This window comes from Oncorhynchus mykiss, chromosome 7 (assembly GCF_013265735.2).
Source record: "Oncorhynchus mykiss isolate Arlee chromosome 7, USDA_OmykA_1.1, whole genome shotgun sequence".
NCBI classification, from domain to species: Eukaryota; Metazoa; Chordata; class Actinopteri; order Salmoniformes; family Salmonidae; genus Oncorhynchus; species Oncorhynchus mykiss.
The window spans coordinates 67,736,990-67,808,861 of record NC_048571.1 but is presented as its reverse complement, the minus strand read 5'-3'; the positions used below and the strand labels follow the sequence as shown (position 1 = coordinate 67,808,861).

The following is a 71,872-nucleotide window of genomic DNA, read 5'->3' as shown; positions in this document are numbered from 1 at the left end:
GCCTGAAATGTGGCAAAAGGTCGCAAAGTTCAAGGGGGCCGAATACTTTCGCAAGGCACTGTATAGTCAAATTTTTGGCCTTCGGGTAAATTGCGCCATTGGCCATGGGGTAAGTGTTTTCATCCCAGCCATTATCGCTGATATATGAGGTACTGTAGCAACAGGGCCTGGCCTACGTTATAAGTGTTTTAAAAATGTACAAAGTGTTTGTTAGGTGTTAAACCTCTGTAACAAAGTTATTGTGATTGGGTTGAATTGTGTTTGGGAAATAAATATAGATATGGTTACAAAAAGGTATTGATAATACTTAATTAAGTTGAGAAATTTCTCGCGGCTAAAAAACTGCCAAGAGACCAATGTTTTTGGACAAGCTATGTCTTCAAAATTGTAATTTGTACATAAATCCTGATTATTTCCAGGGATACACAACATTACAAAATATATGTAGAAAACTGTGATTTTCCTAATGGAGTGATGCTGAATGCAAAAAATGGCTCAACTCTCCCCTTACTACCCACTGGACATGAATGAAGGTAGGATTGGAAATCAGTTGTCAAATGAATATCAACAACAAAGAAGTATTTGTTATGCATGCATTTATTTATCTAGTACCACAATTGTTTGTTATTTATAAAATATTTACATTAAATGATGACACATGCCAGCAAAATAATTGCTATCCTCACAATAACATAAAAATACAATCTCGTGATCCAATCTCAACTACATTGAGTGACACCGTGGAGAATGACGCAGTGTTAGTGAAGAGAGGTTTTGCGTGATATCTCGTGTTCCTTATGAACTGTAGAAACTAGGTTGTGTCTTATTGTTGAGCTTGCCTTTAGATGTTACCATCGTAAATTATAGCCCTCCAGTTGGGAAGTTGTCTCTTGACTGAGGTGAGAGCAAAGAGAACAATAAATTGTTTTTTTTATTAGATGTCAATACACTGGCCTGATTCTGTCACAACCTGCAGTAAACTTAGAATGAAAACTGTTTACATCAGTTCATTTTAGGAATCTATGCAGCAAAATGCTGTTCTTGAGTTTGTTATGGAGTCCAATTGCTACGAGTAAATTAAATAATCAGCACATAATGTTCAATTCGTAGAAGTCTTGAAAAACAGTCCATGTATTGTACAGAATTAGACAAGGGTAGAAATCAGAGGACAGGAAGTGCAGGATGAGGGAAAGTCTCTATGCAGGTCCCACAGAAGAAACTTCTGTCTTGCTTGCTGACACAGACGTCTCATCTTCTTCTGCTTTCATCCCTACAGCAGCCAGCATGCAGCCACGGAACTGGGAGGGAAAATAATGAAAAGCAATGAGCATAACATATTAAACAAACAATATAATATGTTGCTGCTAGGTCAAACTCAAAGAGTAAGTAGAACATGTAAAACATGTATAAAGAATGAAAAGCAATGTTCATGACAAGTCAAAATACATTTAACAAAAAATATATTCTAATGCTGCAAGGTCAAACTCAGTGTTCCAAGTAGAGAAAAAAAATGTCTGTTACCAACCTGTTTGTTCATCAGAACATAGATAATGGGGTTGAACAAAGCTGAGCTCTTGGAGAAGAAGGCAGGTATAGCCATGGACTGGGCACTGAAGGCAATTCCTTTGTTGAAGAAGATGTAGGCAGCAAGGCTGGCATAGGGGGTCCAGGCGATCATGAAACCACAAACCATCAGGACACACATACGTGTCACTTCCTTCTCAGCTTTCTGGGTAGATGCTGAGTCCTGCTGGGAAGCTGCAGCCTGAAAATGAAGATAATCAAGACATCAGAGTGGAGAACTATCCTTTTGTACTATGTACACTATGTGGAACAGCTTGATAAATGTTGTTTGTGTAATAAGTCACTTACCGCCTTGACTGTCAGGACAAGACTTCCATAAGTGAAGGCGATCATACAGACTGGGATGATGAAGTGGCAGGTAAACATGTAGATCACATATGATTCATTGTTGAAGCCTTCGGCCAAGGTGTAGTAGTCAGGTCCACATGAGCATTGCATGCCCTCTGGGATGTACCTAAGATAAATAGAAACGCACAATATTATCATTGTGTGTGAGTGAGTAGGATTGGTGGTGGATGGAGCATGACTTGAATAGCATGTGAATAACATTTTATGTTACTTTAATGTTTCTACGCTGGTTACAGCTTACCTGGACCAGCCAACAAGTGGGGGAGCAGCACAAGCCATAGCAGCTATCCAGGTGAATGCCACACCAGCACCAGCATGGGTGGAAGTGAACGTGAAGCTGCCCATGGGCTTGCAGACCACAATGTATCTCTCGACAGCCAGCACTACCAGAGACCACAGGGCAACCTCACCTGGAGAATGAAACCACAATCTGAAGTCATTTATTTCAAATCAAATTGATTTATTTCAGTTCTAACTTTGAGTACAGTACATTATTTTAAATCAGGTTAAACTGAAGTAGATTCCCTTGTATTTGTTTTATTTCTTACCTCCAAGTGTAGCCATGAAGCCCTCAATAGCACAGCCCATTGGCCCAAAGATGAAGTAGCCATTAAGAGCAGATGTGATGGTGATGGTGAATCCAAAGAGGACCATTATCATTCCAGCTGCAGCCAAGTTGACCAGGATGAAGTTAAGGGGTTGCCGGAGCTTCTTGTTTGTGGCTGTGACATACAGGGTCAGACCGTTGATGGGGAATCCAAAACAAATCAGAAAGAATACATAGACAGCAAGACAATAGTATTGCCATGGAGGCGCCAAGTAGTACTGTTGGTATAGAAAAGGACTCCTTACAAGCCCAGTCCTGTTGGACATGGGGATGTAGAAGTTGCTTCCTTCCGTGCCATTTTGCATCTTCGCTCAGTGGATATCCAACGAATGCAAGAGAAAGACAAGCTGAGATCTGATCTGGCTGTCAACCTTGCCTGTGCTAGGTTGTCCAGGTAGGGGGGTTTATATCATTTTGGGTCCCTATGTCATTGGGTCTAAAATTGGCTAAAATGGCTTAGGAACTAATTTGTTAATTGATCTTAACCTCAGATAAAGGAAAGGGCTTATTGTGACTAAATAATCTAATTAAACTAATTAAAGAATAAAGATTATCACACTGACCTAGTTTTATTTACACCTGCTAGCAACTACAGTGCCTTCAGAAAGCATTCATACACAATAACTTATTCCACATTTTATTGTACAACAGACGGAATTCTAAATATTTATTTTCTCACCCATCCACACACAAGACCCCATAATGACAAAGTGAAAATATGTTTTTTTTTAAATGTCTGCTAATTTATTGAAAATAAAATACAGAAATAGTTTGGGGTCACTTAGGAATGTCCTTGTTTTTGAAAGATAAGCAAATTCTCATCCATTAAAATAACATCAAATTGATAAGAAATATAGTGTAGATATTGTTTTTATGGAAAAAGGCTAATTGATCATTAGAAAACCCTTTAGCACTTATGTTAGCACAGCTGAAAACTGTTCTGCTGATTAAAGAAGCAATAAAACTGGCCTTCATTAAACTAGTTGAGTATCTGGAGCATCAGCATATGTGGGTTTGAATTGCAGGCTCAAAATGGCTAGAAACAAAGAACTTTCTTCTGAAACTCATCAGTCTATTCTTGTTCTGAAAAATGAAAGCTATTCTATGTGAGAAATTGCCAAGAAACTAAAGATCTCGTACAACGCTGTGTACTACTCCCTTCACAGAACAGCGCAAACTGGCTTTAACCAGAATAGAAATAGGAGTGGGAGTCCCTGGTGCACAACTGAGCAGGAGGACAAGTACATTAGTGTTTAGTTTCAGAAATAGATGCCTCACAAGTCCTCAACTTTCAGCTTCAATAAATAGTACCCGCAAAACACCAGTCTCAACGTCAACAGTGAAGATGCATCTCCGGGATGCTGGCCTAGGCAGAGTTCCTCTGTCCAGTGTCTGTGTTATTTTGCCCATCATAATATTTTATTTTTATTGGCCAGTCTTAGATATGGCTTTTTCTTGCAACTCTGCCTACAAGGCCAGCATCCCGGAGTCGCCTCTTCACTGGGTGTCCAGGGTGTCACCCTTTCAAAGCATTTCATGGCTACAAATGTGAGTACTACAGGGTGATAGTCATTTAGACAGGTTACCTTGGCATTGTTGGGAAAAATAGTTATGTTTGAAACGTGTAGGTATTACAGACTGTATCAGGGAGAGTTTGAAAATGTAATCTAAGACACTTGCCAGCTGGTCAGTGCATACTCTGTGTCCTTATAATTTGTCTGGCCCTGCGGCCTTGTGAATGTTAACCTGTTTAAAAGTCTTACTCACATCGGCTACAGAGAGCGTGATCAAACAGTCGTCCGGAACAGCTGGTGCTCTCACCCATGGTTCAGCATTGCTTGCCTCAAATCAAGCATAGAAGGCATTTAGCTTGTCTGGTAGGCTCCTGTCACTGGGCAGCTCATGGCTGGGCTTCCATTTGTAATCCGTGATAGTTTGCATGCCCTGCCATATTCAATAATGAGTGTCAGATACGGTTTAGTAGGATTCTATTTTCATCCTGTTTTGATGCTTTGCCTGTTTGATGGTTGTCGGAGGGCGTAGTGGGATTTCTTATAAGCGTAAGGGTTAGTGTCCCGCTCCTTGAAAGTGGCAGCTCTGGCCTTTAGCTCAGTATGGATGTTTCCTGTAATCCATGGCTTCTGGTTGGAATATGTACATATGTTCACTGTGGGGGTGACGTCATAGATGCACTTATTAATGAAGCCGTGACGGATGTGGTAAACTCCTCAATGCCATCGGATGAATCCCGGAACATATTCCAGTCTGTGCTTGCAAAACAGTCCTGTAGTTTAGCATCCACAACATCGGACCACTTCCGAATTGAGTGTGTCACTGGTACTTCCTGTTTTGAGTGTTTGCTTGTAAATAACAATCAGGAGACTAGAGTTTTGGTAAGATTTACAAAATGGAGGACTAGGGAGAGCTTTGTTCGTCATCTGTGTGTGGAGCAAAGGTGATCTAGATGTTTTTTCCCCTCTTCTAGTTGCACAGGTGAAATGCTGGTAGAAATGTGTCAGAAGGATTTCAGTTTTCCTGCATTAAAATCACTAGGAGCACTGGCTCTGGATGAGCATTTTCTTGTTGGCTTAGTGCCAGCATCAGTTTGTGGTGGTAAATAGACAGCTTCAAAAAATATAGATGAAATCTCTCTTAGTAAATGGTATGGTTTACAGCTTATCATGAGGTATTCTAACTCAGGCGAGGAGAACCTCGAGACTTCCTTAATATTAGAGATCAGACACCAGCTGAAATAGAGTCACACACTATAATAAACTCCCAATAATTTATTGGATAAAACGCCAACGCTTCATCATCACTGTGCCTTCTTCAGGGTAATGTCTTGAATGCTTGAACCAGCTTATGTAGACAAACCATGCAATTAGCTGTTGTTAACAAAGAGACACACAGCCCCGCCCTTGCATTTCCAAAACACTGCTGTTCTGTCCTGCCTATGTAACAAAAACACAGAGATTTTGTATGAACTATGTCCTCGTTTAGCCACGACTCTGTGAATCATAGGATATTAGTTATTCAGGTCCAATTGAACGGAGCTTGTCTAGTTTGTTTTACAGTGATTGCGAGTTTGCCAATAGAATAGAGGGTAGAGGCAGTTTACAGTGCCTTCAGAAAGTATTCACACCCCTTGACTTTTTTCACATTTTGTTGTGTTACAGCCTGAATTTAAAATGGATTACATGTAGAAGATGTGTTACTGGCCAACACACAATACTCCATATTGTCAAACTAGAATTATGTGTTTACACATTTTTTTTAATTCATAAAAAATGAAAAGCTGAAAATGTATCGAGTCAATACATATATTCAAATCCATTTATGGCAATACTAAATAAGTTCAGTAATAAGAATTTGCTTAACACGTCACATAATAAGCTGCATGGACTCACTGTGTGCAATAATAGTGTTAAATTACTACCTCATCTCTGATCCCTAAGTCGAGCAGTGAATTTCAAACACAGTCAACCACAAAGACCAGAGAGATTTTCCAATGCCTTGCAAAGAAGGGCACCTATTGGTATATGGGTAAAAAAAAAAGCAGACATTGAATATCCCTTTGAGCATGGTGAAGTAATTGTTATTCCAAATGCTGTTACAGACTGAAATCAAATTGGATTAAATCCATTTTATTTATGATTATTTTTAACAATACAAACATCCCCTGCCAAGACCCACCTGCTCACACCCCCATCTCCAGCGCCTGTATCACTCTTCAGCCACATAGCCTCAAACTGCACAATTTTGTTTCTCTACATCGTCCACACATCTTTCAATATTTAAAAAATAAATCATTAGACCATTCCATTGTTTAAATGATGGAGGATTGGTTGATATCCCGTTTTTTAATTGTCATGTCTACTCCCGCTCCTCCCCTCCAGCGTTCGGTGTCACCGGTTTACTAACCACCGGTCCTGGGAACCATCATTACAAGCACCTGGCTTTCATCATTACGCACACCTGTGCTTCATCATTTAGCACACCTGGACTCCATTACCTCCCCTTTATCTGGCACTTCCAGGTGGCATTGTTTCTGTTTTTCATGTCTAGACGCTTCTCCTACGTTGTGTCGTTCATGTTATTTGTTATAGTTAACTTACCACCTGCTTCTTGACTCCCAGTGTCTATGTTACATTAAGTATTTTTCAACAAGGTTGACGAGAAAAGTATGGTGCAACCCATTGGGTATCTCACTGCACCCTCATATGCCATGTCTTGAAATATTCAGACAGACTGATTAAAGTCAATTTACATTGTAATACTTCTGACAGGCAACTTCTCCCATAACTTTTGGATTTCATAGCATTCCTAGGAGACATGGATTATTGCTAGTTTAACACTGAAGACATGATGTGCCTTTGTGCAGTAGAATTTGTGAATCTTACCATTATTTTTTACTGGATTAAGTGTAAATTGTTAACTGTCATTTTGTTAGTTATGTTCCAACATTCCCTCCATCTTGTGCTGATATCAGTTATTTTAAGTCTCGTTTGATTGGATAGGCTCTCTGCAAGGTTTTGTATAATTTACCTATCATATGAATTTCCTTTTCTGACTCAAATAGGATTCATATAAGATTGCTCTGATGTCCAAAATATTTCAATTGGAAATGTCTTGATATGAAACCTTTAAGGTGCATGTATTTTAAAATATCTCCATTGGTCAGTCCAACATTCTGTCATAGAATTAGATGTATTTCCTATTACCAAGTCATTTATGTTACCAAGTCATTTTATGTCTTTAGTTTCCATATAGACCAATTTGTGACGCAATTCATATGTCGCATGTCACGACGTCACAGGAGAGCTGTTTGAATGTAAAAAACTTTTTTTTTGCACAATGCATGTGAACTTGTGAACTTTCGTGTGCCTTAATATCAAACTTGTATGCCATCTCTAAATACAAATAAAATTGTTAACTTACGAGCCTAGTTAGTTTAGTCACAGAAAAAGTGAGCATCCTTCCCGCTAGCCATGATTGGCTGAGATAATGAGTGGGCTGGACATGCCGAGAGATTGGATTGGTCTGCCAAATAGCAGTCTGTCTATTGGAGCTGGATGCGAATGTGAAACGCTCTGAATTTACGAACGGAAAATCTGACAGCACAGTTGCAGTCACCAACGCTCTGGATAACATAACAGCCTAACCAGCTCTACTAGGGCGAGTAATGTTCAGTGAGCTGTTCTCTCTCTTAGATGTCTGGAAGTAGCGGGCAAGTTAGTACAGAACTCATGGATCAACCATTAAAGAGGTGGGTGGGGCTAAGGCTTAAGAAGGTGTGAACAATGCTGAATGGGTGTAGACAAAGAAGGGAATTCCAATAGTAGTACCAAAAGAGTTAATACTTTGTAGCGCCACCTTTTGCTGCGATTACAGCTGTAAGTCGCTTGGGGTATGTCTCTATCAGTTTTGCACATCGAGAGACTGAAATGTTTTCCCATTCCTCCTTGCAAAACAGCTCGAGCTCAGTGAGGTTGGATGGAGAGCATTTGTGAACAGCAGTTTTCAGTTCTTTCCACAGATTCTCGATTGGATTCAGGTCTGGACTTTGACTTGGCCATTCTAACACCTGGATATGTTTATTTTTGAACCATTCCATTGTAGATTTTGCTTTATGTTTTGGATCATTGTCTTGTTGGAAGACAAATCTCCGCCCCAGTCTCAGGTCTTTTGCAGACTCCATCAGGTTTTCTTCCAGAATGGTCCTGTATTTGGCTCCATTCATCTTCCCATCAATTTTAACCATCTTCCCTGTCCCTGCTGAAGAAAAGCAGGCCCAAACCATGATGCTGCCACCACCATGTTTGACAGTGGGGATGGTGTGTTCAGCTGTGTTGCTTTTACGCCAAACATAAAGTTTTGCATTGTTGCCAAAAGTTCAATTTTGGTTTCATCTGACCAGAGCACCTTCTTCCACATGTTTGGTGTGTCTCCCAGGTGGCTTGTGGCAAACTTTAAACGACACTTTTTATGGATATCTTTAAGAAATGGCTTTCTTCTTGCCACTCTTCCATAAAGGCCAGATTTGTGCAATATACGACTGATTGTTGTCCTATAGACAGAGTCTCCCACCTCAGCTGTAGATCTCTGCAGTTCATCCAGAGTGATCATGGGCCTCTTGGCTGCATCTCTGATCAGTCTTCTCCTTGTATGAGCTGAAAGTTTAGAGGGACGGCCAGGTCTTGGTAGATTTGCAGTGGTCGGATACTCCTTCCATTTCAATATTATCGCTTGCACAGTGCTCCTTGGGATGTTTAAAGCTTGGGAAATCTTTTTGTATCCAAATCCGGCTTTAAACTTCTTCACAACAGTATCTCGGACCTGCCTGGTGTGTTCCTTGTTCTTCATGATGCTCTCTGCGCTTTTAACAGACCTCTGAGACTATCACAGTGCAGGTGCATTTATACGGAGACTTGATTACACACAGGTGGATTGTATTTATCATCCTTAGTCATTTAGGTCAACATTGGATCATTCAGAGATCCTCACTGAACTTCTGGAGAGAGTGCTGCACTGAAAGTAAAGGGGCTGAATAATTTTGCACGTCCAATTTTTCAGTTTTTGATTTGTTAAAAAAGTTTGAAATATCCAATAAATGTCTTTCCACTTCATGATTGTGTCCCACTTGTTGTTGATTCTTCACAAAAAAATACAGTTTTATATCTTTATGTTTGAAGCCTGAAATGTGGCAAAAGGTCGCAAAGTTCAAGGGGGCCGAATACTTTCGCAAGGCACTGTATTTAGGCTTACCATAACAAGCGGTTCAATATTTATTGACTCAAGACATTCAGCTTAGAATTGTTAATTAATTCTGAAACGGTTCTACAAACAAAATTCCACTTTGACATTATTGGTTATTGTGTGTAGATCAGTGAGTAAAAGGGGTGTGAATACTTTCTGAATGCATTGTGTGAATTTGAGGGTGGTTATGTTTCTCCAGCCCCATCCCTCAGCTTTATTGCAAATCAGTAACAGGACAGATTTTTGGCTGAAAAATAATTAAACAAGTTTAGGATTGTGGCTTTAAAACTATCATGTCAAACTCATGAACTGTCATTCTTTACATTCGTAGCTTTGACTTTAAGATTGGTTGCATTATTCCAGCTGCCCCTTTGCTGAGACTCAAACTTCATGTTGTGACATTACATTGACTATTTGTTATCCTTATGTTTTGTTTTGACGATTTCAGGTGGAGAGATGGACAAAGTTGTATCCACAAGAAAGGTCTTGCAGACCATGAAGGAACCATGAAGATATTCACATCCAATAAAAAGCATTCCATACCTTTTATCTGATTAGAATGGAACTCACCTCATATTCAATAGCATAATCATTATTAGGCATACAGTAATTGGAAAGAACAGGGAAGAGAAAACAACTTTGGTCAGAAATTGCTTGTCGTATTGTAAGCATGGTGGTTAAGACCGTTGCTTAACCAACATACAGTGCATTCGGAAAGTATTCAGACCCTTTGACTTTTTCCACATTTTGTTGCTTTACAGCTTTATTCTGAAATTGATTAAATCGTTTTTTGCCCTCATCAATCTGCACACAATACCCCAGATGGCACCAACAGAAAACTATGCAATTATTTGTTTTTTTATGTATTATTTCTTACATTGTTAGCCCAGAAAATCTCAAGTGTTATTACATAAACCTGAGAAGAACTATTGGATATAAAAGCGATGTCAACTTATAATCATTACGACCAGGAATACGTCTTTCCCAAAGCGGATCCTTTGTTCGGACATGCAATCTTATCCCAGAGGCCGACCCAAAACAACGGGGTCGCCGTGGGGGAGGCAGACGGAGCGGCCTAATGGTCAGACTCAGAAGGCGAGCACACCATCCACCACTTCCGAGCATACTACTCGCAAATGTCCAATATCTAGATAACAAGGTGGACGAAATTTGGGCACGAGTTGCCTTCCAGAGAGACATCAGAGATTGTAATATTCTCTGTTTCACAGAAACATGGCTCACTCGGGATATGTTGTCAGAGTCAGTATAGCCACCTGGTTTCTTCACGCATCGCTCTGACAGAAACAAACATCTCTCTGGTAAGAAGAAGGGTGGGGGTGTATGCCTTATGATTAACGATTCATGGTGTAATCACAACAACATACAGGAACTCAAGTCCTTTTGTTCACCCAACCTAGAATTCCTTACTATCAAATGCCTACCGCATTATCTTCGAAGAGAATTCTCTTCGGTTATAGTCACAGCCGTGTATATCCCCCCAAGCAGATCCCTTGTCGACCCTGAAAGAACTTCACTGGACTCTATGTAAACTGGAAACCATACATCCTTAGGCTGCATTATTGTAGCTGGAGATTTTAACAAAGCTAACCTAAGAACAATAATTCCCAAATTATATCAGCATATCGAATGCGCGACAAGAGCTGGTAGCTTTCTGGATCATTGCTCCTCGAACCTCTGTGATGAATACAAAGCCCTGCCCCCCTAGCCTTCGGCAAATCTGACAATGACAGTTTGTTGCTCCCACAAACAGTACAGCTATTCCCGAGTCAATCAAACAAGCAAAGCATCAGAATAGAGACAAAGTAAAGTCGCAATTCAACGGCTCAAACATGAGGTGTGTGTAGCAGGGTGTACAGTCAATCACGGATTACAAAAAGAAAACCATCGACGTCTTGCTCCCAGACAAATTAAACAACTTCTTTGCTCGCTTTGAGGACAATACAGTGCCACTGACACGGCCCACTACCAAAGCCTGTGGGCTCTCCTTCTCCGTGGCCAACGTGAGCAAAACATTTAAACGTGTTTACCCTCGCAAGGCTGCCGGCCCAGATGGCATCCCTAGACGCGTCCTCAGAGCATGCGCAGACCAGCTGGCTGGTGTGTTTACGGACACATTCAGCCAATCTCTATCCCAGTCTGTTGTCCTCACATGCTTTAAGATGGCCACCATTGTTCCTGTTCCCAAGAAAGCTAAGGTAACTGAACTAAACTAAACTAGTGCCCCATTGCACTCACTTCTGTCATCATGAAGTGCTTTGAGAGACTAGTCAAGGACCATATCCTGTCCACCCTACCTGAAACCCTAGACCCACAGCAATTTGCTTACATTTAAGAATGATGGAGGCCACTGTGTTCTTGGGGACCTTCAATGCTGCAGAAATGCTTTGGTACCCTTACCCATATCTGTGCCTTGACACAATCAAGGCAAGTCTTGGAGCTCATGGCTTGGTTTTTACTCTGACATGCACTGCCAACTGTGGGACCTTATATAGACAGGTGTGTGCCTTTACAAAATGTATCACAGGTAAATTTACCACAGGTGGACTCGAATCAAGTTGTAAAACATCTCAAGCATGATCAATGGAAAGAGGATGCCCCTGAGATTAATTTTGAGTCTCGTATTAAAGGGTCTGAATACTTATGTAAATAAGTATTATTAGGATTTTTTTTACATTTTCAAACATTTATAGAAATCTGTTTTCACTTTGTCATTATGGGGTATTGTGTGTAGATTGATGAGGAAAAAATATCGAATACATTTCAGAATAAGGCTGTAACGTAAGAAAATGTGGAAAAAGTCAAGGGGTCTGAATACTTTCCGAATGCTCTGTATACGGGGTGAAGATAAGTTCAGACCAGATCAACAGTGTGCCAGCATGGATCTCTGAAGGAAAGACATCAGCAGCAGAGGGCAACAGTGGGTGGAATCACAACAGTGGAAGGTGCATACCCAAAGGGTAACAGTGAGTGGTAGACTCCAGTGCATACTCCAGTATCAAAATCGTGAACGTGTGTTGAATGACTTTGTTATGGAAGAGCATGGCGCCATATTCTTGCATAATTCCACTCTGAATGGATACCTTAGTCCGCCTGTGAATCTGCAGCCATGAAATAGGGATGAATACATACACTAGTATATACAAAAGTATGTGGACACCCCTTTAAATTCATGGATTCTGCTATAAAATCGAGCTTACAGTCATGCAATCTCCATAGACAAACATTGGCAATAGATTGGACTTATTGAAGAGCTTAGTGACTTTAAATGGGGCACTGTCATAGGATGCCACTATTCCAACAAGTCAGTAGGTCAAATTTCTGCCCTGCTAGAGCTACCCCGGTCAGCTGTTATTGTGAAGTGTAAACATCTAGGCGCAACAACGGCTTAGCCAAAGTGGTAGACCACACAAGCGCACAGAACGGGACCACCGAGTGTTGAAGTAAGTTGCGCATGAAAATTGTCTGTCCTCGTTTGCAACATTCACTACCGAGTTCCAAATTGCCTCTGGAAGCAACGCCAGCACAATAACTGTTCGACGGGAGCTTCATGAAATGGGTTTGCATGACCAAGCAGCTGCACACAAGATCACCATGTGCAATGCCAAGCGTTGGCTGGAGTGGTGTAAAGCTCGCCGCCATTGGACTTTGGAACAGTGGAAATGCATTCTCTGGCAGTCCAACGGATGCATCTGGGTTTGGCAGATACTAGGAGAACGCTACCTGCCCGAATGCATAGTGCCAAATGTAAAGTTTGGTAGAGGAGGAATAATAGTCTGGAGCTGTTTTTCATAGTTCGGCCTAGGCCCTTTAGTTCCAGTGAAGGGAATTCTTAACGCTACAACATACAATGTCATTCTAGATGATTTTGTGCTTCCAACTTTGTGGCAACATTTTGGGAGAAGGCCCTTTCATGTTTCAGCTTGACAATGCCCCCCGTGCACAAAGTGATGTCAATAGAGGAATGGTTTTTCAAGATCGGTGTTGAAGAACTTGACTGGCCTGCACAGAGCCTTGACCTCAACCCCATCAAACACCTTTGGGATGAATTGGAATACCGACTGCGAGCCAGGCCTAATCGTCCAACATCAATGCCCAACCTCACTAATGCTCTTGTGGTTGAATGGGAGCTAGTCCCCGCAATAATGTTCCAACATCTAGTGGAAAGCCTTCCCAGAAGAGTGGAGACTGTCTTAGCAGCATAGGGGGCACCGACTCCATATTAATACCCATGATTTTGGAATGAGAGGTTCAACAAGCAGGTGTCCACATACGTTTGGACATGTAGTGTAAGTGAAAGACTTTTGTAACAGTGTTTCTTTAATTTGCATTGGAATATTTGCATTAGTGAAATGTTGGAGAGATTCAGATGTTGACTCACATGTATTGTTACATTGACAAGTCCCTCACATCTGTTAGAATGGCATTGATGCTGTAAAAGGGCTTGATTTGAAATAAGCTGCAGTGACAGTGTTTTCCAGTAGCAATGCGCGGATGTTTCATGATCATTTTCAGCTTTAAGATCTACTGATTGGAAGTAGTGTATAGTTGTAGCTGATAAGATGTATACTACATACTAGAATTTGTGAATTTGTGCTAATGAGATGTTATGATATTTGATGTGGATTGGAAATCAGTTGTCAAATGAAAATAATAACAGCAAAAAAGTAGTAGATTCATGCATGGATTTATTTATCTAGTACTATAATTTTTTGTTATTTATAAAATATATACAGGAAATGATGACAACAAAATAATTGCTAGCCTCACAATAACATAAAAATACAATCTCAAGACAAAAATGAGAGCTGTTCTGCAAGTCTGAGTTTCATCCATTTGTTACCACCTATGAGAGGCAAATCATCTGTTTGTTTTGGATGAGTATAAAATGTATGTCAAGTATATTTTCAACTACATTGAGTGACACAGTATGTGAGTGTATAGATTTGCCTTGTGAACTGGGTTGACTAGATTTTGTCTTATTGTGGAGCTCGGATTTCATCATTGTCAATTATAGCCCTCCAAGTCTGTCGACTCGGGTGAGATCATAGAGAACAAGAGATGGGTTCAGATGAATGTCAATACACTGCCCTGTTTTTGTCACTTCTGTGTTATCTGGAGTGACAGAGTCCAATCATTACAGCTCAAAACAGTATAATGTCCATTTGGTGAAAGTAGTGTGTCTTCAAAAGCAGTCCATGTAGAGCATCAGACAAGGGTAGAAATCAGAGGGTGGGAAGTGCAGGATGAGGGAAAGTCTATGCAGGGCCCACAGAAGACACTTCTGTCTTGCTTGTTGACACAGAAGTTTCATCTTCTTCTGCTTTCATCCCTACAGTGGCCAGCATGCATCCACGGAACTGGGAGGGAAAATAATGAAAAGCACTGAGCATGACACATTAAGCAAACAATATATTACGTTGCTGCTAGGTCAAACTCAGAGTAAGTAAAAAAGGTCAAAAACGTAAAATGTTCCCAACCTGTTTGTTCATCATCACATAGATAATGGGGTTGAACAAGGCTGAGCTCTTGGAGAAGAAGGCAGGTATAGCCATGGACTGGGCACTGAAGGCAATTCCTTTGTTGAAGAAGATGTAGGCAGCAAGGCTGGCATAGGGGGTCCAGGCGATCATGAAACCACAAACCATCAGGATGCACATACGTGTCACTTCCTTCTCAGCTTTCTGGGTAGATGCTGAGTCCTGCTGGGAAGCTGCAGCCTGAAAATGAAGATAATCAAGACATCAGAGTGGAGAACTATCCTTTTGTACTATGTACACTATGTGGAACAGCTTGATAAATGTTGTTTGTGTAATAAGTCACTTACCGCCTTGACTGTCAGGACAAGACTTCCATAAGTGAAGGCGATCAAACAGACTGGGATGATGAAGTGGCAGGTAAACATGTAGATCACATATGATTCATTGTTGAAGCCTTCGGCCAAGGTGTAGTAGTCAGGTCCACATGAGCATTGCATGCCCTCTGGGATGTACCTAAGAGAAATAGAAATGCACAAAATTATCATTGTGTGTGAGTGAGTAGGATTGGTGGTGGATGGAGCATGACTTGAATAGCATGTAAATAACATTTGATGTCACTTCAGAATTCCTACACTGGTTACAGCTTACCTGGACCAGCCAAGCAGTGGGGGAGCAGCACAAGCCATAGCAGCTATCCAGGTGAATGCCACACCAGCACCAGCATGGGTGGAAGTGAACGTGAAGCTGCCCATGGGCTTGCAGACCACAATGTATCTCTCGACAGCCAGCACTACCAGAGACCACAGGGCAACCTCACCTGGAGAATGAAACCACAATCCAAAGTCAGTTACTTCAGTTCTAAATGGATTTAAATAACTTTTGGGACAGTCCTTTTAGTTCCAAATTTATTAACAATTACTTTGGATACAGTTTATCATTAATTTAAATTTGTTTAATCTAAAGCGGATTCTATAGGTTCTGTATTTTTAAAGATTTCTTACCTCCAAGTGTAGCCATGAAGCCCTCAATAGCACAGCCCAATGGTCCCCAGATGAAGTAACCATTGACAGCAGATGTGATGGTGATGGTGAATCCAAAGAGGACCATTATCATTCCAGCTGCAGCCAAGTTGACCAGGATGAAGTTAAGGGGTTGCCGAAGCTTCTTGTTTGTGGCTGTGACATACAGGGTCAGACCGTTGATTGGGAATCCAAAGCAGATCAGGAAGAACGTATAGACAGCAAGACAATAGTATTGCCATGGAGGCGCCAAGTAGTACTGTTGGTATAGAAAAGGACTCCTTACAAGCCCAGTCCGGTTGGACATGGGAATGTAGAAGTTGCTTCCTTCTGTGCCGTTCTGCATCTTTACTCAGTGGATGTCCAATGAATGCAAGAGAAAGGCAAGATGAGATCTGATCTGGTTGTGAACCTTTTGCCTATGCTAGGGTGTCCTGGCAGGGAGTTTTATACCCTTTTGGGGCCCTATGTCATTGGCTAAAATTGGCTGAATTAGCTTAGGCGGGGTTGTTACGAACTAATTCGTTAATTGATCTTAACCTCAGATATTAGGGAAGGGATTATAACACGTAATCACTGTGGATTTTGTCTAACTCATCAGGGAATAAAGATTATCACACTGACCTTGTTTAAACATTTGTTTTTAATGTAAAACATGTTTTATTATTGTTTGTTTTTTATTACTGTACCTCTGTAGGATAATGCAACTAAGTATGGATGGGTAGTCTATAGCTTCTGCTTGCACCCAGTTACTGTGTAAGCGGACACGTAGGACACGTATGTTTGAACAGTGTACAAATGACTAAAACCAGACGTTGAGTATGTAGTAAAAATATTGTTCTTTTGATCATATCATCTTTGAGAACTAGCAATCGCCAAAATAAAAACTAGACAGTCAGAGAGACATGAAAATTCCCAAAACAATGAATTTATCAGTTTTGATTTTGTTGTTATGTTTGAGCAAAAGAACACAGGATTAGCCATGGCAAAATGCATATAAATGCAGGAAATTAGCTTTAAAATGGCAACATTTTCTCTCAGCTCCATCTAGAAATTACAGGAAATTGGCTTGCATTTTCAAAAATGTTTCTACTACGCCAAGATGTAGGCCTAATAAATATTAGAAAAAATCCAGCTGTGCCAAGGGACTGACAGTGCCTATTGCCACGCCCCTTGCTACACCCCATGGCACGCCTACCACCTAAGCCCTTTTTTCCAGAAAAAGAGAGACATTTATGAGCATCTGGCGACCCCATTGTCTTAGGTTAGATAGCACAACAACTGTCTGCAATGATCTGGCTGAAATGGCTCCTGGCAACTGTCAGAAGCAGTGTATGTGATCAAAGTTGAGCTGTTGGAAATCCCACTCAAGGCTCACGGAGCAGTGCTTGTGCACAGCTCCAGCGCTCCTGGTTCTTTTCAACCGTTACGCTAAAAACCACTGTTCGCTCAACGGGAAAAAAACTGCCACTCAGAATTCGATCCATTAATTAAAATCAACAAAATCACACCCATCTATTTTTGTGTCTAACTGGACCCACCATTAGGTTTTGAAGTATTGAAACCATATGATTTGAATGGCAATGGCTATAGCCTACAAATAAATAAATTGTGAAGCATTTGTGAGTGCAACACACTAGGATGGCAGGTACATGAACTACCCATCATTTAAACAACATTGTGTTGTACTAAATCATTATAGTTTCTAAATTGCACATATAGGCTGTGACATACTTAGATTTAAACATGAAACAAAAAATGCCTTTTTAGGCTCAGTTGCCAGTGCCTTTTAATTCACTACTAGACACACAAGTTTGGACAAAGTCTGTGGCTTCAGGCTCATACGATGGTGCCTGGAGATGAGGCAAGCAGCGGAGAATTCCCTTTCTGCACTTGCAGAGCCACTGAGGATGCAAAACACCCTTTGGGCCACTCTTGCCAGGCTGGTCATGGATGCGGAGTGGTTTTTAAAAGATTTGGCAAAATAACCCAATCAAAACCAAAAACTCCTTGAAAGAGGTAATTTGTCAGGCCTATTGGTCCAAAATCAATGATAACCTATTGTATAGAAAATCGAATTAAAAGAAACGAAACTTTAAAGAGATCTTTTCTAATTACTTTGCTAAAATGACACACTTAGCAAGCTAACCACCTCCTTCCTTTCTAAATGTATTTTCAGATTTCACAATTATTCCTTAGTTGTGGACATTGCAAAGGATGCAATTTTGAATCCAGTGAAAGAAAGAAATCAACTGCCAAAGGTTGCAAGTTTGAATCCAACAATAGCAAGTTGTTTTTGAGATTTTTGTTTTAAGCCTATCCCAAAACTTAACCCATACCTTAACCATTCGCAGTTAATGCCTAACCTTAAGAGTTTGAGTTAATGGCTAAACCTTAAACATTTGGAGTTAATGCCTAAACCTAACCTTACGGCTAGGCATTAACTCAGAATGGTTAAGGTTATGGTTAAGGTTAGGGTTAAGGTTGCAAACTTTGGAATCCGTGGCAGATGCTTACAAAAGTTGTTTCAAAGTTGTTGCAAACATTAAAATTAGAAGTGTTAACATTACTTTTAGGCATTAACTCCGAATTTGTAAGGTTTAGCCATTAACTCTGAAATGTTAAGGTTATCATCCAGAAGGTGAGGTCAGTACAGGTGCATCAAAGCTGGGATCGAGAGACTGAAAAACAGCTTTGATCTCAAGGCCATCAGACTGTTAAACAGCCATCACTAACACAGAGAGGCTGCTGACAACATACAGACTCAAATCTCTGTCCACTTTAATAAATGTACTTAAAAGGTATCACTAGTCACTTTAAATAACGGCACTTTAATAATGTTTACAAATCCTACATTACTCATATGTATATTTATTTTTTTATCTTCCTTTATTTAACTAGGAAAGTCAGTTAAGAACACATTCTTATTTTCAATGACGGCCTAGGAACAGTGGGTTAACTGCCTTGTTCATGGGCAAAACTACTGCTTTTAACCTTTCAGTTACAAGTCCAACGCTCTAACCACTAAGCTACCTGCCACCCCAATCTAATTCTCTATACCATCTACTGTATCTTGCCTATGCTGCATGGCCATCGCACATCCATATATTTATATGTACATATTCTTATTCATCCTTTACATTTGTGTGTATAAGGTTGTTGGGGAATTTGTTAGATTACTTGTTAGATATTACTGCATTGTCGGAACTAGAAGCACAAGCATTTTGCATTGACATTTTTATTTTATTTTAACCAGGTAGGCAAGTTGAGAACAAGTTCTCATTTACAATTGCGACCTGGCCAAGATAAAGCAAAGCAGTTCGACACATACAACGACACAGAGTTACACATGGAGTAAAACAAACATACAGTCAATAATACAGTAGAAACAAGTCTATATACGATGGGAGCAAATGAGGTTAGATAAGGGAGGTAAAGGCAAAAAAAAGGCCATGGTGGCAAAGTAAATACAATATAGCAAGTAAAACACTGGAATGGTGAATTTCTGCTAACCATGCTAACCATTTCTGTTCCCAACATCTGCTAACCATGAGTATGTGACCAATAACATTTGATTTGATTTGATACAGGCTATTTGATTTGGGTGTGTCATTTTAGGCGAAGATTGAAAAAAGGGGTGGATCCTTAAGAGGTTTTTAAGCATCTGCCTCTGATTCCAAAGATTGCAAGTTCAAGTCCAGCGATAGAATGCTTTTTTGGCTTTTAAAAAAAAACCTATCCCAAACCTTCACTCTTACCTTAACCATTCGTAGTTAATGCTTAACCTTAATATTTTGGAGATAATGTGTAAACTTAACCATAACCTAAAAAATTCAGAGGTAATGCCTAAACTTAACCTTAAATAATTCCACATTTGACATTTGCAACTAATTCTGACTCGAGACTGCGAGCTAATTGACAAGTGCATGCTGGGCTAAGCATGCCCTGAGCTCCTGAAGTGAAGTGAGCTCTCTCTACTGGAGACGTACTGGAGCGAAATTGGAGAGGGCGAGAATGCCGGTGCTGCAACCTTTGGGAAAGTCGCTCTGCGCTCCAGTCAAATTGGGTACGCCTCTCACTCCAGCTCTGCTCACATGCTGGTGACCCTTGATCCCGTCCGGAACATGATGTCAGGTCTAGAGTGTTTTAAGCTCCAGAGGCCCTATGCAAAATGTGATGGTCACTTTCAGTAGCATTACTCACTACTGAATGTTTTTGGACTTTGTAGAAACAGTCATGGAAACATTGAGAGAGATTTCGCTGCACATGGATACTACACTGGATTTTGGCGGCACAACAGGAGTTAAGTTTATTCCGGGTCGATACTGAACAATATATATAGTCTCTGGGGCCTCGCAGATCATCTGAAAATTATGTTCATTTTTTCCCAACACACGTACGGTGTGCCACAAGTGCATGAAGCTAAAGGTAGGCTATAGTATGCAATATATAGTGCTTCTGTGATTCTTGGAGAATATAGGCTTGTAAATAACTAATAATACAACTGTGAATTTGTTTTATTCGTAATCAAACGTATAACTACAAAATGTGGTTAAAATTATGATGATGATCTCATGGACTGTGAGTACTCACACTCATAGCCCAACATTTCTCCAGCCCCAGCCCTCATTTGTACAGCAAATCGGTGCAGGACATCATTTTGGCTGAAAAAGCACTGAACTAATTCAGGATTGTGGCATTAAAGAAATCGTCTCAAACTCATGAACTGTCACTCTTTACATCCATAGCAATGACTTTAAGGTTGCATTTCTCCAGCTGCCATTTTGCTGAAACTCAAACTTCATGTTGTGACTTTAAATTGACTATTTGTTATCCTTATTTTTTGTTTAGACTATTTCAGGTGGAGAGATGGACAAAGTTGGATCCACAAGAAAGGTTTTGCAGACCATGAAGGAACCATATATTCCTTTTATCTGATAAGAATGGAACTCTCCTGATATTCTATAGCATACTCATTATTAGGCATGTTATTCTTTTACACCCTATTTGTTATGTTCTAAAGAGCTGTTCCACTTTTAAGATAAACATATGTGTTTAAGGCTGATGACACAATGAACACTAAGTCAATACCAAAGTGTGTTTCTCTTATTTGTGTTGCTACATAAGCCCTTCCATTACTCATAAAACACCACTGCTACCTTACTAGCTACTCTCTGGTCAGAAAACTGTTTTAACAGTAAATCTGATTTAACAGAAACACACGGACATTTACATGAGGCCAATATTTGATTGTTGTACTTTACACCATTTGTTCACTAAGTCTGCTTGTGACAATAAAAAGATTAGGAGCAATGGAGTATGTTTTTGTTTTGGTCACTTTAAGGTCAAACTAGGTGAACTATCTCCTTAAGCTGTTCATAAGTCACCATAAGTCACCATAAGTCACCATAAGTCACCATAAGTCACCATATACTTCAAGGTGTAGGCCTTTATTTCATTACTTGAAATGGCTAATGAGTGTCTGAAAATCTCAGAGGCTAATGAGTGTACAGTATATGCTGTGATTTCTTACATTACTTAAGTTATTTCTAACAGGTTGTCCATGCAGAAATAAACATTGTGAACTCAATTGATGAGGTTAAGCTTGCCTTGTGTAATCACATGGGATATTTTTACATCTGCTCTGCAAGCCTATGTGTCTAGATTACACTAATCTTGCATAAATAGTGGAACAGGATAGGGATAATACTATGCCACTAAAGGACTATAGCCTTTATTATGGAGTGGCACACTAGAACTACGGCAAGGTAGTAATAGAATGGTATTTAAAGTGATAGTTCAGCTCCATGAGTTATAGTGTGATAAATGTGTAGATATCTATAACCAAGGTAGTGGGAATGTAGAGGGGCAATTCACTGCATTTTAACCTCAAATCCATCAGACCTGGGTTCAAATACTATTTACTGTATTTGAATTAGTATCAAATAGTTTTCGAAAAAAGTATTTGACAAAGTTTCTTTGAAAATACAAATAGTTTAGTATTGGAATGTATTTGAAAATATTTTAAATAATTGCTTAAGCAACATTAGCAAGTTCAAAATGAGTTCAGACAGGATCAACAGTGGGTCAACATGGATCTCCGAAGGAAAGACATCAGCAACAGTGGGTGGAATTGAAATCATGAAGCGTGAGTTGATTAGTCCCATGTGGCTCTGTTAGTAGAGCATGGTGCTTGCCATGCCAGGCTGTGGTTATGATCCCCCATGGGGGAACAGTAGGAAAATGTATGCACTCACTACTGTAAGATGCTCTGGATAGAAGTGTTTTCTGAATGCCAGGATATGTACACTGAGTATAAAGAACACCTACTCTTTCCATGACATAGACTGAGAATATTAGGAAGGTTCCTATGTTTGGTACACAAAGTGTATATTGACTAGATACTCTAAGGGACGCTCTAACAATGACAATACATGTATTTTAAAAAGGAAGGCAGTTGGGAGGCAAAATCAGATGGGATCATTCTAAACAATGAGAAAGCAGATATGCATGTGAACTAGTTAACGCAGCCACAAAGTCAGAATTGGCTAGCCTATATTAGGAATGTGTAGAATATGCAGCATTAGTGCTAATCATCTGGACTAGAAATCAGTAAACAAATGTAAATGACCAACAAAAAGTAATAGTTTCATGCATGTATTTATCTAGTACTAGATTTATTTATAAAATACTGTATACACAGGAAATGATGACAACAAAATAATTGCTGGCCTCGCCATAAAATAAAAATACAATTTCATCATCCATCAAGACAAACATTAGAGCTGTTCTGAAAGCCTGAGGCTCATCCATTTGTTACCACCTATAAGAGGGAAATCAGCTGTTTCTTTTGGACGAGTATAATGTATGTCAAGTCAATTCTCAACTACATTAAGTGGCACAGTCTGTGAGCGTAGAGAGAACAACAGAGCCCAATCATTACAGGTCAGTACAGTTTAATGTCCATTTGGTGAAAGTAGTGTGTCTTCAAAAGCAGTCCATGTAGAGCATCAGACAAGGGTAGAAATCAGAGGGCAGGAAGTGCAGCATGAGGGAAGTCTCTATGCAGGGCCCACAGAAGACACTTCTGTCTTGCTTGTTGACACAGAAGTCTCATCCTCAGGGGCTGCTATGCCTACAGCAGCCAGCATGCAGTTACGGAACTGTAGAGAGAGAGCGAGACCACAATGTCAGAGATGGAAGAGTCAAGATGCTAGAGTACTAGCACAGACAGTAGAAATTACTTTTATGATATAAGTAGGCTTATGTTGTTGGGAAAGGAAAGACCAAAATCCCATGTTACCAACCTGTTTGTTCATCAGCACATAGATGACTGGGTTGAAGATGGCTGAGCTCTTTGAGAAGAAGGCTGGGACAGCCATGAACAGGGCAGTGAACGCAGCTCCTTTGTTGAAGAAGATCCAAGCAGCAACAGAGGCATAGGGGGTCCAGGCAATCAGAAAACCCATAACCATCAGGAGGCACATACGTGTCACTTCCTTCTCAGCTTTCTGGGTGGATGCTGAGTCCTGCTGGGAAGCTGCCGCCTGAAAATGAAGAGAAGCAAGATAAATGCTTGTGTGACTTATTAGAAATCATATCCTTAGCATAAGAATCCAAATGCTATGACTTTGTGGGTCTGCTAGTTACATTTTCTGTGTCTAAGAACCACATACCGCCTTGACTGTGAGGACAAGGCTTCCATAAGTGAAGGCAATGATGAAGACTGGAACCATGAAGTGGCAGACAAACATGTATATGACATATGAGTCATTGTTGTAGCCTGGACTCAGAGTATAGTAGTCAGGTCCACATGAACACTGCATGCCCTCAGGGATGTATCTATGAGGGAAATTCAGTTGATGAGACAGTTTTAGATTATACATTATGAGAAGATCATCAGTGTTAACCTTGACTAACAACCAAAATCTCTACAGTAAATATATCGGTATGTCGACAAAACAAAATACACGAGGCAAGGTGGGATCTTTTTGTGTCTGTATAATTAATTATATGAAGAAATGTCAGTGGAAAAGCTTTTACAAGCAAATATTTATATAACAACTATCAAAGTAAACTTGGAGTCACGCAATTTACATGTTGTGTGGTCCCCTCCACTATGACTCATCGCTAAAGCATGCACTTTATTAGGTAACAGATTCAATAAATGATGATGAACTTCTGAGGGTGGTGAAAGTGCAAAGTGATGAGCATGATGCTTCTTTCCAATAAATAGCAAAGGTCTTATTCTGGTGACATGATAATTGATGCTAAGGCTGCCATTTGACAAATAATAATAATCTCATCATTTAGGCCATATGGGTGCTCTAGCCAACTGCGTGCCAATACCACTCATTATGTGACACATTTTTTTTGCGAAAACCATCAGCAGAGTTGAAAATGCGATGGAAACCCATTTAACTTGTATTTTGTTTATTAAGGAAACATGGAATTTAACCGCAAAAGGTATTTTATGTGAACTTCGTCATCCCGCAGAACCTTATATCTGCAACAAGTCAATTTGATGGAAATCCATCACTGGTGGGGAAATGTGTGTATTGTTTTAATGCAGATGTTAGAATATTCACATGGAAATCTGTCACCAATTGGATGGAAACCTAGCTAATGTCACTAAAATGCAATAACACAAAAAAGCCAACAACTTTTGCTAGAGAATACCATGATTGACCAAATGCATTATATGTGTGATGCATTGTATTAAACCTAACCCATTATTGTCTTTACATCATTGTTTGATCTCATCTCATAGACATTACACCTGCATTTATAATGAGTGTGTAATTGATGTGATTAAAAGATCAGACAATTATATGAATTGCAAATTGCAACGTAAGGGGATGGTTTCTCTTAAGCCTTTTACTGGATTAGAAAGCATGGTCAATAAAGAGTCTCTATTGAAATAGATTTTTAGTCCAGGACTAAGCTTAATCTGTGTCAGATAAATGTAGGATCTTTGTGTTTTACTTTTATATCATATTACATGCACTGTACCTGGACCAGCCAACCAGTGGGGGAACAGCGCAGGTGGCAGCCATCACCCAGGTGAATCCAACACCAGCACCAGCATGGGCGACACTGAATTTGAAGCTGCCCATGGGCTTGCAGACCACAATGTATCTCTCAATTGCCAGCACCACCAGAGACCACAGAGCCACCTGACCTTGAATTGAGAATAGGAAAGGGAAGAGATTTGTTTTTGCTTGTCCTGCATTTGTTAGGCAAAAGAGGTTGGAGCATGAAGATGCAAACTACAGAGAAGGGGATCTAATTGCTGCATAATATGGACTGTATGGAATCTTGGATCTTACGATACAATGACTATTATTTCGTTAAATCTAAATTCTTTAATCTTGATTGAGACTGTCCAAGTATATTTGACAAAAATCTGATTGCATGCCCAATCCGTAAACTTTATTGAAACTACTTCTTCACATGTTAAACAATGAAGTCAAGAAAACTCTGTTGCTGTGAACACTAATTAACTAATGTACCATATGGGGAGAAGAATGGACAGCAGGAGAGTGAACCTTTATGCTCTCGCCAACTTCATTGCTGTCATTGTAATGCCAATTCAATAAGAAACAGACTGGCACCCATGCTAGCCAAAGTGAACAACCTGCACAAAATATTTCTCACCTCCAAGTGTAGCCATGAATCCCTCAATGGCACAGCCCAATGGTCCCCAGATGAAGTAGCCATTGACAGCAGATGTAATGGTGATAGTGAATCCAAAGAGAACCATGATCAACCCAGCCAGAGCCAAATTGACCAGAATGAAGTTCAGAGGTTGCTGGAGCTTCTTGTTTGTGGCTGTGACATACAGGGTCAGACCGTTGATGGGGAATCCAAAACAGATCAGGAAGAACATGTAGACAGCAAGCAGATAGAATTGCCATGGATCCGCCAAGTAGTACTGAGGGTATAGAAAAGGACTCCTTACAAGCCCAGTCCTGTTGGACATGGGGATGTAGAAGTTGTTGCCCTCAGTGCCATTCATTTTGAGTAAATGGACAGGTGGTAAGGTGTAGAAAAAGTTGAGTAATTTGGTCAACCCTGTCTCTTTGGATGCAGCAGCTCTCTAATGCAAATGTTGTCTTGAGATTGATTTTATACAGTTTTGTGGAGGCTGCTTTCAGGGGATTTAAAATCTGTTAATTAGATTAGTCTGGGATTATGCGATTCAAAGTCTTACAGTTGACTAACCTCTGATTCCAGGGGATTTGGATATTTATTCATAGGCCTTTGAAGTGTCTATGATAGTACAAGTTGTAGAGACATTTCACAGGTTGGTATAAAAATAACAGAAAGGCTGTATATGCACCCAATTACCACCTATATTTTATTGATTTGCTTGTTTATTTGTTTGGCTGTTTTTGCACTCAGCACCCCAAAAACACAATAATTTCAAAACATTTAAATCACACTAAAATGTCAATTTACCTCAAAGGTCAATGTATAGACTTGTAGTTGAGTCAGAGATTGCACATTTTAATTTATAAACCCAATTATACATCTTATAAATAACTTCAGTCAAATATGTCCACTAAAATACTAATATGAAGTGAAAATATACAGCAACTAAGATTGCCTGTAGTCTGGGTCCTTTATGCTGTGGTTTGTTGAGCTGATAAATGTATATACAGTAGCCTATAAAAGCATTCACAATGTGCAGTATGCAGCAAAAGTGGGCATAGCACTTTGGTGTTCTCAAATAAAATCTATATGTTATACTGTTATTCAATTCTGCCACATTGTGAGATGGGGGTAATATTATGTTCACTTGATAATATATAAAAAATATAATACCATTAATATATAATACAAAATAATATATACCAATTAGCACACCATTTTATCCAAAGCATCTTACAGTAGTGTGCAGACCTGGGTTCAAATACATGCATATTGTATGTCAAGTACATAAACTCAGCAAAAAAAGAAACGTTCTCTCACTGTAAACTACGTTTATTTTCAGCAAACTTAACATGTGTAAATATTTGTATGAACCTAACAAGATTCAACAACTGAGACATGAACTGAACATGTTCCACAGACATGTGACCAACACAAATTGAATAATGTGTCCCTGAACAAAGGGGGGTCAAAATCAAAAACAGTCCGTATCTGATGTGGCCACCAGCTGCATTAAGTACTGCAGTGCATCTCCACCTCATGGACAGCATCAGATTTGCCAGTTCTTGCTGGGAGATGTTACCCCACTCTTCCACAAGTTCCCAGGCATTTCTGGGGGAAATGGCCCTAGCTTTCACCCTCCGATCCAACAGGTCCCAGACGTGCTCAATGGGATTGAGATCTTCGCTGGCCATGGCAGAACACTGACATTCCTGTCTTGCAGGACATCACACACAGAACGAGCAGTATGGCTGGTGGCATTGTCATGCTGGAGGATAATATCAGGATGAGCTTGCAGGAAGGGTACCACATGAGGGAGGAGGATGTCTTCCCTGTAACGCACAGCATTGAGATTGCCTGCAATGGCAAAAGCTCAGTCCGATGATGCTGTGACACACCGCCCCAAACCATGATGAACCCTTCACCTCCAAATCAATCCCGCTCCATAGTACAGGCCTCGGCATAATGCACATTTTTTCGACGGTAAACGAGAATCCGACCCATCACCCATGGTGAGACAAAACCGCGACTTGTCAGTGAAGAGCACTTTTTGCCAGTCCTGTCTGGTCCAGCGACGGTAGGTTTGTGCCCATAGGTGACGTTATTGCCGGTGATACCTGCCTTAAAACAGGCCTACAGGCCCTCAGTCCAGCCTCTCTCAGCCTATTGCGGACAGTCTGAGCATTGATGGAGGGATTGTGCGTTCCTGGTGTAACTCAGGCAATTGTTGTCGTCATCCTGTACCTGTCCTGCAGGTGTGCTGTTCAGCTGTATCGGAGCACTTGGATTCAGAATCAGCAAACTTCAGGAGTTTACATTTATTGTATTGCATGAAAATAGAGCTCTTTGGCAACACACACCAGTGGTGGGTTTGGCATCGAACGAATGATGCAAAGAACACCATGCCTACTGTAAAATATGGTGGTGGATCTTTGATGCGGTGTGGCATATCACATCAGGGTCACCACTTGTAGTGCTAAGCAATATTTAAAGTATCACTAATATGTCTGAATTCAGACATAGTTTAGCAAGAAACTGATACAATTCAATACAGCTTTCATGTCTACCAATATTGACTCGTATGAGTTTCTTGCTAAAGTGTGTCTATGAATATTAAAGGTTATGTATCTATCTTGTAGTTGTGTGTTGACTACCAACCTTGTTGGTTAAGTATCTGTAATGTTCTGTGTTGAAGCCTCAGGGGTGAGGGGTCAACTTGCAATTGACTGCCTCAAGGACAAATAAACATTATTGAATAGAATTTAGCTTGAACGTGAGTTGAAGCTGACCCCACTTCAGGTCAGTGAAAGGAAAAGCTATCTAAAAAGCAACAGTAAAATCTAGTAAAAGACTTACCTGACAGCTTTTTTCCATTTAGTGACACACTGGCCACGTGTGACTTGTGTATATGAATACAATCAAATGCTGTCTGTGAGTTACCAGCTGCTACATATCTGCACGTCTAAACATATTACTTGATTAGAAAATCATTATTACACATGATTAGCTGTTTACAGCCAGGCGCCACTCGTAACAGCTAATTAAGATGTTCCTGCTACTCCACGAACACTTGGTGGTGGTGCAAATGGTTTTCATCTTGCTTACAAAGTATTCATACCCCTTGACTTATTCCACATTTGGTTGTGTAACAGCCTGAATTCAAAATTGATTAAATACACTACCGGTCAAAGGTTTAAGAACACCTACTCATTAAAGGGTTTTTCTTTATTTTTACAATTTTCTACATTGTAGAATAATAGTGAAGACATCAAAACTATGAAATAACACATATGGAATCATGTAGTAACCAAAGAAGTGTTAAACAAATCCAAATATATTTTACATTTTGATTCTTCAAATAGCCAGGCATTCTCTCGACCAGCTTCATGGGATAGTCACCTGGAATGCATTTAAATTATCAGGTGTGCCTTCTTAAAAGGTAATTTGTAGAATTTCTAGTGTAGAAGGAGCGTCTTCCACTTTCAAAGATGAAGAAGTTTCAGAATATGAGGGTTATGTCTCTGTCAATTCGGAGTCTGACACTGAGGACCAGCCCGTCAGCAACCAGCTCATCAGCAGCCTGCAGGAGAGGAAATATGGAGTCAGAAAATGGTGAAATTGAACAGTCTTCTTGCCCCAAGGAATGAGCTACCCCGCATGGCTGCCAATGTGATAAGGATGCAATCAGGGACAAAACGAAAGACGGTTGTACAGGACATAAAGTCTTCTTTTGAACTTTTCATCCCAGACACCATCCAGAAAATCATTCTGGACTACACTAATTTGTAGGGAAGGCGTGTTTTTGGAGAGAGATGGAAGCAGATTAACTCATTTACATGTATACTTTGGTGTTCTTATCCTTGCTGGTGTTTTCAGATCCAATGAAGAATCCACAGAATCCCTGTGGTATGCAGAAACTGGCAGAGAACTTTTCCGTGCCACAATGTCTCTGGAAAACCTTCCACATTATTTCCAGGACTATCCGCTTTGATAACTGAGACACCAGAGAGACAAGCTATCTGCAATCAGATCAGTGTGGGACAAGTGGGTGGACCGCCTTCCCCTGTTTTACAACACTGGGCCCAACGTTACTGTTGATGAGCAGCTTATGCCATTTAGGGGCCGCTGCCCTTTCAGGCAGTCTAAACCTGCAAAATTTGGAATCAAGATCTGGGCTGCTTGCGATGTTGCTTCATCATATGTGTGGAACTTGCAAGTGTATACGGCGAAGCCAGAAGGAGGAGCCCCTGAGAAGAACCAAGGGATGCGGATTGTCCTGGACATGACACAGGGACTCTGTGACCACAGTGATAACTTTTTTACTTCGCACTAGCTGGGACAGGAGCTCCTCAAGAGGAAGCTGACGATGGTAGGAACAGTACAGATAAAAAAGTCAGAGCTCCCACCTCAATTCAAAGAAAATAAATATGAATAGTGATTAAAACCTTGTTTTAACATGATTAACATGATTTATTCCACCCATCTCTTGATTACAATTTATTTAAAATAAATGAACAACAATTTTATTGATAAATGTGATCGAGCAGAGGTAAATGGCAAATATTAATCATGTATGCTGTTTATATTGCTTGCAATTGATATAAGTCAACATCTAAGTATTAAGTATTAAGAATTTTTACTTAAGTTGTCATGGCTGTATTGTTTTAATCTCAGGGCCATGCGTCCCGCTAGACGTATAACAAATTCTTGTTAATCTAACTGCGCTGTCCGATTTACACTGAAAGCGTGCCATGCGATTGTTTGAGGACGGCGCCCCACATCAACATAAAAAAAATATCCCAAAAAGTCAGTTTAGTTGGCGTCAATTTAAGTAATCCATTCGTTCAATATGCAGAGAAAGGAATCAAAAAAACTACCGCTAAACTTTGTTAAAACAAGTCAAAATATGTTTCTATTTAATTCTCAGGTACCCTAAACTGTAATTAAACTATAATATTTCAAACGGAAAGAAGTATGTTCAATAGGAAAACGATTTTAGCAGGTGCGCGACCTCTTCATCATGCGCGCACAGACTGATTTCCAACTCTGTCTCAGTACAAAAACTCATAATTCTCTCTCGTTTGGGAAGAAACAAACCTGAAACCTTGAACTAAGACTGTTGACATCTAGTGGAAGCCATAGGAATTGCAATCTGGGAGCTGGATTTGGATATGCCCTTATACTTTCCATTGCAAGAGCATGGGCTCTCAAAAAAACATAATCTGGTTGGTTCTTCTTTGTATTCTTTCCAACCATATCTATTGTGTTATAGTCTCATACATTATTTTGAAAGTTCTACAAACTTCATAGTGTTTTCTATCCAATGGTACCAAGTATATGCATATCCTGGCTTCTGGGCCTAAATAACAGGCAGTTTACTTTGTGCACATCAGTCAGGCGGAAATTCAGAAGCGCTTTTATTGATAAATGTGATCTAGCAGAGGTAAATGGCAAATATTAACCATGTATGCTGTTTATATCGCTTGCAATTGATATAAGTCAACATCTAAATATTAAGAATTATTACTTAAATTGTTATGGCTGTATTGTTTTAAAAACCATCAGACCTGGGTCCATCAGACCTGCGAACATTGGGTGAATAACAAAAACATGAACACCACAAAAGGGTTAAAAAACAAATGGAAGTATGGTTGTTTTAAGCCTACCCCCCAAAAATATCCTTGATTTAGCACAGACACTTCAAAACCTTATGTCTTATGATACATTTGTGAGTTATTAGGTTGTTGTTACCATTTTACCATGTTCTTTCTCAGTTAATACCTGGTCATTTTACTATTTTGTGCATTTGAACTAGAAATATTGTCTTGTTGAGTGCATGAACCACCAAACAATCAAAAACAATAATTCAATGACAGACACTTTTTGTCCATGCATTCATTTATCTAGATTTTATACATTTATTTATTAAATATTTAAAGCAAATGTTGACATACAGCTGGCCAACAAAGTCATTTCTTGCCTCACATAATACAAATTAAGTATCAATCCCTCAAGACAGATGTCACGATCGTCGTATGGAGTAGACCAAAGCACAGCGTGGTTAGAATACATTCTTCTTTATTTAATGAAGAAAACAAAGAACACTTAAACAAAAAAAAACGATTAAGACGACCGTGACTGCTATATAAACACTGTGCTAACATGCAACATAACATAGACAATCACCCACAACCCACAATGACAAAACAGGTTACCTAAATATGGTTCCCAATCAGAGACAATGACTAACACCTGCCTCTGATTGAGAACCATATCAGGCCAAACACAGAAACAGACAAACTAGACATACAACATAGAATGCTCACTCAGATCACACCCTGACCAAACAAAACATATAAACATACAAAGCAAACTATGGTCAGGGTGTGACATCATCAGAGTAGTTCCACTATGGGCCGATTGAGACTTAGTAAATGTACATCTTTCCTATACAATTCTCAGTAGTTGGTGTTCAGATTTACCTTATGCAGGTGCATAACAGTCTTTGCAGGTGTGGTTCCCTTGCGAGCACTGAATACATTTAATTAAACCGCTGAAAACCCTCCCACTTGCTGGCCAACAGATTTTCTCATGGATTGTTCATTCAACATGGTTATCATAAGCCATCCCTTTATATACAGTTTACATTTAATTATAATTTTTGTCAACAGATACATCAAGACCACAGGTTCAGAATATAGGGATTAATGGAAGAAAGCCATCTAAATAGTGTATATGCATGTTTGTCTGTTTCAGCGCCAACTGGTAGATTAAAGATATTCTGATGTTGTAGATAAGTTAGACATATTTTGGGGTTAGGAATATATGTATGAATCATAAAAAAACAGGTTTGGATAGCCTATAAAATATATATTGATGAATAAAGGATACCGTGGTTTCATTCATCCTGAAAGTTGTCATATTCAAGTTAAATCCATACAATTTTGGAAGTTGGGAAAATTTTTATAATAGGGGTTGAACAATAATCAAAAAGTCTTCCCTAATCATCACTAATCATGGAACTGTATGGCAATGGTCAAGTTGTTGTGAAGTGTGTGCCAGGCTCCAGGTTTAAATTGCTACTTTTAGTCTGAATTCCATAATGATCCCAAATTATTCCACAATGTTAGCATAATATTGCTAGTGACCCTCAAGAACAAATACAAGGACATGACTGAAGAAAGGTAAACGGAATGAAATGATGCAAAATGTAGACTACAAATTGAAGGAAACTAACACTAAAGTGACAGTTCTAAATGTACACTGAGTATACAAAGAACACCTATTCTTTCCATGACATACACTGACCAGGTGAATCCAGGTATAAGCTATGATCCCTCATTGATGTCACTTGTTGTCCACTTCAATCAATGTAGATGAAGGGGAGGAGACGGGTCAAAGACAGGTTTTTAAGCCTTGAGACAATTGAGACACCCCGGCCGTCCTACAATCTAAGCTAGATGCTCTCAATCTCACACAAATCTTTAAGGAACCTACCAGGTACAACCCTAAATCCGTAACCATGGGCACACTCTTAGATATCATCCTGACCAACTTGCCCTCTAAATACACCTCTGCTGTGTTCAACCAGGATCTCAGTGTTCACTGCCACATTGCCTGCGTGCGTAATGGGTCTGTGGTCAAACGACCACCCCTCATCACTGTCGAACGCTCCCTAAAACACTTCAGCGAGCAGGCCTTTCTAATCAACCTGGCCCGGGTATCCTGGAAGGATATTGACCTCAACCCGTCAGTAGAGGATGCCTGGTTGCTCTTTAAAAGTGCTTTCCTCGCCATCTTAAAAACCTCTCTGGGATATGTGGGACGCCCACCTGGCCAAAAACCAGGGAAAATGCAGAGCGACAAATTCAAATAAATTACTGTAAAAATCTAACTTTCATGAAATCACACATGTAAGATACCAAATTAAAGCTACACTTGTTGTGAATCCTGCCAACATGTCAGATTTCAAAAAGGCTTTTCGGCGAAAGCAAACGGTGCTATTATCTGAGGATAGCACCTCCATGAACAAAGAGAGAAAAGCATATTTCAACCCTGCAGGCGCAACACAAAACGCAGAAATAAAAATATAATTCATGCCTTACCTTTTATGAGCTTCTTTTGTTGGCACTCCAATATGTCCCATAAACATCACAAATGGTCCTTTTGTTAGATTAATTCCGGCGATATATATCCAAAATGTCCATTTATTTGGCGCTTTTGATCCAGAAAAACACAGGTTCCAACATGCGCAACGTGACTACAAAATATCTCAAAGGTTACCTGTAAACTTTGCCAAAACATTTCAAACTACTTTTGTAATACAATTTAAGGTATTTTTAACGTAAATAATCGATAAAATTGAAGACGGGATGATCTGTGTTCAATACAGGAGGAAAAAAACTGTAGCTAGCTTTCTGGTCATGTGCCTCCATCTAACAGTACACTACAAGTGACCCTCGTTCTGAACAGGGCTACTTCTTCATTACACAAATGAAAAACCTCAACCAATTTCTAAAGACTGGTGACATCCAGTGGAAGCCTGGATTTCCAATGAAAACCTATTGAAAAGAGAGTGACCTCAACAACAAACAAAAACATCTGAATGGTTTGTCTTTGGGGTTTCGCCTGCTAAATAAGTTATGTTATACTCACAGACATAATTCAAACAGTTTTAGAAACTTCGGAGTGTTTTCTATCGGAATCTACTACTGATATGCATATCTTATCTTCTGGGAATGAGTAGCAGGCAGTTGAATTTGGGCATGCATTTCATCCGGATGAGAAAATACTGCCCCCTGTCACCAAGAAGTTAAATAAACATGCTACATTCAAAGACATGTAGAACTAAGAACAGATAAAGCCCTTGGTCCACCCCAGACTTGACTGCCCTTGACCAGCACAAAAACATCCTGTGGCGTTCTGCATTAGCATCGAAGAGCCCCCGCAATATGCAACTTTTCAGGGAAGTCAGGAACCAATATACTCAGTCAGTTAGGAAAGCTAAGGCTAGCTTTTTCAAGCAGAAATTTGCACCACACACATAAATTTGCACCTCCTCCCAGCTGCCCACTGCACTGAGGCTAGGAAACACTGTCACCCCCGATAAATCTACGATAATCAATCATTTCAACATGCATTTCTCCATGGCTGGCCATGCTTTCCGCCTGGCTACCCCAGCCCCGGCCAAAAGCTCAGCACCCCCTGCAGCAACTTGCCCAAGCCCCCCCCCCCCCCCCCCCCCCTCCACTTCTCCTTCACCCAAATCCAGAGAGCTGATGTTCTGAAAGAGCTGCAAAATCTGGATCCCTACAAATTAGCTGGGCTAGACAATCTGGACTTTCTCTTTCTAAAATTACCTGCCGAAATTGTTGAAACCCTTCAACCTCTCTTTCGTATCATCTGAGATCCCAGACGATTAGAAAGCTGCCGCGGTCATCCCCCTTTTCAAAGGGGGAGACACTCTAAACCCAAACTGTTATAGACCTATATCCATCCTGCCCGGTCTTTCTAAAATCTTCGGAATCTGTTAACAAACAGATTACCGACCATTTAGAATCCCACTGCACCTTCTCCACTAAGCAACCTGGTTTCCGAGCTGGTCATGGGTGTACCTCAAGGTCCTAAAAGATATCATAACCGCCATTGATAAAAGACAGTACTGTGCAGCCGTCTTCATCGACCTGGCCAAAGCTTTCGACTCTGTCAATCACTGCATTCTTATCAGCAGACTCAATAGCCTTGGTTGCTCAAATGACTGCCTCGTCTGGTTCACCAACTACTTCTCAGATAGAGTTCAGTGTGTCAAATCGGAGGGCCTGTTTTCCGGAACTCTGGCAGTCTCTATGAGGGTGCCACAGGGTTCATTTCTCGGGCTGACTCTTTTCTCTGTATATATCAATGATGACTCTCTTGCTGCTGGTGATTCTCTGATCCACCTCTACGCAGACTACACCATTCTGTATACATCTGGCCCTTCTTTGGACACCGTTGTCATGACGTTGGCCTAGGAGATAGGTTTATGACAGTCATAAATACCTCTTCCCCCCTTTTTCCTCTCTCTAGCCTACTGAGGTTACATTTAAAAAAACCTTGGTTAACAGAGATTCTGGGAACATCAGAATGTGGGGGGAAATGAACTATATTCTGGTAATCAGAACAATTGAACATATCCGGTGGTACTTAATGAATATGATGTCAGTTCGGTTGTCATCTGAGACATTCTCATCAATGATAAGATGACATCAACTCTACAGTGGAAAGTCTACACATTAGAGTTATCGGATTCACATGGAATTTATGTTAAATTTTAAATGTTTGAATATGAAATTATTTGTGATGGGATGAAATGTGATTTTAGCTTCTAAAATGTGAGATGTGGGTTTTCATAAGTTAGGGCTGCTCACTCAGTGGCCAGCCTCTGTGAAGGGAAATGGGCTATAACACTTTTCAAACACGCCCTATTCTCCCGTCCTATATAAGCCCTTGACGACAACATAACTTCCTGTTCCGAGGATATGAGGGCGACGGTCCTATGTCAGAATGGTTCAGATAATAACTACAGAACGAAGCCACCATCAGCATGAGCTTTGGTTGCGAATGGTATGAACCTTTGAACTCTTATTCACTACAGAAGTGATACCTCCTAGCTGTTGAGTTAGTGACCGCAGCTGCAAAAGCAGGTTAGGAAGGAACAGACAGATTCTCGTTGGCTGGCCCTCACTACATATTTGTTACCAAACCCACTGGCTCCAGTTCATCTATAAGTCTTTGCTCGGTAAAGCCCCGCCTTAGCTCACTGGTCACCATAGCAACACCCACCCGTAGCACGCGCTCCAGCAGGTATATTTCACTGGTCATCCCCAAAGCCAACACTTCCTTTGGTCGCCTTTCCTTCCAGTTCTCTGCTGCCAATGACTGGAACGAACTGCAAGAATCACTGAGGCTGGAGTCTTCTATCTCCCTTTCTAACTTTAAGCAGCAGCTGTCAGAGCAGCTTACTGATCACTGTACCTGTACCCCATATTTTGATTTATCCTCTTGCTCTTTGTCCTCCAAACACAACGAGTTGAGTTTTTACCAAAAGTTATATTTTGGTTTCATCTGACCATATGACATTCTTCCCAATCTTCTTCTGGATCATCCAAATGCTCTCTAGCAAACTTCAGACGTGCCTGGACATGAACTGGCTTAAGCAGGGGGACACGTTTTGGAACTGCAGGATTTGAGTCCCTGGCGGCGTAGTGTGTTACTGATGGTAGGCTTTGTTACTTTGGTCCCAGCTCTCTGCAGGTCATTCACTAGGTTTCTTCAAACCAAGCTGCTTACCTGTTGCAGATTCAGTCTTCCCAGCCTGGTGCAGGTCTACAATTTTGTTTCTGGTGTCCTTTGACAGCTCTTTGGTCTTGGCCATAGTGGAGTTTGGAGTGTGACTGTTTGAGGTTGTGGACAGGTGTCTTTTATACTGATAACAAGTTCAAACAGGTGCCATTAATATAGGTAACGAGTGGAGGACAGAGGAGCCTCTTAAAGAAGAAGTTACAGGTCTGTGAGAGCCAGAAATCTTGCTTGTTTGTAGGTGACCAAATACTTATTTTCCACCATAATTTGCAAATAAATTCATAAAAAATCCTACAATGTTATTTTCTGGATTTTTTTCCCTAATTTTGTCTGTCATAGTTGAAGTGTACCTATGAAGAAAATTACAGGCCTCTCTCATCTTTTTAAGTTGGAGAACTTGCACGATTGGTGGCTGACTAAATACGTTTTTGCCCCACTGTATGTAATTGTGGTATTTCATTTTTTTATATAAATTAGCAAACATTTCTAAAAACCTGTTTTTGCTTTGTCATTATGGGGTATTGTGTGTAGATTTGATCAATTTTAGAATAAGGCTGTAACCTAACAGAATGTGGAGAAAGTCAAGGGGTCTGAATACTTTCCGAATGCACTGTATGTCTTACCACCAAGTAAAAAAAAAACAATTGTTGAGCAACCCCTGAGAGGAGTATTAAAAAAGGAGACGCTTCTTGGCTGAGGTGTACCTTCTTATACACAGTTACAGTGTGGTGCTTAGACGTGTTTTGTATCTTAATATGGCCTTTCCGTGTATACATTAACTTATTGAGCAAACTCATGGTGACATTATAGGTTAAACACAGAGCTTAGTGTCACTGTCAGCACTATCAATCACCGATATCTGACACCAACAGCGACTGTCAGGCACATAAGAGCAGCTTAGAAAGAGGAAATAGATTGCAGAGAGGATTCAGAGTCCCAAAAGACAACAGAAGACTCTGTGCATGCCCCAGAGAAGACAGTCCTGTCTTGCTTGTTGACACAGATTAATCCCCCTTTTCACCCATTGAGTTCTTGCCATAGAACAAAGTTGGCAGGGTGTATGAAACTGTAGAGAAAAAAATAAGGATCAAAAGCCAGGGAATAGATGCAGAATTGTACAGACCTGACCATTAAGAGGAATTAGTACTATATCAAATACTTTTTTTGGTAGCACCTTGTGTATAAATTTCAGTATTTTTGGTAGCACCTTGTGTATAAATGCAAATATTTTTAGTAGCACCTTGTGTATAAATGTTAGTATTTTTAGTAGCACCTTGTGTATAAATGTTAGTATTTTTAGTAGCACCTTGTGTATAAATGTTAATATTTTTGGTAGCACCTAACGTGTGACCAACTGTGATCAAACATGAATTGTCATAGAGGAATAATTATATTTTTGTACATAGTCCAGTCAAAAACATTCAATGACACAGCATCTTTTCATGCATGCATTTATTAATCTAGAATAACATTTTCATAAGAAGTATTTATAAAATGTATTCAGCAAATGATAATATACAAGTGGCCAACAAAAGCCACACGTATGTAGCCTCACATTGTACCAATTAAATCTCAATCCTTCATCGTCAAAGTATGAAAGTAGTTCAGTATGTCATTCCAAAGCTCAACCATTCACAATAGGTATCTTTCCACCTCAGCTATGATTTGGTATGTATGTCACCCTCTTAACATAAATGACAGTCAATATACCAAGTGCAGATTTTTGAAAGAGTAGAGACGCCTTGATGTGTGCAGTGTAATTACATTTATATTTTAGTAATTTAGCAGACACTCTTCCCCAGAGTGACTTACTGTACAGGAGCAATTAGGGTTAAATGCGTAGCTCAATCAAGGGCACATGGACATATTTTTCACCTAGTTGGCTAAGGGATTCAGACAAGTGACTCTTCAGGTACTGGCTCAATGCTCTTAACTGCTATGCTACCTGCAACCACCCATAATTGGCAAGAATCCACTTTGTGTCAAAGTAGCATGACTTGCCTTTTAGTGGTATTGCTGTTCATTAATGCAGGTGTTGCTCAGAGAGGAATTGTTTGTCTCACTTTGAAGAGTGCCCAAAGCTACGGAGCTATAACAAAACCTTCAAGTGGTTCGTCATGAAAACTCTTGAGGATTCAACTTGCTGGGAAAAAATGAAAAATCACAACTTGAAAGTTCTCCTGTGCTCTGGTGGTCTAAGGAAATACAACATATATTGCACAATAAAAATGGGCTATGTTTGATTAAGCAATGTTTTGTGTTTTGAGGACTGTACTGTAAGAGGGCATCTTCTGATTAGAAAATAAATCTACCTAATTGAAAATATGCCAGTTCATGTAAAAAATGTAATCCTTTGAAGTTGTTATGCAGGGCCCACAGAGGACACTTCTGTCTTGCTTGCTGACACAGAGGTCTCATCTTCAGCTCCTGAACTAATTCCTACAGCAGCCAACATGCAGCTACGGAACTGTAGAGAGAGAAGGATAATTAGAGAAATAGATTGTTAGCATTTTTCACTTTGCCCAACATGAAGCATTGTTTATTGATGCACAAAAGAGAGAGCCCAACATACACTGTATACAAAATATTAAAGACACCTGCTCTTTCCATGACATAGACTGTCCAGGTGAATCCAGGTGAAAGCTATGGTCCCTTCTTGATGTCACTTGTTAAATCTACTTCAATCAATGTAGTTGAAGGGGAGGAGACAGGTTATAGAAGGATTTTTAAGCCGTGAGACATTTGAGACATGGATTGTGTGTGTGTGTGCCATTTACGGGGTGAATTGGCAAGTTAAAATATTTACATTTCTTTGAACAGGTTATGGTAGTAGGCGCACCGGTTTGTGACAAGAACTGCAATGCTGCTGGGGTTTTCACACTTTCACATTTTCATGTGTGTGAGGGGTTGTTTGGTATAGTCAGTGTTTGTTACCAACCTGTTTGTTCATCAACACATAGATGACTGGGTTGAAGATGGCTGAGCTCTTTGAGAAGAAGGCTGGAATAGCCATGGCTGTGGCTGTAAAGGCAGCTCCTTTGTTGAAGAAAATCCAGGCAGCAAAGCTGGCATAGGGGGTCCAGGCAATCAGAAAACCACAAACCATCAGGAAGCACATACGTGTCACTTCCTTCTCAGCTTTCTGGGTAGATGCTGAGTCCTGCTGGGAAGCTGCAGCCTGAAAACAAACAAGGGAACACACATGAAATCAGATAATTGCTTGAAAAAAAGTATGGGCAGTATATCTCAACTACATTCAACCACCGAATATCGAGTGATTAATTTGTTGTGTTTAGGAAAAAGGGATAGACAAACTGTCTGTCTGAGCAGTGTACTAGAATTAACCGCCTTACCGCCTTGACTGTGAGGACAAGGCTTCCGTACGTGAAGAAGATGGTGACGACAGGAACACAGAAGTGGCAGGAGAACATGTAGATCACATATGATTCATTGTTGAAGCCTTCGGCCAAGGTGTAGTAATCAGGTCCACATGAGCACTGCATGCCCTCTGGGATATATCTATGTGGGAAAGACAATAAATGAAACTGTTTTAAAATATTTTGCTTTAAAATGTATAAAAGGTTATCACAGTTATTCACTTGATGAAGTATTTGAGTTGTAAACTCCCATCTGAAAGACCATTACTGTAATTACTATACTTGTCAAATGTATTAATCAGATCATTGACTTAGATGCTGTATAACTATACTTATGCATTATAATCCAATGAGATTGTTTTTGCCCTTTCCCAGAGCCAAATCCAATCCTGAAGGGCAGAATGTTGAGAGGCTACTGTCATCATTCTAAAAACACAAACTCACTACTAAAAACACTACTTCCACCTACTTCCACCTCACCTCACTCCATCTCACCAGATCAGATCACAATCTTTTCCAAAACATTCCTGGCCACTATGATTGGATCTTGGAGAACCAGAAACGATTTTAAATTCAGGTGTAAATATAATTAATTATTTCAAATACAGTTTTCACCTTATTTGGAAGAGGAAGTAGTCAGTTTACTGTGCCTGTTAAGTTTTATGAATACCATTGTAACAACAATGAGAGAACTGAGAGGCAAAGACTGACAAGAGCTACTGTACAGTACTGTAGTAGAGAACTAAACAAGCGCTCCTAGTTTATTGAAGTTGGGGGAAGGTCGGCAGATTACCTGCAGATTGCTTGCCTGCCCTCTCTACAGGGTGCAAACAGTACCATAACCAATATCAATCATTTACTCATCCAGTTTTGCATTAACTAATCAGACAGGGTATTTAACATTGTTTGTAATTGATCTATCCATTGTGGGTGAATCTTAACTTCCACTTATCTCAAATTTTCACTTTGTCTCCATTGAAATCACTGCACGACAAAGTGAAACTTAAGTGGAAGTTGCGATTCCAGAACCAGCAACTGCCATTTGTGGTGAGCAAGATGAGTTACCCCCTTCAATGTAAAGCTCTGTGAGACCTCTTATTAATCAATGTTTTGAGTTACCTAGACCAGCCAACCAATGGGGGGGCAGCACAGGCCATTGCCATGACCCAGGTGAATGCACATCCGGCACCAGCGTGGGTGGTAGTGAATGTGAAGCTGCCCATGGGCTTGCAGACGACAATGTATCTCTCAATGGCCAGCACCACCAGAGACCACAGAGCAACCTGACCTACAATGAGACAAGGAAAGTGAGCAGTTAGGACTTGTTTTCCATTTGGTTGCTGAGACTTCTTCCAGCATCTCCATCAATGTGTGTATCTCAAACAATTAATATTTTTTTAGACCAGGATTGGTTGCTTGTATCAGTCGGTTTGCTCAAACATAAATTGTTGATCTAAATATAGCAACAAAATAAATATAATTTGACCTAGTTTGGCTGTATTACACAAATCCAGTGAGACCAGGTGAGACTTTTATCCAGTGAGACCAGGTGAGACAACCACATATCACAGTCATAGAATGTACATTTTCCCTTAATCCATTAGTTATGAGGAAAGTCAGTGCTAGTAAGAAAATACACATTTGTCTTATGTGTGTATGTGTGTGGGTGTGGGGTGTGTGTGTATGTGACTAGATGTTCTCTTACCTCCAAGTGTAGCCATGAAACCCTCGATGGCACAGCCCATAGGTCCAAAGACGAAGTAGCCATTGACAGCAGATGTAATGGTGATGGTGAATCCAAACATTACCATGATCATTCCAGCTGCAGCCAAGTTGACCAGAATGAAGTTGAGGGGTTGCTGGAGCTTCTTGTTTGTCGCTGTGACGTACAAGGTCAGACCGTTGATGGGGAATCCAAAACAGATCAGGAAAAACATGTAGACAGCAAGCAGATAGAATTGCCATGGATCCGCCAAGTAGTACTGAGGGTATTCAAAGGGACTCCTTACAAGCCCAGTCCTGTTGGACATGGGGATGTAGAAGTTGTTTCCTTCAGTGCCGTTCTGCATCTTTAACCAGGGAGTGGTTGAGATGAAAAGTGGAGAATCTGCTCTAGCTGCAGTCTAGTGTCTTCTGGCTCCTTTATTATCAGGGATTCTATGGGTATGTTTATATACACGTCTAAGCAGCCTCATCAGGGATCAACTGGTGATCAAGGAGAGTACCACGTGGAGGGGGAGGCAGGGGGTGGGGGCACGTGGGGAGAAGGGCGGGGGGATTTGAATGAGAGTGATTGGATAATTGGTCTTGTCATAATCACCTAGATCAAGGGTAGGCAACCCTGGTCCTGGAGTACCGCAGGCATTTCATGCTATTGATTTATCTGACATGAAAGACCAGATGTTTTGAATTTAGGCAATCACTGAACTGATCAATTTGGTAAGTTTGGGTTCTAGTTTGGGTTCTGTTCTATATATAAAAAACGGTTTTATTCAGAGAGCATGACAGACAGAGCTGATGCAGTCACTCTGGCACCACCACACGCAGCCTGCTAGGCTTTGCATACCTGTCAATTGAAATGGATTCCAAGTGACTACCTCATGAAGCTGGTTGAGAGAATGCCAAGAGTGTGCAAAGCTGTCATCAAGGCAAAGGGTGGCGACTTTGAAGAATCAAAAATCGAAAATCTATTTTGATTTATTTAACACTTTTTTGGTTACTACATGATTCCATATGTGTTATTTCATAGTTTTTATGTCTTCACTATTATTATACAATGTAGGAAAAAGTAAAAAATAAAGAAAAACCCTTGAATGAATAGGTGTGTCCAAACGTTTGACTGGTACTGCATATTTGGTATCCAGTTTCAAATTTGGGAGGTGGTTTAACATTTAGGGATTGAGGGCTGTCGCCAAAAATATAATATTGAGAGGGAAATAGTGCTGTTTGTTTTTACCTGAAAATGAAGTTAACCACATGTCACCATCTGCAGTAAAAATGCAAATATACATCATTTGAGTAAGATTCCATAGGATACTGTTTCAGGATCAGCACCTTTCAAATGAGAAATAGGGCATAATTCTTTATCTCAATCAGCCAGGCAGTTAGCAGAACAGGTTCATATGATTTGGATTTAGATTCAGTTAGACAATTTTTTAGACAACTACCTACCTACCTTTTCTAGTAGGCTTAAATTGAAGATTTGGCAAATAGGAGTGGCAATATCGTCCACTATTATCCTCAGTAATTTTCCATCCAGATTGTCAGACCCCGGTGGCCTGTCATTGTTGATAGACAACAACAAGAAATGTCACCTCTTCCACACTGAATTTACGGAATTCAGAAGCACAATGCTTGTCTATCATAATTTGATCAGATATACTTGGATGTGTGGTGTCAGCGTTTGTTGCTGGCATGTCATCCCAAAGTTTGTTTTTTCTTGCCAATGAAAAGTCATTAAAGTAGTTGGCAATATCAGTGGGCTATTCAATGAATGATGGAGGCGAGTTGTATTTTTTTACCAAAAATGTCATTTAAGGTGCTCCAAAGCTATCATTCTTTACATAGTGCGTGTTTGTATGTTGAGCCAAAGTAAGCTTTATAGTTAAAATGTATATATATGTATATTAAATGCAGCTTTCAAGATCTACCAAAATCTGGTTTTGGTTTCTGGTACAACTTTCTGTTCCTTTCTGACTGGGTCTTGCTTGTTATCTACATCCAAAACATTTTTGAATGAAAAACACCCACTTACATTGCATGCTTAATGTTTAATGGTTGTATATAGTATGATAATCTCAAGTCTCATCTTGAATGCTGCAGGTTAGCTAGCAACAAGTAACATAAAAAAAAGTTACAGACGCACAAATACTATACCCCTCCTAAAATGATAACCTCTTTCTCACTCATCATTATTCATGATTCATTCATGACTATCAATAATCATCCATATTAGCGTAGAAGTGTTAAGAAACATATCATATTTTTATTTACAATAAAAGTGACTCCAAAATGACACAATACATTATTCACTATTCAATTATATTGTGAACAGAAAAATCTGAAATACAACCAAAACAAACAGCAAATGCATCCAACAAGTTTGTAGAGTCACAAGCCTGGTGTAATCATTACCTGCTAGGAATATGGGACCAAATACTAAACTTTTGACTACTTTATTACACATATTAGTGAATTTGAGCCAATACTTTTGGTGCACTAAAATGGGGGAGCTATGTACAAAAAGTGCTGTAATTTCTAAATGGTTCACCCAATATGGATGAAAATACCCTCAAATTATATCTGACAGTCTGCACTTGAACCTCAGTCTACAAACTTTTGGGGTAAAGGGCTAAAATAATAAAACATGCTTCACTGTCCCAAAAATTACGGAGGGCACTGTATTTGTCCTACATTTGAATGTTTTTACAAAACATTTACAGCATTTTATTCATGGCCCCAAAAATATCATACATTGGAAAAGGTATCAGAGAATGAGGACCAAACGTCAGTGAACAAGGTACTAGATACAGACACAGGATATGACCATCAACATGTGACCTACTGGGGTTCAACCTGGGTCTCAAGCATGGCACAAGACAGCGTCGTTAGTTTTGGGAGGTACTGTAACACAACTCTTCAGGACAGATTTTTCCGAACCACCTCTGAAAATAAGGACGACGACCTCAGGGGAAAGGCTTTTGTTTTACAGTTTGTGTTTGTGTTTGTGTTTATAACACAACTCTTCAGGCCAGATTTCCCTGAACCACCTCTGAAAATAAGGATGATGACCTCAGGAGAAAGGCTTTGCTATAAGGCATTTATAAAATAAATATCTTAAAATGGTCACTGATCAGTGAGTTTGTATCATAACATTACTATGGTCTTGATCAATCATTTTGGCATATTTCCAGATACAACATTTCATGATTTTACTGATGAGTCATTTGTAAAGTGATCAGCTAATCAAACAGCTAAACAAATCAGCTCAACAAACAAAATAGCAAAGTAAAAATAAAAATAAATTAAGTGTATAAAAAAATACATGATTTATGCATCCATTTATTTGTCCCATCCTACATTACATAGAAATACATGTTTATAATACATTTTTACATTACATAGAAATACATATATACGTGTTTATATACGTGTTTATAATACATTTTTACATTACATAGAAATACATGTTTATATACATGTTTATAATAAATTTTTACGTTACATAGAAATACATGTTTATTCAATGGTCTCTTAGAATGCATTAATGCATCCAAATGCAGGCAACAAAATCTAGATTGTTACATCCAATTAAAATAAAGTTCCATGTATGTCTTAACACCAAGTATAAACAACTCGGTTGAGCAACCTCTGAGAGGAGCATTAAAAAAGGATGCTTCTGGGCTGGGGTGTAACTTCTTACATACTGTTACAGTGTGGTACTTGGCTGTGTTGAGAGTAGAATTTCAGATGTGTTTTGTATCTAAAAAACGTGTCCTGCATTCAAATGACCTAGTGGCCTCATGGGTGGAATGTTATTAATATTTTTCAGAATTTAACAATGAATAAATGTTTCTTTTTTGGGGGGGGGGGCAAAAATCCAGTGTTTCTATGTCAAGCTGTTTTGCTATATTTCAGTCTTCTGTGATGTACAGTGGGGCAAAAAAGTATTTAGTCAGCCACCAATCGTGCAAGTTCTCCCACTTAAAAAGATGAGAGAGGCCTGTAATTTTCATCATAGGTACACAAAAATCCAGAAAATCACATTGTAGGATTTTTTATGAATTTATTTGCAAATTATGGTGGAAAATAAGCATTTGGTCACCTACAAACAAGCACGATTTCTGGCTCTCACAGACCTGTAACTTCTTCTTTAAGAGGCTCCTCTGTCCTCCACTCGTTACCTGTATTAATGGCACCTGTTTGAACTTGTTGTCAGTATAAAAGTCACCTGTCCACAACCTCAAACAGTCACACTCCAAACTCCACTATGGCCAAGACCAAAGAGCTGTCACAGAAACAAAATTGTAGACCTGCACCAGGCTGGGAAGACTGAATCTGCAATAGGTAAGCAGCTTGGTTTGAAGAAATCAACTGTGGGAGCAATTATTAGGAAATGGAAGACATACAAGACCACTGATAATCTCCCTCGGTCTGGCTCCACGCAAGATCTCACCCCGTGGGGTCAAAATGATCACAAGAACGGTGAGCAAAAATCCCAGAACCACACGGGGGGACCTAGTGAATGACCTGCAGAGAGCTGGGACCAAAGTAACAAAGCCTACCATCAGTAACACAATACGCTGCCAGGGACTCAAATCCTGCAGTGCCAGACGTGTCCCCCTGCTTAAGCCAGTACATGTCCAGGCCCATCTGAAGTTTGCTAGAGAGCATTTGGATGATCCAGAAGAAGATTGGGAGAATGTCATATGGTCAGATGAAACCAAAATATAACTTTTTGGAAAAAACTCAACTCGTCGTGTTTGGAGGACAAAGAACGCTGAGTTGCATCCAAAGAACACCATACCCACTGTGAAGCATGGGGGTGAAAACATCATGCTTTGGGGCTGTTTTCTGCAAAGGGATGACTGATCCGTGTAAAGGAAAGAATGAATGGGGCCATGTCTCATGTGATTTTGAGTGAAAACCTCCTTCCATCAGCAAGGGCATTGAAGATGAAACGTGGCTGGGTCTTTCAGCATGACAATGATCCCAAACACACCGCCCGGGCAATGAAGGAGTGGCCTCGTAAGAAGCATTTCAAGGCCCTGGAGTGGCCTAGCCAGTCTCCAGATCTCAACCCCATAGAAAATCTTTGGAGGGAGTTGAAAGTCTGTGTTGCCCAGCAACAGACCCAAAACATCACTGCTCTAGAGGAGATCTTCATGGAGGAATGGGCCAAAATACCAGCAACAGTGTGTGAAAACCTTGTGAAGACTTACAGAAAACGTTTGACCTCTGTCATTGCCAACAAAGGGTATATAACAAAGTATTGAGATAAACTTTTGTTATTGACCAAATACTTATTTTCCACCATAATTTACAAATAAATTCATAAAAACCTACAATGGGATTTTATGGATTTTTTTTCTGATTTTTTTTCTGATTTTCTGTCATAGTTGAAGTGTAAAGTGTAATATTGGGATACAAAATCAAAATTGAATACATTTCAACTCTATATCTGATATGGTACAGGTGTCTTCTTTTTTGTAAGCCCATACCTATATGTATGGTGTATACTTTCGTTTCAAAGTACATTTGTTTAAGACTACCAATAAGCACTGTGTGTGACCCTGATTTAGCCCATTGCAGTAAAAGGTTAATATGGCCTTTCCGTGTATACATTAGCTTGTTGAGAAAATCCATGCTGACACTATAGGTTAAACACAGAGCTTAGTGTCACTGTCAGGACTATCAATCACCGATATCTGACACCAACAGTGACTGTCAGACACATAAGAGCAGCTTAGAAAGAAGAAATAGAATGAAGAGAGGATTCAGAGTCCCAAAAGACAACAGAAGACTTGGCCCAGAGAAGACAGTCCTGTATTGCTTGTTGACACAGAAGAAGCCCCCTCATCACCCATTGAGTTCTTGCCACACAACATGGTCAGGGTGTATGAAACTGTAGAGAAAGAATAAGGACCAAAAGCCAGGGACTAGATACAGACTCTTGTATAGGACATGGCAATTAAGATGAATTTGCAATAAATTAACAACTTTTTTTGGCACCTTGTGTATAAATCAATTAATATTGTTGGTAGCGCCTAACATGTGTGACCAACTGGGATCAAAACAACCAAACATTAATTCTCATATAATTATATTTTTGCACATATCCAGTCAAAAACATTAAACGACACAAAAACCTTTTGATGCATGCATTTATTAATCTAAAATAACATTAATAAGTATTTATAAAATGTTTTCAGCAAATTATAGCATAAAGGTGGCCAACAAAAGCCACATTAGGAACACCTGCTCTTTCCATGAAAAAGGTGAATCCAGGTGAAAGCTATGATCCCTTATTGATGTCACTTAATCAGTGTAGATGAAGGGGAGGAGACATATTAATTAAGGATTTTTAAGCCTTGAGTCAATTGAGACATGGATTGTGTATGTGTGTCAGTCAGCGGGTGAATGGGCAAGACAACATAAGTCCCTTTGAACAGGGTATGGTACAAGGTGCCAGGCACACCAGGTTGTGTCAAGAACTGCAACGCTACTGGGGTTTTCACACTCAGCAGTTACCCATGTGTATCAAGAATGGTACACCACTCAAAGGACATCCAGCCAACTTAAAACAACTGTGGAAAGCATTGGAGTCAACATGGGCCAGCCTCCCTGTGGAATGCTTTCAACACCTTGTAGAGTCCATGCCCTGACAAATTGAGGATGTTCTGAGGGCTTAAGTGTGTAATAAATAGAACAATTATGATTGTCGGCTCCTAAGCAATTTAACCTCCCAACAATCCACATATTTGTTATTAGAGACTTCTCTCTTCCTGGATTCCCCGCAGGTGAAGGGACAGTAGGGGCACAATCAGCAACTCAATATTAGGAAGATATTTGTAATGCTTTGTACACTCAGTATATGTAGCCTCATTTCGTACCAATTCAATCTCAATCCTTCAAGACAAAAGCATGAGAGTAGTTCACTATGCCATCTCAAGCTCAAGCAATTATGTAGAGAAGTTATTGTGTGAAGCAATGGAAAAGAGTCCTAATTTGGTTTGCATGTCACTTTTTTGAAAAAGAATGACAGTCAGTATACCAAGTGCAGATTTGTGAAAGGGTGGAGAAGCCTTGAAGCGTAATAACATTTACATTCTAGTCATTTACCAGACACTCTTATCCAGAGTGACATATAGTAGAAATTATGGTTAAGTGTCTTGCTCAATCAACAGTTTTTTCACCTAGTCGGCTCTGGGATTCAAGCCAGCAACCTTTTGGTTAATGGCCGGACGCTCTTAACCGCTACGCTACCTGCTGCCCCCTCCCCTGTAATTGGCAAGAATCCACTTTCTGTCACAGTAGCATGACTTGCCTTTTAGTGGTATTGCTGTCCTTTACAGCAGGTGATGCTCAGAGGGGAATTGTGTCTCACTGTGACGGGTGCCCAAAAGCTATGGAGCAAAAACCAAACCTTCAAGTGGTTTTAATCATGAAAACTCTTGAGGATTCACCTTGCTGGGAAAAAATGAAAAATCACAATGTGAAAGTTCTCCTGTGCTTCGGTGGTCTAAGAAACTGCAACATAAAATGCAGAGTAAAAATTGGCTATGTTTGATTATGCAATGTTTTGAGGACTGTACTGTAAGAGGGCATCTTCTGATTAGAAAATAAATCTACCTAATTGAAAATATGCCAGTCCATGTAAAAAATGTAATCCTTTGAAGTTGTTATGCAGGGCCCACAGAGGACACTTCTGTCTTGCTTGCTGACACAGAGGTCTCATCATCAGCTCCTGAACTAATTCCTACAGCAGCCAACATGCAGCTACGGAACTGTAGAGAGAGAAGGATAATTAGAGAAATATATTGTTAGCATTTTTCACTTTGCCCAACATGAAGCATTGTTTATTGATGCACAAAAGAGAGAGATCAAAATATGTTACGAACCTGTTTGTTCATCAACACATAGATGACTGGGTTGAAGATGGCTGAGCTCTTTGAGAAGAAGGCTGGAATAGCCATGGCTGTGGCTGTAAAGGCAGCTCCTTTGTTGAAGAAGATCCAGGCAGCAAAGCTTGCATAGGGGGTCCAGGCAATCAGGAAACCACAAACCATCAGGAAGCACATACGTGTCACTTCCTTCTCAGCTTTCTGGGTAGATGCTGAGTCCTGCTGGGAAGCTGCAGCCTGAAAACAAACAAGGGAACACACATGAAATCAAATAATTGTTTGAAAAAAAGTATGGGCAGTATATCTCAACTACATTCAACCACCGAATATGGAATTGATTGATTTGTTGTGTTTAGGAAAAAGGGATAGACAAACTGTCTGTCTGAGCAGTGTACTAGAATTAACCGCCTTACCGCCTTGACTGTGAGGACAAGGCTTCCGTACGTGAAGAAGATGGTGACGACAGGAACACAGAAGTGGCAGGAGAACATGTAGATCACATATGATTCATTGTTGAAGCCTTCGGCCAAGGTGTAGTAATCAGGTCCACATGAGCACTGCATGCCCTCTGGGATATATCTATGTGGGAAAGACAATAAATAAGCCTGTATTCAAATATTTTACTTCAAAATGTATAAAAGGTTATCACAGTTATGCCTTGGATGATGTCTTTGAATGATAGTCTTTCAGAAAGGAGTTTACTATGAATACAATACTTGTCAAATGTATAAATTAGATTGACTTATGTGCCGTTTATCTATAATTATGTAGTATAACCAGATGAGATGGTTTTTGCCCTTTCTCAGTGGGCAGAATGTTGAGAGGCTATGGTCGGCATCCTATAAACACAAACTCAAAATGTCTACTTCCACCTCAGTGTGTGATGTCACCAGATCAGATCACAATCTTTCCCAAAACCTTCCTGGCCACTCTGATCGGATCTTTGAGAACCAGACACTATTTTAACTTCAGGTGTAAATTAAATAACTGAATCTAGAATAACGTGTCACCTTATTTGAAAGAACTGGTCAGTTTACTATGCCAGTTAAGTTATGAATAACATAACTAGAAAACTGAGGCCAAGACTGAAAAGAGCTACTTACAGTACTGTAGTAGAGAGCTACTCAGGTGGGCTTCCGAGTGGTGCAGCAGTCTCAGGCACTGCATCTCAGTGCAAGAGGCGACACTACAGTCCCTAGTTTGAATCCAGACTGCATCACATGCAGCTGTGAATGGGAGTCCCATAGGGCGGTGAACAATTGGCCCAGAATCGTCCGGGATTGGCCGGGTTATGCCGTCATTGTAAATAAGAATTTGTTCTTAACTGACTTGCCTTTCTCCAGTCTATTGAAGTGGGGAAAGGTTGGCAAATTGTCTGCAGATTGCTTGCCTGCTCTCTCTACAGTTCCAAACCATTAAATTAACTTCTCATCCAGTTATGTATTAACTAATCAGACTGGGTAGTTGACACAGTTTGTAATTTATCTATCCATTGAGGGTGAATCCTAAATTCCACTTATCTCAAATTTTCGCTTTGTCTCCTATTTAAACCAATGCACAACAAAGTGAAATTTAAGTGGAAGTTGCGATTCGCACCAATGTAATCAACCGGGTATCACACCCTGGTGGTACTCACGCCTCAAGACTATATTACACCATTACGGTCTCCGGATCTAAGGCAAGGCTGCACTGATGCATTCACTGGTTTAAACCGATATGGCCAACATGTTTCTTCTAGTCTTTCCACTAAGACTGAATGAATAAACCACGTAAAAACTTACATTTTTGGGGGGTTGGAAGACCTATGCTCCATTATTTCTGAGTACAGTAGTCTCCAGAATGTCTGTTACATTTGAGTCATTTAGCAGACGCTCTAATCCAGAGCGACTTACAGTTAGAGCATTAATCTAAAGATGGCTAAGGGGGACAACCTCATATCACAGGCATAAAAAGCTAATTTTTCCTCAACAATGTAACTATCAGTAGAGCCAGATATAGAATGGGGGGAGGGGGGGGGGGTTGGACTGTTTGAAGAGGTAGGGTTTCAGATGTTTTCGGGAAAATGGGCAGGGACACCGCTGTCCTAGCTTCAGGGAGAAGCTGGTTCCAATATTGGGGTGCCAGGACATAAGAACTTGGACTGGGCTGAGTGGGAACTGCCATACCGTAGTGGTGGGAGGGCCAAAAGACCTGAAGTGGCTCAGGTGTACGGTTTGAGCATAGCCTGAAGGTAGGGAGGGGCAGTTCCTCTTTCTTTTCCATAGGTAAGCACCATGGTCTTGTAGTGCATGCAAGCTTCGGCTGGAAGTCAGTGGAGTATGCAGAGGAGTGGGGTGACATGAGAGAACCTCGGAAGGTTGAAAATCAGGTGGGCTGCAGTGTTCTGGAGAAGATGCAGGGGTTCAATGGCACAAGTGGGGAGCCCAGGCAACAATGAGTTGCAGTAGTCCAGACGTGAGAGGACAAGTACCTGGATTAGGACCTGCTCTTCATCCTGTGTGAGGTAGGGTTGTACTCTACAGATGTTGTAGAGCATGAACCTGGGTGTCAGAAAGGGGGAAGGATTAAAGTAGTTGAGTGTCATCTGCATAGCAATGGTAGGAGTGACCATGTGAGGATATGACGGAGCCGGGTGACTTGGTGCTTAGAGACAAGACAAGAGGGCCCAGAACTGAGCCTTGGGGGACACCAGTAGTGAGAGTACGTGGTGTAGACAGATTCTGTCCACGTCACCTGGTAGGGGCGGCCTGCATAGCCTGAGACGCCCAGCCCTTAGGGTGGAAAGGAGGATCTGATGGTTCACTGTGTCGAAGGCAGCGGATATATCTAGGTGGAAAAGAACAGAGGAAAAAGAGTCAGCTTTGGCAGTGCGGAGAGCCAGAGAAGAGCAGTCTCAGATGATTGACCCATCTTGAAGCCTGACTGGTTAGGGTCAAAAAAATCGTTCTGAGAAATGTAATGAGAAAGTTGATCAGAGACGGTGCTCATCCAGAAGTGGTGCTCCTAGTGGCCGGGGACTTTAATGCAGGAAAACCTCTTCTCTACCAGCATGTCACATGTGCAACCAGTGGAAGAAAAATAAACTCTGGACCTTTACTCCACACACAGACGTAAACAAAGCTCTCCCTCGCCCTCCATTTGGCAAATCTGACCATAATTCTATCCTTCTGATTCCTGCTTACCAGCAGAAACTAAAGCAGAAAGTACCAGTGACTCGCTCAATACGGAAGTGGTCAGATGACGCGGATGCTAAGCTACAGGACTGTTTTGCTAGTACAGACAGAATATGTTCCGGGATTCATCCAATGGCATTGAGGAGCATACCACCTCAGTCACCGGCTTCATCAATAAGTGTGTTGCCGACGTTGTCCCTACAGTGACCGTACATATCCCAACCAGAAGCCATGGATTACAGGCAACATCCGCAAAAAGCTAAAGGTTAGAGCTGCCACTTTCAAGGAGCAGGATGCCTTCAGATGAACCATCAAACAGGCAAAGCATCAATACAGGAATAAGATTGAATCCTACTACATGGGCCCTGACGCTCATCGGATGTGGTAGGGCTTGCACACAATTACGGACTATGTAGGGAAACACAGCCGCAAGCTACCCAGTGATGTGAGCCTACCAGATGAGCAAAATGCCTGTTATGCTTGCGTCGAGGCAAGGAACACTGAAGCACGCATGAGAACACCAGCTGTTCCGGACTACTGTGTGATCATGCTCTCTGTAGCCGGTGTGAGCAAGACCTTTAAACAGGTCAACATTCATAAGGTCACAGGGCCAGACGGATTACCAGGATTTGTACTCAAAGCATGCACGGACCAACTGGCAAGTGTCTTCACTGACAATTTCAACCTCTCCCTGACCGAGTCTGTAAAACCTACATGTTTCAAGCAGACCACCATAGTCCCTGTGTCCAAGAAAGTGAAGGTAACCTGCTTAAATGACTACCAACCCGTGCACGCACGTCAGTCTCTATGAAGGGCTTTGAAAGGCTGGTTATGGCTCACATCAACACTATCATCCCAGAAACCCTTGACCCACTCCAATTCACATACTGCCCCAACAGATCCACAATCTAAATTGCGCTCCACACTGCCCTTTCCCACCTGGACAAAAGAAACACTTATGTGAGAATTCTGTTCATTGATAACAGCTCAGCGTTCAACACCATAGTTCCCACAAAGCTCATCACTAAGCTAAGGACCCTGGGACTAAACACCTCCCTCTGCAACTGGATCCTGGATCTCCTGATGGGCCACCCCCAGGTGGTAAGGGTAGGCAACGACACATCTGCCACGCTTATCCTCAAGACTGGGGTTCACTCAGGGGTGCCTGCTCAGTCCCCTCCTATACTTCCTGTTCACCCATGACTGTGTGGCCAAGCACAACTCCAACACCATTATTACGTTTGCTGACAACACAGCGGTAGGCCTGATCACCGACAACGATGAGACAGCCTATAAGGAGGAGGTCAGAGAACTGCAGTGTGGTGCCAGGACAACAACCTCTCCCTCAATGTGCGCAAGACAAAGGAGGTGATCACGGACTACAGGCAAAGGAAGGCCGAATATGCCCACATTTACATCGACAGGGCTGTAGTGGAGCGGGTTGGGAGTTAAGTTCCTTGGTGTCCACATTACCAAACTATCATGGTCCAAATATACAAAGACAGTCATGAAGACGGCACCACAGGTTAGTGAGTACGGCCTAGTACGTCACTGGGGCCAAGCTTCCTGCCATCCAGGACCTATATACTTGGCGCTGTCAGAGGAAGGCCCAAAAGAATTTGACTCCACTCACCCAAGTCATAGACTGTTCTCCCAGCTACCGCACAACAATCGGAGCACCAAGTCTATGTCCAAAAGGCTCATTATCAGCTTCAACCCCCAAGCCACAAGACTGAATAATTAATCAAATTGCCACCCCGACTATTACCATTGACCAACCCCACCACTTTGTTTTTACACTCTCATACTTGCTGTTTATTTTCTATGCTTAGTCACTTTACCCCTACCTACAAATTACCTCGACTAACCTGTACCCCCGCACCTTGACTCGGTGCTGGTGCCCCCTGTATATAGCCTCTGTATTGTTATTTTCTTAACTCCATTTCTTGAACTGCATTGTTGGTAAGGGCTTGTAAGTGAACATTTCACAGTAAGGTTGTTGTATAACACCTGTTGTATTCGGCACGTGACAAATACAATTTGATTTGAGACAGCATGCTCAAGTGTTTTGGAAAGAAAATAATGGGATACAGGTCTATAGTTTTTGATGTCAGAGGAGTCGAGTGTTGGTTTCTTGAGGAGGGGAGCAACTCAGGCCAGTTTGAAGTCAGAGGGGATGCAGCCAGTGGTCAAGGATGAGTTGATGAGGGAAGTGAGGAATGGAAGAAGGTCTCCAGGGAGACGGGAGGAAGGGATGGGGTTGAGTGGGCAGGTTGTCGGGCGGCCAGACCTCACTAGTCACAGGATGTCATCTGGGGAGAAAGAGGTTAAGGCATGGGGTAGTTCTATGTAAATGAGACCAGTGGACTCAATAGGCTGAGTGAATAGCTGATGTCGTCAACCATTTTCAAAGTGGTTGACAAAGTCGTCCGCAGAGAAGGAGAACAGAGGGGGAGGGATTGAGGATTAAGGAGGGAGGAGAAGAGGTTCATAGGGTTAGACACGGAAGCTTGAAATGTAGAATGTGGCCTTTAGCCTGGATACAGAGGAGGGAGTGAAAGGATGATAGGTCCTCCGGAAGTTTAGATTTCTTCCATTTTCGCTCAGCTGCCCTGTTCTGTAAGCTCTTTTTGCTCGTAACGAGTCACTAGGCCACGGAGCAGAATGGGAGGGCTGAGCTGGCCGGAAAAAGAAAGGAGACAGTGTAAATTATAGGATGTGGAAAGGGAGGAGAGTAGAGTCGAAGAGTCAGAATCAGGAGACCGGAGGGAGAATGATTTAGCAGAAGGGGGAGATGATATGGTAGAAGAGGAGAGAGTGAAGAATGTGATGGTGTATTACCATCTGGGTAGGGTAAGATTAGTTAGGATTGGAGGAAAGGTAGACAGAAAAGGAAACAATGTAGTGATCATAGACCTGGAGAGGGCAAGAGATGCAAGGAGGGGAGAGAGAGATGGAAAGGAATGAATCTAAGTCAGACAACGGGAGGTGAGCCATCATCAAGAAATGAGCTTGAGGAACTCTCCAAGGGCACCTGGTGGGTGATAGATGTCCACTCAAGCTTAACATTATTGACAAGTGACAATGACAGTATGGAATTTAAATAAGGAGATGGACAGGTGAGAGAGGGGGAAAAGAGAAAATCTCCACAAAACATTGCAGCCAAGGGGTGGGGAGCGTCTGTAAAGTCTAAAGTCTTGAAAACATACACACATAGTTGACAAAGCTACAAAAGCGCAAAAGGAGACATGTAAATAACTAGGTAAGATACACAAGTGACAGAGTGGTGTGGAGCCTTCCTCTCTCGAAGAACGTCGCAGAACAACTCAGCAGAACCGTCTTTGTTTCGGTGATGGTCTTAGTTTGAAACACGACCGCCACTTACACCTGCTGTTGAGAAACCAGGGGAGACTGAAGAACTAACACTAATTGCTAATTGCCTAGCAGAGGTGCAGAACAAACCTCCCTGTACTAATTTATGATTGTTTAGTAGAGGTGAAACCACTCCCCCTCCAATACAGCCACTGCTTACCACAAATAAGCCACAATTTGCCCTGCCCCTTGATTCTGGTTGATGTGTTAACAACTATCTGCAAATGATGAGCAGTCAGGAGTTCACACACCACGTAGGCTACTGGGAAGACAGTATTAGACAGATAAAGACCAAAACATGATACTTATCACTCCTGGAGATATCAGGAGTCCTCTAGCTATAGAATGATCTGAAGTTACCAATCAGACAAGCTAAGCTGCAGTAACAACATCAGTCAAGTGATCTGAGTCAGATAAGATTATGTAAGCTATCTCACTGACCTAAGGTCTAGCCTAAGCCTATGGGAGAGAGTATTTAGGTTCATGCTAAGGTATCAGATAAGATTCATTGAACTACATCAACTAAACATACTTGGCCTTAACACCCTGCATTATTTTGTTGGCTATCATGTTTTAAGCTACTCAAGATTGGGCCTCATTAGGTCTGGTTGGACATGGTTAAATTTCAAATCTGTTCACACTATCCTTAAAATGAAATAATTTCTAGCCTATAATTGGCATTATCCCTTTTCACCTCTCCACTAAAAAGGCTGATGTGGCAAGGTTTCTTGAGCAAAACCAGAAAAGGCTATTTGTGGTGAGCAAGATGAGTTACCCCCTTGCAATGTATATCTCTGAGAGACCTCTTATTACAGTTTTTTTTACATTCACTATGACCCATTTCTCAATACTTAGGTCACTTTTTCAAAACTCTTCGCACAGTTTTCCTAACCAACTTTTAGCCTGGCACAGCAGTTAATTTCACATCCAAAATGCACTAAAACTAACACTTCATACATGTCTCAAATCAACTCATTCTTCCATAACACTAGCAATGGTTGTCACCCAATAAGCACACTTTGTCACTCATAAAACAATGACCTAAAAAAAACTAACAACACGTAGCATTACACAATGTTTTCTTTTGTAAAATGTCTTTACAAAACAAGAATGACACCTCTCTACTGTTTAGAATCCACTGCAGTATATGTTACAGGAATGAATCAGACATGATGCAATATGCTTCAATAGGTTTTATGTCATTTTCTGGCATTGAGTGATTCCAAAATACAATAATTTGTATATACACCATCCTCCGATACAGATAAAGTAGCAATGCTAGTCAACCCTGTCTTCTGCATTTGGCCACAGGTTCTCATCCACATCACATCTTATGCCAACTTGGGCAATACACCTAGGAAATAATATTTTGGCATGCCTGGTCCATCCCGGGCAATCTTCTGCAGATATGTCCAGGCATCCAGCATTCATTGCATCCAGGAGGGACATTTGATCATGTGGATGGTGGTCATAAACCTTCCACCTCCATGAGGTAAATAATTCCTCTATGGGGTTGAGGAATGGTGAGAAGATGGTAGGAAAAGTGACACTGTCCTGGGATGGGCTGCAAACCACTCTGTGACTGCACGGGAGTGGTGAAATGCCACATTGTCCCATACAATTACAAACATTAGCCGATTTCGCCCCACTGCAACCCTTTCCTCACCTGACACAACCCTTCCACAGAGGTCATCCAGGAATGAAATGAGATGCTCGGTGTTGTATGGCCCAATTAGCAGTTTGTGTAACAGCAGTCCATCAGATGATATTGCTGCACACATTGTGATGTTGTCACCCCTCTGGCCCAGGACATCCACTGTGGCTCTTTTCCTAATCACATTCCTTCCTCGCCGCCGTGTTTTGGCCAAGTTGAAACCAGCCTCATCCACAAAGATGAATATGTGTGGTGTTTACCTGGTTTCAATCTCCATGATAATAATATTACGGTAGTTTACACTATACCTAAAAACACGCCATTGTGTGCCTCTGCCCTGTTTGGTTTTGTTCAAACCCAGTTCTGTGTTTTATAGTCATCTTACCTGGATATATTGGTTTCTGAGTTGCTTGACTCGTTCAGAGATCCTCTCAAAGGGGACAGTATACAACTGCTTCATACTGACTTGATGTTGTTTCAGGACTGTAGAAATATTTGTTATGCTTACATTGTGAATATTTCCAAATGTAATGTTGTCTGCAAAAACTCTGTTCTTAAAATCTGTGAGTTGTATGCCTTTGTTTCTGATGACCATATCAACATTTACAGTTTCCTGCACAGCAGTGAAAATCCTACCTCTCCTGCCTGTGGGAGGTAACCGTTGGGTCCTAAGCAGAAATACAAAAACAATTACGCACAAGTGGGTTTGGAGGCTTTGCTCAATTTAATTCTGTAATGTGCAGTTCAGTCAGATGCCCTTGCAGAATGCACATCTTATCTGTTGTTTTGCCGGAAATTTCTCAGAATAGATGCCACTGTTGAGCGTTGCAGATTTGGCTGCACTCTCAGACCAGCCTTTTTCATTCATAGACCATGATTTATTACATGATCAATTATAGTAGCCCTAATCTCATCTGAGACTACAGCTCTTGAGCTTCCTCTCAGCCTTCTTCCACCATACGTACTCCTCTCCCTCTCCCAGCCACTCTTCTTCCTCTGTCAGCCACTTCTCTATCTCTGGCTGGGTCCATGTTTACATTACAGTACAGCATTATTCCTAAGATGTCCCCTTTTGTATAGATGGTAATGAAATTGATAGGCTAACACCTGGGTAGGTGTTCAGCTACAATGTGATTCAGCTGTGGTTGGTCCAATTGTTTTGATACTATTTCATTTTTGGAATATATTTAGAATATATTTCAATACGGTATTACTGTAGAAATTTAGCAAATTGCTGTCTTAACATATCAATTTTATGTTAGGTTAGGTTGTTTTTACTAAAGTTTACAGTTTTGAAAAGATTATGGAAACTTGTGCAAATTGACCTGTAGGTACATGGAGTTTTGGTAGTGTATGTGTCTGAGTGAGAAAATGATTCAAACGATTGAAATTTGAAAGATGTAGTCATTGAATGCATTTTGTGCCAAAGCAATGAACAATGATCCACAGTTTAGCCCACATAGACTGCTGTTGTGCTCACTGTGTGAAGAGTTTTGAAAAAGTGACCTAAGTAATTGAGAAATGGGTCCTAGCGATTGTAAAAATAAAATAAAAACTGTAATCACAGTTTTGAGTTACCTAGACCAGCCAACCAATGGGGGGGCAGCACAGGTCATTGCCATGACCCAGGTGAATGCACATCCGGCACCAGCGTGGGTGGTAGTGAATGTGAAGCTGCCCATGGGCTTGCAGACGACAATGTATCTCTCAATGGCCAGCACCACCAGAGACCACAGAGAAACCTGACCTAGAATGAGACAAGGAAAGTGAGCAGTTATGACTTGTTGTCCAATTGGTTGCTGAGACTTCTTCCAGCATCTCCATCAATGTATGTATCTCAAACAATTCATGTTTTGTAGACCAGGATTGGTTGATAATATCAGTCGGTTAGTTGAGACATAATGGTATTATGTAAATATAGCAACAAAATAACTAGAATTTGACTTAGTTTGGCTGTATTACACAAATACACTTTTATCCAGTGAGACGAGGTGAGACAACCAAATATCACTGTGATAGAAAATACATTTTCCCATAATTCAGTACTTATTAACAAAGTCAGTGCTAGTAGAAAAATATGAAGTTGTGTCTTGCGTGTGTATGTTACTGGATGTTCTCTTACCTCCAATTGTAGCCATGAAACCCTCGATGGCACAGCCCATAGGTCCAAAGACGAAGTAGCCATTGATGGCGGTAAAGAAGGTAATGGTGAATCCAAAGACTACCATGATCATTCCAGCTGCAGCCAAGTTGACCAGAATGAAGTTGAGGGGTTGCTGGAGCTTCTTGTTTGTCGCTGTGACGTACAAGGTCAGACCGTTGATGGGGAATCCAAAACAGATCAGGAAAAACATGTAGACAGCAAGCAGATAGAATTGCCATGGATCCGCCAAGTAGTACTGAGGGTATTCAAAGGGACTCCTTACAAGTCCAGTCCTGTTGGACATGGGGATGTAGAAGTTGTTTCCTTCAGTGCCGTTCTGCATCTTTAACCAGGGAGTGGTTGAGATGAAAAGTGGAGAATCTGCTCTAGCTGCAGTCTAGTGTCTTCTGGCTCCTTTATTATTTGGGATGCTCTGGGTATGTTTATATACACGTCTAAGCAGCCTCATCAGGGATCAACTGGTGATCAACTGGTGATCAAGGAGAATACCACGTGGGGGGGGGGGGGGGGGGGGGGGGGGGGGGTTGATTGAGAAAGACTTGGATAATTGGTCTTGTCATAAACACCTAGGTGATCTTATCACAACAACATATCTATTAAGGATCCAGTTCAGAGTGGGTTCTGTTCTATATATAGAAACCAGTTTTACTCACAGAGCCTGACAGATTGAGCTGATGCAGTCGCTTTGTCACCATCACAAACACAGCCTGTTACTGAGAATGTGTGTGTGCGTGTGCGTGTGTGTGTGAGAAAAGATGTTGAGATATATATCTCTGCTGTTTGTTTTTACCTGAAAATAAAGTTAACCTCATGCTACCATCTGCAACAAAACTGAAATTCTAAGTCGTTTGAGTAGGATACCATAGCACACTGTTACAGGATCAGCACCTTTCACATGAGAAAATGGGGCATAATGCTTTATCTCAATCAGCCAGACACACATTTATCTCTCAATGGTTTTCAAAAGGAGTACCAGAACATCAAAATTATTTGATGCTGAAGTAAAATTGAAGCATACCTATTACACGCTGTGTGTTGAGCCAAAGTAAGCTTTATAGTTCAAATGTATATATGTATATTTATTGCAGCTTTCAGGATCTACCAAAATATCAGTTCCTTTCTGACTGGGTCTTGCTAGTCATCTCAATCAATAATGTATTTTGAATTATAAGTCTCTTTAAGTCTCTACTGAAGACTCATCTCTTCAGTGGGTCATATGATTGAGTGTAGTCTGGCCCAGGAGTGGGAAGGTGAACGGAAAGGCTCTGGAGCAACGAACCGCCCTTGCTGTCTCTGCCTGGCCGGTTCCCCTCTTTCCACTGGGATTCTCAGCCTCTAACCCTATTAAAGGGGATGAGTCACTGGCTTACTGGGGCTCTCTCACGCCGTCCCTGGAGGGGGTGCGTCACCTGAGTGAGTTGATTCACTGATGTGGTCATCCTGTCTGGGTTGCCCCCCCCCCCCCCCCCCCCTTGGGTTGTGCCATGGCGGAGGAATTTGTGGGCTATGCTCAGCCTTGTCTCAGGATGGTAAGTTGGTGGTTGAAGATATCCCTCTAGTGGTGTGGGGGCTGTGCTTTGGCAAAGTGGGTGGGGTTATATCCTTCCTGTTTGGCCCTGTCCGGGGGTGTCCTCGGATGGGGCCACAGTGTCTCCTGACCCCTCCTGTCTCAGCCTCCAGTATTTATGCTGCAGTAGTTTTTATGTCGGGGGGCTAGGGTCAGTTTGTTATATCTGGAGTACTTCTCCTGTCCTATTCGGTGTCCTGTGTGAATCTAAGTGTGCGTTCTCTAATTCTCTCCTTCTCTCTTTCTTTCTCTCTCTCGGAGGACCTGAGTCCTAGGACCATGCCCCAGGACTACCTGACATGATGACTCCTTGCTGTCCCCAGTCCACCTGGCCGTGCTGCTGCTCCAGTTTCAACTGTTCTGCCTTATTATTATTCGACCATGCTGGTCATTTATGAACATTTGAACATCTTGGCCATGTTCTGTTATAATCTCCACCCGGCACAGCCAGAAGAGGACTGGCCACCCCACATAGCCTGGTTCCTCTCTAGGTTTCTTCCTAGGTTTTGGCCTTTCTAGGGAGTTTTTCCTAGCCACCGTGCTTCTACACCTGCATTGCTTGCTGTTTGGGGTTTTAGGCTGGGTTTCTGTACAGCACTTTGAGATATCAGCTGATGTACGAAGGGCTATATAAATAAAATACATTTGATTTGATTTGAAATTTGATTATGAACACCCACTTACATTGAATGTTTAAATATTCATGTTTAATGTTTAATAGTTGTATATAGTATGATAATCTCAAGTCCAGTATTGTATGCTGCAGGTTAGCTAGCAAAAAGCAACATACTGTATTTCAGAATAGCAATATGTAGCTATTTATTAAAGGAATATAACTAATCGTTTTTGCTGCTTGTCACAATAACTTATCTATACATTATGCACTGTGGTTGGCTATTATTTACATTGAAAATAGAATATTGGATTATATTCACTTTGCATAAGGTCATCAATAGAAGGCACTGTTATAGATCTGTTGCTAGCAAGCTAACCGTCAGTCGGTTAGCTAGCTAGGTAGTAGACTGCATTTCTATGAATAATTCATGATTGGAATAATCTATTACTTGTTTATATCATATACAAAAGGAAATGTTTGATACCAACGGTCAGTTATTTTGTATCATACAATTTCGATTTCACCTCTAATAAAGTTATATTTTTGCTAACTGATCAGCTGAACAAATAAAAAAAGCAAAACAACAAAAAACTAAACCACCAAAATATTATTATGCATACCTTTATTTGTCCTACATTTTTATGATTTTACAAAATATCCACAGCATTTGATTCAAGGCCCCAAAAAATTCACAAAAACACCATACATTGGAAAAGGTCTCTCAGGATGCTTCAACGCATCCAAGTGCAGATCACAAAGTCAAGGTTGAGACATCCATTCTTCAGATGTTTAAATGAACTACCACATGTATTCCACAACAAGAATAACAACTCAGTTCAGCAAACTTGTTGAGAGCAGCCATTTCATGATGTATTGACTGGGCTGTACCATCTTATTTAGTGTTGTAGTGTTGTACTTAAATATGGTGAACGTAACCTTTTACTGCAGTGGGCTAAATCAGTGTCACATGGAGTGATTCTTGGTAGTTTAAAAAACAAATCTACTTTGAAACAAAAGTGCACACATAGTTACGGCCTTACAAAAAAGAAGACACCTGTACCATATCATTGACTGCAGGAAAGGCCTCTATGACCTATATGTGTACACCTTAGCTTCATGAGAATATCCATGCTCTATTGCTTAATTAACACAGAGTTTAGTGTCAGTACTGTCAATCCCAAATACAAATCGCAGACACGACCAGTGGCCAAGGAGGACATGTATGAGGATACTGTATGTTTCTATGCAGGGTCCACAGAAGGCACCTCTGTCCTGCTATTTGACATACAAGAAGCTTCTTCATCACACAATGGGTTCTTGCTACAGAACAAAGTGATCAGCATGCAATTACGGAAATGAAGGTAGAGAATGAGAGCCAAAAATCTGTGAACAAGGTACTAGATACAGACATAGGATATGACCACTAACATGTGACCAACTGGAGTTTGACCCGGGTCTCCTACATGCCACAAGAGAGTGTAAGTCCCTTGAGCTAAAGCCTAAACATTCGTTTTGGGAGGTAACACAACTCGTCAGGCAAGATTTCTCCGAATCATCTCTGAAATTAAGGATGAACACCTTAGGAGAAAGGCTTTTATCATAAGGCATTCAGTGGTGTAAAGTACATAAGTAAAGATACTAGAAAGTACTACTTTAGTAGTTTTTTGGGGTATGTGTACTTTACTTTGCTATTTATATTTTTGACAACTTTTACTTTATTAATGTTTAGCAAGACAGGAAAATGGTCCAATTCACACATTTATCAAGAGAACATCCCATATCATCGCTTCTGCCTCTGATCTGGCGGACTCACAAAACACAAATACGCCGTTTGTAAATTGAGTGTTGGAGTGTAACCCTGGCTATCCATAAAATAAAATGGGGCTTTCTAGATTGCTTAATATACGGAATTTGAAATGATTTATATGGGGGACAACTACCTGCCCTCCAGGACACCTACACCACCCGATGTCACAGGAAGGCCATAAAGATCATCAAGGACAACAACCACCCGAGCCACGGCCTGTTCACCCCGCTATCATCCAGAAGGCGAGGTCAGTACAGGTGCATCAAAGCTGAGGCCGAGAGACTGAAAAACAGCTTCTATCTCAAGGCTATCAGACTGTTAAACAGCCACCACTAACATTGAGTGGCTGCTGCCAACACACTGACTCAACTCAAGCCACTTTAATAATGGGAATTGATGGAAATTGATGGAAAATATATCACTAGCCACTTTAAACAATGCTACTTAATATAATGTTTACATACCCTACATTACTCATCTCATATGTATATGTATATACTGTACCCTATATACCCTATATCATCTACTGCATCTTTATGTAATACATGTATCACTAGCCACTTTAAACTATGACACTTTGTTTACATACTCATCTCATATGTATATACTGTACTCGATACCATCTACTGCATCTTGCCTATGCCGTTCTGTAGCATCACTCATTCATATATCTTTATGTACATATTCTTTATCCCTTTACACTTGTGTGTATAAGGTAGTGGTTTTGGAATTGTAAAGGTTAGATTACTCGTTGGTTATTACTGCATTGTCGGAACTAGAAGCACAAGCATTTCGCTACACTCGCATTAACATTTGCTAACCATGTGTATGTGACAAATAAATTTGATTTGATTTGGTTTTGATTTGATACTTAAGTATATTTTAGCAATTACATTTACTTTTGATACTTAAGTATATGTAATAACAAATACTTTTAGCCTTTTACTTAAGTATTATTTTACTGGGTGACTTTCACTTGTGTCATTTTCTATTAAAGTATCTTTACTTTTACTCAAGTATGACAATTGGGTACTTTTTCCACCACTGAAGACATTTATAAAAGAAAATGGTCAATAGTCAGTGAGATTGTATCATAACATTACTATGTTTTTGACCCCTCATTTGGGCGTATTTCCAGATACAACATTTCATGATTTCGCAGATGAGTAATTTGTGAAGTGATCAGCTAAACAAATTGAAATAGCAAAGTAAAAAATAAATTTAAAAAAGTATGAATAAATAAATGATTTAAGCATCCATTTATTTGTCCCGTCCTACATTTGTATGTTTTATAATAAAGTACGTACATTATTAGATTCATGGCCTAACAGTTACAGTACATAAATATAAAGATCTATTCAATGGTTTCTCAGAAGGTATTAATGTATCCAAGTTAATTTAAATAAAGTTCCACATATGTCTTACCACCAAGTAAAAACAACTAATTTGAGCAAACCTTGAGAGGAGCATTAAAAAAGGACGCTTCTGGCCTGGGGTGTACCTTCTTATATAGTTACAGAGTGGTGCAAAAACCTTCTCCTGTAGTCAAATGACCTATTGGCCTCATGGGTGGAATGTTATTAAAAAATGTCATTGTTTAATCATTAATAATGTCTTATTGTTTTTTTTAATGACAAAAATTGGGTTTTTCTATGTCAAACAGTTGTGTTGTATTTCAGTCTTCTGTGATGTATATAAAGTGTAATATTGGAATACAAACTCAAAATTGAATACATTTCAATTCTATATCTGACATGGTACAAGTGTGTTATTTTTTGTAAGCCAATAATCATGTGTGTGAGTTGTATACTTTTGTTTCAAAGTAGATTTCTTTAAGACTAACAAGAAACATTGTGTGTGACCCTGATTTAGCCCACTGCAGTAAAACGTTAATATGGCCTTTCCGTTTATACATTAGCTGATTGAGAAAATCCATGGTGACACTATAGGTTAAACACAGAGCTTAGTGTCACTGTCAGGACTATCAATCACCGATATCTGACACCAACAGTGACTGTCAGACACATAAGAGCAGCTTAGAATAGAATGAAGAGAGGATTCAGAGTCCCAAAAGACAACAGAAGACTTGGCCCAGAGAAGACAGTCCTGTCTTGCTTGTTGACACAGAAGAAGCCCCCTCATCACCCATTGAGTTCTTGCCACAAAATCACATGGTCAGCATGTATGAAACTGTAGAGAAAGAATGAGGACCAAAGGTGCAGCTCAATATTAAGGTGTTCTTTATGTTTTGTGCACTCAGTGTGTGTGTTCTCACTTTCTACCAATAACATCTCAATCCTTCAAGACAAAACATGAGAGTAGTTCACTATGTCATCCCAAGGTCATCATTTCACATTAGGTTTCTTACCACCTTAGCTATGAAAAGCAATTAGAAGGTTTTGAATGGAGCAATGGAAAATGGTCCTAATTTGAATGCATGTCACTGTCTTAACATAAATGACAGTCAGTTCAGATACTGTATGTGAAAGAGTCGAGGTGCTTTGAAGTGTGCAGTGTAATTACATTTATATTTGAGTCAATAAGCAGACCCACTTATCCACAGCAACTTACAGGAGCAATTAGGGTTAAGTGCCTTGCTCAAGGGAACATCGACCGATTTTTCACCTAGTCGACTCACGGATTTGAACCAGCAACATTTCAGTTCCTTACCCAACGCTCTTAACCACTAGGATACGTGCCGCCATCGCTGTAAAGGCAGCTCTTTTGTTGAAGAAGATCCAGGCAGCAAAGTTGGCATAGGGGGTCCAGGCAATCAGGAAACCAAAAGCCATAGGAAACCACAAGCCATAACAAACCTCATACGTGTCACGTATGGGTAGATGCTGAGTCCTGCTGAGAAGCTGCAGCCTGAAAACAAACAAGGAATGACACATGAAATCAGGTAATTAAGTAATTGTTTGATAGAAAAATTATAGGCAGTATACACTGAGCATACAAAACATTAGGAACACATTCTCTTTCCTTGAAGCTATGATATCACTTGCAGCTGAAGGGGAAGAGGGGAGGAGACAGGATAAATAATATTTTTTTTAGCCTTGAGACAATTTAGACATGGAATATGTATGTGTACCATTCAGAGTGTGAATGGGCAAGACAAAGATTGAAGTGCCTTTGAACGGGGCATGGTAGTAGGTGTCAGGCACACCATTTTTGGGTGTTTTTGTCTTTATCTGTTGTGGTCTAGTACTATATTTTTGATAGCTAGGGTCATCTACACTAAGTGCTGCCTGTCTTCCCAGTTTCCGACGTGGACCGTGAACTGCTGACTGCTCTTAATTTGCAGATAGTTGTTGACACAACCAGGATCTGGGGGCAGGGCAATTTGTGACTTGTTTTGGTAATCAGTGGCTTTATTGAGTGGTTCACCTCTCTAAGCAATCACCAATTAGTACAGGGAAGAGTACTCTCCACCTCTGCTAGGCAATTAGTGTTAGTTCTTCAGTCTCCCCTGGTTTCTCAGCAACAGCTGTAAGTGGCGGTCGTGTCAGCGGTGGTTTTGTCGCAAAACTAAGACCATCGGCGAAACATAGACGGTTCTGCCGATTTGTTTGAGGAATGTAAGCGAGGAAGGCTCCACACCACTCACTCACCTAGTTATTAACATATTACAGATTTTTCAGCTTTGTCGACTATGTGTGTGTTTTCTATACCTGTTCCCACCTCTGTCCGGTAGGCTTTACATACGTTCCCCACCCCTTGGCTTCAACCCTTCTAATTTAGTTTACCCTGCACGCACAACCTATGTGGAATTCTGGCTCTCTGGCAGCGTCTGGAACTGCCGATCTGCAGTCAAGAACACAGAATTCATCTGAGCCTATGCTGCCCTTCTGTCCCTTGACTTTTTGGCCTTGACTAAGACATGCAACTCTTACTTCCTCTGACTATGTTTTCTCTCATAGTCCTACAGCATCTGGTCATTGCGGTGGTGGCACAGGTCTACTCATTCCTCCTAAGTGGAAATGTTCTATTTTCCCTCTCTCACCTGTCCATCTCCTCATTTGAATTCCATACTGTCACTGTCACTTGTTCACTCAAGCTTAACAGTATTATCATCTATCACCCACCAGGTGCTCTTAAAGAGTTCCTCAATGAGCTTGACATCTTGATAAGCTTATTTCCTGACGATGGCTCACCGCTCTTCGTACTTGACGACGTCAACCTCCCGATGTCTGTCTTCAAATCATTTATTTCCAACTCTCTCTTTCCCCTCCTCTCTTCTTTTGATCTCACATTTTCCCAATCTCCTCCAACTCACAAGAAAGGCAATACGCTTGACCTCCTCTTTACTAGAGGCTGCTCGCCTATTATTCTCACTGCAACCCTCCTCCAGGTCTCTGATCACTACATTGTTTGCTTTTTTGTCTCCCTATCCTCCAACTCTAACCACTCAGCCCCTATCCAGATGGTCATGCACCATTGAAATCTTCGCTGTCTCTCTCCCACAACTCTCTTCTCTTCTCTCCCTTCTGCTAAATCCTTCATCCTCTGGTCTCCTGATTCTGCCTCTTCGATCCAACTCTCCTCCCTTTCCGCATCCTTTGACTCGCACTGTCCCCTTTCCTCCCGGCTGGCTCGGCCCTCTCCTCCTGCTCCGTGGCTGAGTGACTCATTGCGAGCTTACAGAACAGGGATGCCGGTAGCTGAGCGAAAATGGAGGAAAACTAAACTGCCGGAGGACTTATCATCATTTCACACCCTCCTCTTTAGCTTCTCTTCCTCTGTATCTGCTGCTAGAGCCACTTTCTACCACTCTAAAATTCCTCATTTCCCTCATCAACTCATCCCTGACCCCTGGTTGGGCCCCCTTTGACTTCAAAATGATCCGAGTTGCTTTCCTCCTCAAGAAACCAACACTCGACTCATCAGACTTAAAAAATTATTGACCTGTATCCCTTCTTTCTTTTCTTTCCAAAACACTTGGGTGTGCTGTCTCTGATCAACTTTCTCATGATCTCTCTCAAAATGACATTTTTGACCTTAACCAGTCAGGCTTCAAGATGGGTCACTCAACCGAGACTGCTCTTCTCTTTGTCACGGAGTCTCTCTCTCCTCTGTTCTCATCCTCCTAGATATATCTGCTGCCTTAGACACCATGAACAATCAGATCCTCCTCTTCACCCTTCTCAGGGCTGAGCATCTCAGTCTCTGCCCACTCTTGGATTACATCCTACCTGGCAGGCCGCTCCTAACAAGTGACGTGGAGAGGATCTGTGTGTGCACCACATACTCTCACTACTGGTGTCCCCCAAGGCTCAGTTCTAGGCCCTCTCTTCTCTCTATACACCAAGTCACTTGGCTCCGTCATATCCTCACATGGTCTCTCATATCATTGATATGTGGATGACACAACTGCCTTCCACCTACCCCCCTTCTGACACCTGGATGACAACACACATCTCTGCGTGCCTGGCAGATATCTCAACTTGGATTCCGGCCCACCATATCAAGCTCAACCTTGACAAGACAGAACTGCTCTTCCTCCTGGAGAAGGCCTGCCCGCTCAAAGACCTGTCCATCACGGTTGACAACTCCACAATGTCACACTCCCAGAGGGAAAAGAACCTTGGCGTGACCCTGGACAACACCCTGTCGTTCGCTGCAAACATCAAAGCAGTGACTCACTACTGCAGGTTCATGCTCTACAACATCCGTTGTAGAGTACTGTCCTATCTCACAAAGGAAGAGGTAGAAGTCCTAATCCAGGAACTTGTCCTCTCCCATCTGGACTACTGCAACTCGCTATTGGCTGGGCTCCCCGCTTGAGCCATGAAACCCCTGCAACTTCTCCAGAATACTGCAGCCCTCCTGTTTTTTTCACCTTAACAAGTTCTCTCATGTCACCCCGCTCCGCTGCACACTCCACTGCCTTCCAGTCGAAGCTCACATCCACTACAAGACCATGGTGCTTACCTACAGAATAGCAAGAGGAACTGGCACTCCCTACTTTCAAGCTATGCTCAAACCCTACACTGAGCCCTCCCTTCTGCTACTTCAGGTCTCTGACTATCTTCTGTAAACATCTGAAACCTACCTCTTCCAACAGTATCTTAAATGATCCTCCTCCTCACCTCGACCACCCCCCCTCCCCTTGCACTGTGTACACTCAGTGTATTTAAACCACTTTCAACCACCAAATATTGATTTATTTATTTGTTATGTGTAGCAAAATCAGGTAGACATACTGTGTGTCTGTGTGGATGTGTTTGAGCAGTGTACTACAATTACCGCTTTTGTCACACCCTGATCTGTTTCACCTGTCTTGTACTCGTCGCCCAGTTTCCCCATTATCCCCTGTGCATTTATACCTGTGTTTTCTGTTTGTCTTTTGCCAGTTTGTCTTGTCTCGTCAAGCCTACCAGCATTTTCCCGTACTCCTCTTTTTCTCTCTAGTCCCTGTTTTCTAGTTTTCCTGTTTTGACCATTCTGCCTGCTCTGACCTTGCCTGCCATTCTATACCATACCATCATACCATCATAAAACACAAAGTCAATATTTATACTTCCACCTCAGGGAGTAGTCTCAACAAATCAGATAACAATCTTTCCCAAAACATTCCTGGCCACTATGATTGGATCTTGGAGTACCAGATAGGATTTAAATATCTGGTGTAAATGGAATTCATTATTCCAAATACAATTTTCACCGTATTTGGAAGAGGAAATGGTCAATTAAGTTTTATGAATACCATTGTAACAAGAAATTGAGAGAACTGAGAGGCCAAGGCTGACAAGAGTTCCTCTACAGTACTGTAGTAGAGAACTACTTAAACACTCCCGGTCTTAAGCTCCAAATCTATTGAAATGGGGGAAGGGTGGCAGATTGCCTCCAGATTGCTTGCCTGCCCTCTCTACAGTGTACATACAGTACCAAACCAATATCAATCATTAACTTCTCATCCAATTATGAATGAACTAATCAGACTGGGTATTTGGCATTGTTTGTAATTTATCTATCCATTATGGATGAATCCTAATTTCCATTTATCTAAAATGTTCAATTCGTCTCTCATCGAAATAAAAAAATTACTAAGTGAAACTTAAATGGAAGTTAGAATTTGCACCAATGTGATCAACAGGGTATCAAACCCTGGTGGTACTCACACCTCAAGACTACATTAGACAGGTTTTCCCAAACTCAACATCTCAGCTAAGGTTCAGTGAACTTCCTTGATGAAACATACTTGGTCAAAAAAAGGAATGCAGCTTGGAAAGGCTATCATTTGTTAAACTACTCAAGATTGGGCAGGGTTGGGTCTGGTTGGACATGGTTAAATTCATAATCCTAAAATTGGCATTATCCTATCCTGGGGGGTGGGGGGGCAGCACAAGTCATTGCCATGACCCAGGTGAATGCACATCCGGTACTAGCGTGGGTTGTACTGAACTTGAAGCCTCCCATGGACTTGCAGACCACAATGTATCCCTCAATGGCAAGCACCACCAGAGACCACAGAGAAACCTGACCTAGAATGAGACAAGGAAAGAGAGAAATACAGTAGTTATAACATGTTTTCCATTTGGCTTCCAGCATCTCCATCAATGTGTGTATCTCAAACAATTAATGCTTTGTAGACCAGGATTGGTTGCTTATATCAGTCGGTTACTTGAGACATAAATGGTATTATGTAAATATAGCAACAAAATAACAATAAATACATTTAGATTGGCTGTATTACAGAAATAAGCTTTTATC

At 40.8% G+C, this 71,872-nt stretch overlaps 5 protein-coding genes across 6 annotated transcripts; all 5 read right to left on the bottom strand.

Annotated features, from left to right (window-relative positions):
- Positions 1–590: 590 nt before the first annotated feature.
- On the bottom strand, positions 591–6,416 carry LOC110528332 (green-sensitive opsin-2-like). Its single transcript, XM_021610317.2, has 6 exons — positions 6,233–6,416; positions 2,481–2,654; positions 2,174–2,342; positions 1,873–2,038; positions 1,526–1,765; positions 591–1,298 (listed from the first exon to the last, which is right to left on the bottom strand). The coding sequence occupies exons 2-6, from the start codon at positions 2,590–2,592 to the stop codon at positions 1,197–1,199; spliced, it is 789 nt and encodes a 262-aa protein (XP_021465992.2). The 5' UTR covers positions 2,593–2,654; positions 6,233–6,416; the 3' UTR covers positions 591–1,196.
- A 7,568-nt stretch (positions 6,417–13,984) lies between these two features.
- Positions 13,985–16,235, bottom strand: LOC100135985 (RH2 opsin). Its single transcript, NM_001124323.2, is given in 5 exon segments — positions 13,985–14,673; positions 14,794–15,033; positions 15,141–15,306; positions 15,442–15,610; positions 15,795–16,235. Coding segments are annotated over 5 exon segments (1,041 nt in total). The 5' UTR covers positions 16,159–16,235; the 3' UTR covers positions 13,985–14,571.
- Positions 16,236–22,483: 6,248 nt separating this feature from the next.
- Positions 22,484–25,883, bottom strand: LOC110528331 (green-sensitive opsin-3-like). Its single transcript, XM_021610316.2, has 5 exons — positions 25,470–25,883; positions 24,825–24,993; positions 23,489–23,654; positions 23,120–23,359; positions 22,484–22,975 (listed from the first exon to the last, which is right to left on the bottom strand). The coding sequence occupies exons 1-5, from the start codon at positions 25,828–25,830 to the stop codon at positions 22,874–22,876; spliced, it is 1,038 nt and encodes a 345-aa protein (XP_021465991.1). The 5' UTR covers positions 25,831–25,883; the 3' UTR covers positions 22,484–22,873.
- Positions 25,884–38,253: 12,370 nt separating this feature from the next.
- On the bottom strand, positions 38,254–42,310 carry LOC110528329 (green-sensitive opsin-like). Its single transcript, XM_021610312.2, has 5 exons — positions 41,889–42,310; positions 41,303–41,471; positions 40,160–40,325; positions 39,745–39,984; positions 38,254–39,273 (listed from the first exon to the last, which is right to left on the bottom strand). Exons 1-5 carry the CDS (start codon positions 42,250–42,252, stop codon positions 39,169–39,171), a joined length of 1,044 nt encoding a protein of 347 aa, XP_021465987.1. The 5' UTR covers positions 42,253–42,310; the 3' UTR covers positions 38,254–39,168.
- Positions 39,281–60,549, bottom strand: LOC110528330 (green-sensitive opsin-like). 2 transcript variants are annotated; one of them, XM_036983908.1, is made up of 5 exons: positions 60,128–60,549; positions 59,584–59,752; positions 50,220–50,385; positions 49,804–50,043; positions 39,281–39,744 (listed from the first exon to the last, which is right to left on the bottom strand). In XM_036983908.1, the coding sequence occupies exons 1-5, from the start codon at positions 60,489–60,491 to the stop codon at positions 39,727–39,729; spliced, it is 957 nt and encodes a 318-aa protein (XP_036839803.1). In that variant the 5' UTR covers positions 60,492–60,549; the 3' UTR covers positions 39,281–39,726. The 2 variants fall into 2 exon arrangements, with proteins under 2 accessions (XP_036839803.1, XP_036839802.1); XM_036983907.1 differs by lacking the exon at positions 39,281–39,744 and adding an exon at positions 47,996–49,689.
- Between the last annotated feature and the right edge of the window lie 11,323 nt (positions 60,550–71,872).

Bases quoted from the DNA above. Each gene is read 5' to 3' on its own strand.
- LOC110528332 (XM_021610317.2), bottom strand. From the start codon at position 2,592: ATGATAATGGTCCTCTTTGGATTCACCATCACCATCACATCTGCTCTT. The intron at 2,343-2,480 runs GTAAGAAATAAA...TTCATTCTCCAG, and splicing joins CTTCATGGCTACACTTGGAG to GTGAGGTTGCCCTGTGGTCT. The intron at 2,039-2,173 runs GTAAGCTGTAAC...TATTTATCTTAG, and splicing joins CCACTTGTTGGCTGGTCCAG to GTACATCCCAGAGGGCATGC.
- LOC110528331 (XM_021610316.2), bottom strand. From the start codon at position 25,830: ATGAATGGCACTGAGGGCAACAACTTCTACATCCCCATGTCCAACAGG. The intron at 24,994-25,469 runs GTGAGAAATATT...TCTCAATTCAAG, and splicing joins ATTCATGGCTACACTTGGAG to GTCAGGTGGCTCTGTGGTCT. The intron at 23,360-23,488 runs GTATGTGGTTCT...CTTCATTTTCAG, and splicing joins TTGTCCTCACAGTCAAGGCG to GCGGCAGCTTCCCAGCAGGA.
- LOC110528329 (XM_021610312.2), bottom strand. From the start codon at position 42,252: ATGCAGAACGGCACTGAAGGAAACAACTTCTACATCCCCATGTCCAAC. The intron at 40,326-41,302 runs GTAACTCAAAAC...TTTCCCACATAG, and splicing joins CCATTGGTTGGCTGGTCTAG to ATATATCCCAGAGGGCATGC. The intron at 39,985-40,159 runs GTAAGGCGGTTA...GTTTGTTTTCAG, and splicing joins TTGTCCTCACAGTCAAGGCG to GCTGCAGCTTCCCAGCAGGA.
- LOC110528330 (XM_036983907.1), bottom strand. From the start codon at position 60,491: ATGCAGAACGGCACTGAAGGAAACAACTTCTACATCCCCATGTCCAAC. The intron at 59,753-60,127 runs GTAAGAGAACAT...GTCTCATTCTAG, and splicing joins TTTCATGGCTACAATTGGAG to GTCAGGTTTCTCTGTGGTCT. The intron at 49,690-49,803 runs GTTCGTAACATA...CTCTCTCTACAG, and splicing joins ATGTGTTGATGAACAAACAG to TTCCGTAGCTGCATGTTGGC.